This window comes from Plectropomus leopardus, chromosome 16, assembly GCF_026936395.1.
Source record: "Plectropomus leopardus strain MGB_pleo_1.0 chromosome 16, ASM2693639v1, whole genome shotgun sequence".
Taxonomy (NCBI): Eukaryota; Metazoa; Chordata; class Actinopteri; order Perciformes; family Serranidae; genus Plectropomus; species Plectropomus leopardus.
The window spans coordinates 27,923,666-27,985,242 of NC_142191.1; the positions used below are offsets into that span (position 1 = coordinate 27,923,666).

General features: G+C 38.2%; 3 protein-coding genes across 3 annotated transcripts; 1 reads left to right on the forward strand and 2 right to left on the reverse strand.

The window, feature by feature from the left end:
* Positions 1-10,458: 10,458 nt before the first annotated feature.
* hsf2 (heat shock transcription factor 2) lies at positions 10,459-24,373 on the forward strand. The gene is made up of 12 exons (XM_042503839.2): positions 10,459-10,638; positions 11,095-11,203; positions 13,049-13,176; positions 14,054-14,178; positions 14,350-14,425; positions 15,945-16,006; positions 16,360-16,438; positions 16,585-16,703; positions 16,826-17,116; positions 17,439-17,535; positions 18,267-18,333; positions 19,582-24,373. Exons 1-12 carry the CDS (start codon positions 10,546-10,548, stop codon positions 19,929-19,931), a joined length of 1,596 nt encoding a protein of 531 aa, XP_042359773.1. The 5' UTR covers positions 10,459-10,545; the 3' UTR covers positions 19,932-24,373.
* An 11,036-nt stretch (positions 24,374-35,409) lies between these two features.
* Positions 35,410-44,802, reverse strand: serinc1 (serine incorporator 1). Its single transcript, XM_042503840.2, has 10 exons — positions 44,641-44,802; positions 43,636-43,797; positions 41,962-42,155; positions 41,667-41,746; positions 40,562-40,699; positions 39,959-40,128; positions 38,340-38,430; positions 38,037-38,178; positions 37,685-37,906; positions 35,410-36,481 (listed from the first exon to the last, which is right to left on the reverse strand). Exons 1-10 carry the CDS (start codon positions 44,677-44,679, stop codon positions 36,343-36,345), a joined length of 1,377 nt encoding a protein of 458 aa, XP_042359774.1. The 5' UTR covers positions 44,680-44,802; the 3' UTR covers positions 35,410-36,342.
* A 2,662-nt stretch (positions 44,803-47,464) lies between these two features.
* Positions 47,465-60,325, reverse strand: slc35f1 (solute carrier family 35 member F1). Its single transcript, XM_042503841.2, has 8 exons — positions 58,674-60,325; positions 56,705-56,880; positions 54,403-54,530; positions 52,151-52,310; positions 51,871-52,027; positions 51,107-51,159; positions 49,241-49,395; positions 47,465-48,330 (listed from the first exon to the last, which is right to left on the reverse strand). Exons 1-8 carry the CDS (start codon positions 58,766-58,768, stop codon positions 48,097-48,099), a joined length of 1,158 nt encoding a protein of 385 aa, XP_042359775.1. The 5' UTR covers positions 58,769-60,325; the 3' UTR covers positions 47,465-48,096.
* Positions 60,326-61,577: the final 1,252 nt, after the last annotated feature.

A 61,577-nucleotide genomic window follows, 5' to 3' on the forward strand; every position in this document is an offset into this window, starting at 1 on the left:
GTTTGTGTGTGAGTGTGTGAGGGGTGATTATTCTGCTGATACATACACACATATTGGCCCCTGTCCATTGTGGTTATACCTACATCGGAGTAGACATCATTATTGAAAATACAAGTTATATAGATAATTAAAAATTAAACAGTCTGCACTGAGCTAAAGTTCCAGCTCAAAGGCTCTAAAGGGTTTTAAAAATGACAACTTTAATAGTATGAACCCAGGCAACTAACAGTGGTCACTGCCAATCTTTGTCAACTGAAACATTCAGCAACATAAACACCAAGGGCACAAAATACACCATTTCCCACCCATGAACTAGTATTTCTAACAGCTACCAGCTTATTATTTGTCTTGCTTATTGTTGATAAAAAAGTTTATTATATGCCACTGTATTATCGTCTACAGAACGTAATAGGCTTTAGTATTGATCACCATAGCTCTCCTACACACTTGGAACATGAGTGAAGTTCCAGTTCTGCAACATCATGGCTTGATGGCACTAAATTTAACACACTACACATTTATACAGTGAAGAAAATTGTACATATTAATCTAATGAGTTTGCTAATGTAAGCTAATGTTACTGTATATGATATTTGCATACAGATAACATTAGCAAACTCATAAGGTTAGTACAAGTTATTTACTGCTTAACATTATGTTATCTAACCTAACTTTTTTTTTAGTTATTTGGAAATATTAAAGTTGTATTGTCGTTTTTACTGGTTGACGACATGTGGTTTATTTAATCTGATGAATTTATGCTACTGTATCTTGATGTTCTTCTCAGGCCTGTCACAGTTTGTATAAAATAATGGACGTAGCCAACATGATGTCACCCACTGGTTTGAGTCAAATTTTAAAGCCCTGAGTTCAGCATTTTGACTGTCACCATCTTGGTTTGGTGGAGCCAGAAGTAACCATATTTGTCAAACAAGACCAAAATCATATTTTGTTCCAGGCTGTCAACATTCTGCTGTAATGTTGGACAGTTTAACATGGGGTCCAACCTCAAGTGGCCACTAAAGAAACTGCAGTTTTTGACGCAAAGTGTTGACTCAATTTTCAGCCTCAGAGGTTGCAGCTCAGGACTGACTAAGGAGGTGCGTCTGGGCCTGAAGCTCTGCAGCTTGACCCTTTTCAGAAAAGACACATTAGTAAAGTTAGTTTTTGTGTCACTTTGTCTCGTGTGTTAAAGGAGACATGGCTCCATTTCCCTGTTAATGACCTTTTTATTTCATGCTGTGGAAATTAGCCTTGTGCATGTGCACACAGTTGCACAATGACTTAGAATCATAAAACAGCCTATTTCCCAAAATGTTGAAGTATTCCCTTAACTATGCCGTAGTTGCCATGCACAGATATTGTAATGATAATTAATGAAAAACATTGGCAGTGATTGTTGCAAATGTCGTCATTGAATATAATCTGGGGTTTTGCACAATGGTCCAGTATCAAAGTTCACTGTAGCGAGCGGGTTGGACAGATTGCACGAACCATTCTTTGATGGTTATTTTTTTTTTCTGGTTCGTATTTGTATTTAATTGTTAACTCCTCTCCCACCATCTGCTTACAGGACTGACCTCATTTCATGCAGTGTTGATACCATAGCTGTGACTTCAGCCCTCGCTAATGATATCCTGTCTTTGTAGTTCCCCACCTGACTGAGCTTACTTTCAATTGGCAGATGAGAGAATGGTACATTTGGGTGCTCCCATATGGTTTCGCTCTGCTACTTTCACCCACGCGTGCATCCCGCCACCCCCTAGCCCCCAATCCAACACATACACACATATGTATATACACACAATTAAAGACACATGAATGCACTACCACATCAGAGAAGTTATAAGCCATTATATAACCTTCACACCTCCGTGTCCCTTTAGCACCATCGATATCCTGTCCAGTGGATGACCTACACGTCTGAAAATGCACCCCTTTCACTGATTGGCCACCTGGGGTTGTTAAATATAAGCAACTGCGCACTGTGTCCACGGCGCCCAGGCTCTTGTAGTACTGCAGAATGCATCAGTAAAAACAAAATGAATATGCATACGATAGAAAGCGCAAGACAGCTGGCATGCAGGTTTTAAAGCAATCGCATTAACATTTTATGGCAATGACTTTTTGTATTTTGTGCTAGCACTATAACAAGTTTACAAGGATGGTTGGAGCTGGTTAAGAGTCTCACAGTTTCACTTGACCCAACATGGACCTGCCACAGTTCAAAAAGAGGAGAGAGTATAGGGACGTATAGCAATGTATCTGTCACGTGGAAGTGGGATAAGATGAAGGACTTATGTGGGTCAAAGATTTACATTTCCAGTGACCACATCTTCAAAGCCCGCTGTATCATTTTAAAGGTATTTGTCTGTGCTGTGGGAGTATTAGCCCTTTGAAACCTGGAGCGACATCACTTTCCTTGTGCCAGATGCTGTTCACAAGTATTTAAACCTTTGAACCCTGAGCAAATTGGTGTGATTTGTTTCAAAAACATGAGAAAAACACAATGACCAACTGGGTAAGAAATGTCGCACAAATTGCAAGAAATTAGTAAAGAAAAATCATGAAAAGAAAATGACCTAGTTTTACAAGTGTGTGTGCGTGGGAGGGGGGGGGGCTATTAGAATATTATTAAAAACTGTGGAGAAAATGTTTTGAAAAATATATTTCTAATCATTATAATTACTTGTGTAAAACTTTTCGTATGATATTCTTGTATGTTTTTTTATTTTACTTTTCTTTTTATGCTTTTTTAAAGGTAATTTTCTTGCTTTTTCTTTCATTGCTATTTTTTGAGCCATGTTTTGTTAAGTTGCTCACTGCCTTCTTAACATATTGAACCAATTAAACCAATTTGTGCACGTTTCAAAGGGTTAAAGGAATACTTTACCAAGAAAATTATGAAATGTGGTCCTTGTTTAACAACTTTATCAAAACATCCTTTTACAAACTCTCACACAACATGTAGAGTGTAATCCAAGTCTCATTTATCCAGTCATATGCTCAGTACTTCCCAAATACATGCATTTTAAGCTCCAACCTTACTATTAAAAACATTTCCAGATACAAGTAGCACACCTGCAAGCACGTGTGTTTAAACTCTGCTTGTGCCTCCACTGAGCAGAGTTTAAATACATGTGCTTGTCGTGCCACTTGTCTGCGTGTGAGACGGTTTTAAATACTTTTAAAACAGTTAAAAAGTTTTCAACTGTGAAGATTGTTAAATAGTATGTTGTTGTTAAAAGTTATTTAATACTTTATTTTTAGTAAAAATGCATGTATTTGGGAAGCACTTAGCATACGACTAGTTAAATAAGACTTGGATCATACTGAACTGTTTGTAAACAGATGTTTCGATATAGTTTTTCTGTTGTCAATAACTTTAATTGATCCAAAAAAATCTGGTTTTAGATTTTTTGTTCTCTGTGGAGGCATGGGAGAAAAACAATATTTTCTTCACAAATCCAAGGTAACACTGGGTGATACTTGATATACAAATGACCATTTTGTGGGTGGGGTATTCCTTTAATGGCCAAATAATTCCCCTAATCAATTTCTTTCAGTTTATAATAGGCTTTGGCTGCATACTTCAATTTTCTTAACTGCTTCTGGCATTGTTTTCTGAATAGTTTCTTTGGAAGCCATGGGAGTAAGATGTCATAAAACTTTCTTCAAACTGTCAGTTTAATGCAAGATGATCTTACACTGAGTGCTCTCTGATGTGTTTGCTGGTATTTGCCAAAGTACTGCCGGCAAACCATTCCATCACCACACTGTGTTGTCTTATCCTGCACGTCTTTTCTTTTGCATGCCTTTGTACTGTTTAATCATACACAGTTGCAGGATCAGATCGCTGTGGCTGTGTTAAACTGAAATAGTGCTGCATAGTGTTAGTTTTACCTATCAGAGTCTGATATGCATCCCAGTGTCATTGGGTGGATCCATGAAGAGGTGCATCACTGTGCACAAAAAAAGATATTCAACCCATTTCAACCCATAATTTTTCTAATGCTGCGCTCAGCAGCATAAGAAAACTAAATTTATAATTATCACAGTCTATTTTTCAGGAAAATTATTTTTTAACTTTTTTCAGGTCATTTCCTTGTTTGTGGTTTTGTTATTTTTTATTTATTTATTTATTTATTTATTGCTATTTTCCAGGTAATTTTTTTGCAACTTTATATTAATTTCTTGCTTAAGTTTGGATCATTTTTTCCTAAAGCTCCTCCTTGTCTTTTGCGCATGTCTTTGAAAGAAATCGAGCCAATTTGCTGAGGTCTCAAAGGGTTAAACTGTATTTCCTAATCCAGGCCAGAAGAAATAAAATTGGCAAAAGTTTACTCAGAAAGATTATATTTCTGCATGCTTAAGGATATGTATCATCTCTCATACGACCTGCCATTCACTCCTCGCATGCACGATCGTTCACAGTTACTTGCAGTCATTATTTAGGGCTGTCAATTCAGATATTATTTGTTCTACCAACTGATCGTATTTTCATCATTTTGCTTTGTCTTCTTCTTAATGGTGACAGATGAAATGCTGAACTCGAGTCCACAAACTGATGGGTGATGTCATATTAACTACATACATTATTTATACAGTTTATTGTTTTGACCTGACAAAACATATGACATATGACATAATAAATGAAGGCTCATTTAGCGTCTAAATTTGAAAGAGTTCATGCTGTGGAAGTCAGCATTTGTCATTAGAAACTATCTTGTAGTGGCAATAAACATCTACAGCAAATTTCATCATAACTAGACGCCTGCAGCTGTTTCAGCTGTCTTGCTGTGGACCACTCTGTAGGACAGACTATCACCCCTTTAGGCCCCAGAGCTAGACGAGCAGAGATTTGTGTTGTTGTGGCAACGCAAAACACCACCTGTTTTTTAATCTGAGCTGTAAAACAACTGAAATGATAGCTTTGATATGTTTAGTTTAGTGTGTCTGCATTGCCTTCTAGATTGTGGATGCACATGGACAAAGAAAAATAGTGTAGAAGCACACACATGCAAATATGACACATGGTCAGTGATGTCTTCCAGCTAGTCTTGCATTGTTCTCTATGGCCTCTGGTAACTTATTGTTTCAACCTGTTGAGTTTCTCGCCAAGACTCTCTGATCTCAAATACTGAAACACGTGTTGTAGTTGTTGTGTTATTCTGTTGCGCTGGTAGTTTTAGATCGTGCCCAAAACTCTAAAGAAATTAATTTTATGTTGTTTTGAAAAAAAAAGAGCTTCCTGCAAGAAAGGAGAAACAAAGTCGAAGAGTAATGGGCTTTGTAATGTTTGGGGAAAGAACTTCCTGAGAGGAAGGAGAGAAACAGACAAAGTGTAAAACTGGGAAGGTGTGTTTTATTGTTGCACTAGGATACAAAGGTCTTAAAAATAACCACTTTTTTGGTGAGATCATTTATTTTCAATTTTGGGTTTTGTGCAGGGGGGTGTTGAAATACAGCATCAGTTTATAGAAAAAGGCATACCTATTGAGTTACACTTAATCAAACATTGTTTGAAAGTGTAGTAAAATTCATGCTTTGGCAGTCTAGGATGCTTAATACCCGCTTGGCCAACTCCAAAACATATTTATCCATTAGACTGAAAAATAAATCTGCCGAGGTCAGCAGTAACGCCACTCTTTTTTTCTTCTTCTTCTCGGTCTTTTTTGTCCCGCTAGACTTCAATATTAATCAAGTAATGAGAGAGAACAACAACTATAAAACCAATGTCCAAGTTCTCCATCCAATGGAAAATGTCTGTTCTTTCCAACTGTTCTGTGTTCCAACTCCACAGCACAGTCGAGTGTGCAGCCTCTTACCTGCTCTGAAACCACACACACACACACACACACACACACACACACACACACACACACACACACACACACACACCATGTTTGGGTATTATTCAGGAATGCTTTGGTTCTACCAAACATGTTTAAGACACTCAGGAACTCTACATGTCATAGAATTTACAGAAGACTAGGCTAATTTTTTTTAGTCAGCGTCAAAGGTCAGTTATGAAGGCCCCTAATAACCACTTAATATTGCTCAGTATTCTTGCTTGTTTAAAAAAAGAAATAATTCATGCTAAGATCTACATCTGCTATGATGCTTGTTGACAATGATACACTCAGCACTCCATCATGTGAGTTGTAAAGGTGCAGCTTCAAATTTGCATTTCTGAGCTGGTACGTGAGGTTTAGTCTGCCCCCAGAGAACATTGGTTTCATTACAACAATGGTGATATGAATTTTTTTTTTTTTTTGATAAAATATTTTACATCTATTAATTTTTTAAAATTTAGTCCATCGACATGTTGGAAATATTAAACTTGGCTCTGAGTATCTCTCTCGTCCAGGTTCTTCACAGTTTCAGTGATGTAGTTTGTCCTCAGGGTGAGTGGACTGGTAAAGTTGTTTAAAGGGACAGTTCAGCCCAAAATCAAAAATGCATTTTTCCCCTCTTACCTGTAGTGCTATTAATCACTCTAGACTGTTTTGGTGTGAGTTCTTGCGTGTCGGAGATATCTCGGCCATAGAGATGCCTTCCCTACAACATAATTGAACTAGATGCCACTAGGCTTGTGCTGCTCAAAGGACCAAAAAAAAGAAATTTTAAAAATTGGAGAACTCAGCACAATGTCTCTGTCCAGAAATCATGACCCCATTAATCAAAGTAATTGTTGCTGTTAGCAGTTTCCGTAGGAACTATTTTCTTTCTTCTGATCTACACTCACCAACCCTATCACCACACAGAGGGAAGATTTCCCATTAAGTACTTAACCTAAAGATATGTACTTAACATTAAGTTACATAAGGTTAACTTAGGAAAGTAAAGTTACATAGATCATGTTTAGTAAAGTTATGTTGGTTAGGTTTAGTTAAGTTAGGCTTTGTAAAGTAAAGAAGAAAGGCTCAGAAAAGTAAAGTTATGCAGGTTAGGTTTAGTAAAGTAAGGTTACATAGGTTACGTTCAGAAAAGTAAAGTTATATAGGTTAGGTTTTGACAAGTTAAGTTCCTAAGGTAAGGCTTAGTAAAGTGAAGTTATGTAGGTTTGGCTTAGTAAAGTTACGAAGGTTAGGTTCAGAAAAGTAAAGTTGCGTAGGTTAAGCGTTATGCAGGTTAGGTTTAGTAAAGTACATATATAGTTAGGTTCACAAAAGTTAAGTTACGAAGGTTAGGCATAGAAAAGGAAAGTTACGTAGTTGGGTTTAGGAAAAGAAACATAGTGAGGACCTTAAAATATCTAAAAGTGTAATTGTTTCACATTGGACACAAACACCAGTCAGCAATCGTTGACTTGTCAGCCAAATTGTCTTTTGACTTTAAAGAATTGTGAACTGTCGTTTCTGATCAGCATATTTTTCAGACTTTTTGTTTAAATTTCCCCGAAACTTGTGTTTTAAATCCGTGTCCCAATTTATACCCAATTTACCGCTATAGTATCAGGACCATTTATCTTGTGCAGTATGAAATGAATGTGTCACCTGGGTGGTTGTAATGCGCTCTGATTCCCGCTCCTCCATAATCTCCCCTGTGTCCGAGTTAAAGAATGTCCTAATTACAGCCATTTTAAAGGAGCGGGTGACGTCTTTTGATGTAATATTACCCTCCAATCCAATTAGCCCAACACTTGTCAACCTCACTCAGCAGTCATGGCTACTAGCCTGAAAGTTAGGCCCGGCCACTTACTGCTTCTTTCAAATTCTCCATGGCCTGTCTCTACTGAGTAACCAACCCAGTCTAAACCTCGCTGTCTGCTGAAGTTTTATTGAGGAGTGAATGAGGTTTTCGGAAAAGGCTGGTATCAATCAGCATTCATTTACTGTATACTAACAGTGAAAGGAAGAGGGCTTACCCGTACTTACGTCTGTCCTCAGGGAAATTCTGTGGGCTGTAAAGGTCCAAAATAAGAGACATAAAGATAATTATAATGATACAATGATAATAAGTATACCCTTAACTTTTAATGACAAACAGATAGAGGAAGTGTTGGGTTTTTATCAACAGCAAATGGCATACATGGAAACAGACCAGATAACAGGGGGGGGTTCCTAAAAAAAGTATGATCAAACATACATATAATGGAGAGGAATTCAGAATTGCAGCCTGTCTCTATTAGTCTGTCACAAATTATGTCCTGGTCTTATCTAGAATTAAATAAAGGTTTCAGCCAATATCATTTACTGTGTCACCTCACATATTTGAGTTTTGCTTGGTAGTTAAATGTAATATTTCATCAATCACCGAAAACCTTTAATATACTCCACTTTGATTTGCCCACCAGGGGATCCATCATTGGAGAAAATAACCCTGATACTACATACTTTATTACCACCATAAATAATAATAAATAATAAAAAAGATTATGAAGTTAGAGTGAGCTGACAGGTTAAGAGTACACAGGTTGTCTACAGCAGGACTAAGTTAAATTGTATTTACAGAAGAGAATCTGTATTAACAGTACAGTAGTAGACAGATTGCATACAGCAGTACTGGAAGCACACTGCTTCGTTTGACAGCACAGTGGTTTTGTAATGAGTAAAGGATTCCATCTAGTGGCCAAGTGATGACATACACCTTCATATATGTTTTAACCCTTTGAAACCTGCAGCCAGTCTCATCTCTGGGGCTGCTTTCAGATGCCTGTGACAAATATTTAACCCTTTGAACCCTGAGCAAACAGACTAGATTTCTTGAACGAAAAAAAAAAAAAGAAGAAATTTAATGAACAACTTGGTAAGAAATATCTCACAAACTGAAATATGTTTTTTTTTTTAAAGTTAGGGGAAAATGTCTAGATAAATGTATTTACAATTATCATAATTACAAATGTAAAATTCTTCTCATTATTCTTATTCTTATTCGTATTCTTATTCTTATTCTTATTGAAAAAATGAAACCAGCGTATTCAGAGTTTAAAAGGTTTTTTTCAAGTGGGACTATGAGATGCTCATGTATAGTCTATATATTACATACAGTAGCTGGCGATCAGCACATTCCCAGTTTGCAGAAACAGACGGGGCGCATATCCTAAAGGGGTTCATATCAAAACGTAGGCAACAAAATAACAAGAAAAGCATGGAAGCAAAGTTGGACTTTTTTCTTTTGATGAAGTGCCACAGGTTACATTATGACTTTCTGAAATAATTACTGAAGTCATGAATCGATTTAACTATTTAAAAAAACAAACAACCAAACATATTATTATTATTATTATTATTGTTATTATTTGTGGTAGTATCATCAGTAATAATAATTTGAATTTACACTTGATACAGTTGGCAAAGATGATGTTATTGTTTTTTGTTGTTTGTGTTTTATATGTACAATTGTAAGGTCTGTTGTATATGTTAAATCAAAAAATGAAAAGAATTAAGTTTTATAAAAGAAACAAACAAACATGACCGTTGTATTTTACCTTACCAGCTGTCTCATTTTAGATAAACATGTTGTGTCAGTGAGGTCCGGGTTCTGAATGTGTTTAAAGTCCAAAGTTTCTGAATCATTCTATTTAACAACATTTTTTTCTTCATAGAAATATAGCAGAGAACTATAACACATTATAAAAGTAAAACTTAAGGTAGTCTGCAGAGTTTTGAGTAGTTGTTGTGGCAATCTGCCAAAAAGTGTTTTAAATTACCTGACTTCATCACATATAACACTAGCAGTAGCATGCCTGGAAGATATGATCATATAAAGAAATCTGTCAGTGGCCTACATCAGCTTGTCTTAATTGTAGACACATTGTTGAAAGTTGGTATTCTAGCCCAGGGCTATGAGAATGCAGTGTGAAAAGCCTATATGCGACCTACTGCACTTCACTGTATAGGCCTATAGGTGGATGAAAAGTCTCTCCTATCAGGGAGAAAATTGGAATGATTTAAGATTGCAAGCATGACTCACCTACCATGTCAGTTTATATTGTGTAATGATGTGTGCTGAAGGCATGTCTAAACCTGTTTTATGCTAAATTAGCACAAACCAGCTGACAAAATAGAGGACCTGGAGCAGTATGTGTCAGCTACTTTTCATTGCTATTTTGTTGGGTGGGCAAGAAAGTAGATTAGTACAGTGGGACACACCCTCTTCCAATAAAATGAAAGTAGCAGAGGACTTTTATTTTGACAAAATTAGATAGTTACACCATAAATTGACTTTGAAAGTGTTTAAAACCTATGCATTTGTGCCAGAGCAATGGTTTGGCCCCTGATTATTTCTTCTCTCCACTGATAAACATTCCACAAGGGGCCCATTCAGCATGTTTGCCGAGTGAGAAAATGCCTGTTTCTGTGTGTTTCCTGCACACTCATTCATGCCTCGTCTCTAGGTTCTGCAGATATGTGACCTCTTTATGTTGAATAAACCACGCCATCTCTGCTTTTGTCTGCATGGGACTCCACGTGAGGACTCTTCCCCGACCAATCAGGTCCCGTTCACCGGAACCGGAAGTTATAAGCCTTTAGTGTTTTTTCAAAGCGACATACTTGACCAGCTGTTCAGTCGAGGTGTTGTTCTCGTTAAATTTGCGAGATGAAGCACAACTCGAACGTCCCGGCTTTCCTCACCAAGCTGTGGACGCTTGTCGAGGATGCAGACACCAACGAGTTCATCTGCTGGAGCCAGGTAAAGCCAAAACTGTTAGCCGTTAGCTAGCATGCCAGTTAGAAAAGCTAACGCAGGGCAGAAAACAAGTTAGCAAGGGGGATTAGCCTTGAGTTAACATAGCGTGTGTGTAGCATGTCGTCACACCACGCTTCTAACAATGAGTAGTAAGGGTTTAAAAGTCGCTAATTTCACGCCACCTAACGCTCGGAAAGCTTAACATTAACTTTTAGCTAGCAAGTCATTCCCCTTCGTTGTATAACGTTACCTGCTGGGGAGCCAGCATAACGTACTTAGCCAAATCCAGGCTCTGCGTCATGCGAGCATCAGTTCCTCCTAGTTTTTTTTTTTTTTTTTTTGGCAGCGAGTCACTACGAAGCTGTGTGTGTGTGCATGTAGTGAAATGAGTCTCAAAAATAAATGAGCGGTCCCCTGAGACGCTGTCCTGACTGCCATGGTTCTGCTGGTTGTTTCCAGGAGGGCAACAGTTTCCTCGTGTTGGACGAGCAGCACTTTGCCAAGGAGATCCTGCCCAAGTTCTTCAAGCACAACAACATGGCCAGTTTTATCAGACAGCTCAACATGTGTAAGACTGCATCCGTCACCTTGTCTTAGTTTTCACAAATCAGAGTGTCAGCAGTCGGTGCATTGCAGTGATTTCAGGGTGACTCAGTGTCTGTTAGATATAGCTTTTTGATTCTAGCTTCTCTGGGTTTGTCTGCACCCACACTAACAACCCAGATGGCTGCCACCTATACTAATAAATTTAGTGTTAATGCAACTATGACAAACGAGTGTGGCAGGTGATTGCCCTAGTGCTGATTCACCTTTATTCAGCCAAAACGCAGAGGCAGAACCATTTAGGGCTGCAATGAGTTGCTATTTTTGCTATCAAACAGATAATTCTGTCTATTGATCAATTAGTTTTGTCTTTAAAATGTCACAAAATTTAGAAAAAAGTCGCTGTTATAATTTCCCACGGTTTACATTTTTTTTATTACAACATCAAATGATTATCAAAATAGTTTTTTTGTCAAATGATTCATTGATTTATCATTGCAGCTGCAGTGCCAGGACTTATAGAGTGTAAAACAGAGCTGGATAAATGCATGGGCAGATAGTGTGGTAACCATGGTAACCAACAGGCCTGATGTAAACACTGAATCAGCTCTTAGCCACAGTTACTTTACATGACTCTAGTGCTCAGTCTCTGGGTAATTATGGTTTTAAACTGACTGAATTATGAAATTCAGTAGCAGAGCATAGGAATATGCATGAGCCAACACACGTATCACAATGTGGCAAAAAAAGTCAAATCAATTATAGTGAATTGTAATAATAGTAATTAAAACCGATTAACTGTGTTTCAATGTATGTTTAATATTTAGAATGTGCATTTATCCTACCCATTGATAACACAAATTTGCACTCTTTATTTTGACAAAATTTAGGACATTACCATGAACTAATGCAAGTGTTTGATGCTCAAAATTTTCCAGCAGATGACACCCAGTAATCCTTGTGCTAGAGGAATAGTTTGGCCCCTGTTTATTTTCCGTCTGCTTAAAAAACATAGCAAAAGGGAATAACTCACATGTTAATGAAGCAGTGGGCGATGTGGATAAAATCCTCTGACAGGATGCATGATTTTACTTTGCAATATTTATATATATTAAGTCAGTAAAGCTTCTGCAAAATCATATGAGAACTAAACACACAGGGATGTCTATTTATATATTACGGTGAACTAAATACATGACAAATTAAAATTCCTCATTGCACCAATTAAAAACTCAATATTGATATAAAACAGTCCTTTGCAGTGATTTGCATCATTGTGCAAAATAGTTAAACACCATCAAATATGTTAAAGTACTACTTACCACAGTGTAAACAATATGTTATAGTGACTAATCCATACTATATGATATCATGGTACACACTGTCATATTGCTTGAACAGATTATACACTGTACCATGTCATTCAATACAACACATAACACCTGCAGTTACTGCTGACACTGTATCAGAGATGTTTTAGTTGTTTTTTGACACAGTTTAATGGTGTTTTATTGAACTATACTGTCAATTGTTTTTTTTTTGTTGTTGTTTTTTTACATATACCTCCTCCAAATATCAAGTTAAAGAAATCAAAAGAGCATCAGTGTACATCACATATCATCTCCTTATCAGATCTGTCTCACTATCAGCCACATGTAGATTATAAACACAGTCTTTACCACTATGGCAACATGAAGACATCTCTATATTTTAATGCCTTCTGATCACGTGACAACCCAGATATAGAGTGTGGATAAAGGCATTTGCACATACGTACATAAATGTAGGAGGGTGCGAAATGTGTTCACCTCTCTCTCTCTGTGTGTGTGTGTGTGTGTGTGTGTGTGTGTGTGTGTGTGTGTGTTTGCAGATGGATTCCGTAAAGTGATGCACATTGACACAGGTATTGTAAAGCAGGAGAGAGATGGTCCAGTGGAGTTTCAGCACCCCTATTTCAAACATGGACAGGACAACCTGCTGGAGAACATCAAAAGGAAGGTGAGGTGGAGACATCTCTCTGTTCAGCTATCAACAAAATTAATCCTTTCAAATTGAGCCAAAGACACAGTGACAAAATTTTGAGACAACTCTGTCCTACATATTCCACTGTCTTACCTTATATACTGAGCAGTGAGGCGGTGTAATGGCGTGAAATTCCTGCCTTGAAGAGGCAGAGCAAAGGGGGTTATTGTTAACCCAGGGTTAGCCTATGCCAAGGGCTATATGACACTGCACTTCTTCTAACTCCGAGTTTACGTGCAGTTGGAATACGTAACTCATCTTAATTCCAAAATTCATATAAGATGAGATGAGATAATCCTTTATTGGCCCCACAATGGGGAAATTAACATTATTACAGCCGCAAAGGTATAAAATAAGGTATGTAAAAGATAATTAAAGCACAAAGAACAATATAAATCATATAAACAAGACACAAAACGCAACAGTTAAAAAAACTGCAACTTTTAGCCCTGGGTTAAGTCCGTTTTTAGTGAATACTCCTGCAACTCAAGGTCAGCACTACTCTGGAGCAGGGCTAGCAAACCCCAGGCTAAAGTTAGGGTTAGCTATACCCTGAATCCATCATGGTTCTTCCATCGTTTTTGTAGCCCCAGGCTAACAGGTCCCTTTGCCCAGGGCTGAGAGAAGTATGAAACACACAACAAAGAAAACATGATTTTTGGTCTCCATGTAGGAAGTGCTTATTAAAGCAAATGAAATATTTTGTCTGCTTAAAGACTTTTGACGCCTATATCTGGTTCATGTCATGTGCAAAACTCATACATATTCCTTATGTCACAGTTTTGCTGTCCTTCATGCTTCCAGTGTGAAGATGCTATAAGAGGAAGATTTGATTGTACTTTCTGTCTTCCAGGTTTCAAACACTCGGCCAGAGGACAACAAGATTCGACAGGAAGACCTGACCAAGATCTTGGCGAGCGTTCAGAGTGTTCACAGCAAACAGGAGAACATCGACGCCAGGCTGGCAACACTCAAGAGGTGAGTGTTAAGTTCTGCACAGGTCATCCCACCAATATACCATGAGTAGTACAAGACATTTTAGAGACAGATTCTTGCATTAGCACTGAAAATTGTCATTTAACAAAAACCAAAATGAAGCTACAGGAACGACTGTACTTAGCTGTGAGTGAGACTTGTTTTGTTGTTTAGGGAGAATGAAGCTCTGTGGAGAGAGATCTCCGATCTGAGACAGAAACACGTCCACCAACAGCAGCTCATCAAAAAGGTGAGCACTACTCTGGAGTCTTCAGTTTACTTTCACAAACATGCCTTGCGTAAAGCACTTTTATTTCAATTAATAGCAGTAGTTAAAACCTTTCACAATCAATTTAACAGGGAAAAACTGTTATCTAAGCAGTCTGTCAGTCTGTGTGAGTATTTATACTCAGCGCATGCTTGTCGGCTGTAGTCATTAATTGCACTTTTAGACACTTAAATGGATGGTGAATCATTCCCAGAAGAACCATCTTTGATTGTGTGATGAGTGCTGCAGGAATGATGTTTTTTGTAGCCCAACCCATAGTGAACACGGTTTTGGATTATTGCAAAAAGTAAGCTCTGTGGGAAACAAACATTTATGTTCCTTTTGTTCCATTTTGTTCCACAAATTTTGAAGCGTGAAGTTAGGCTACAAACAAGCTGCTCCACGGTCTCATGACTTCAGTGTCACCACCACTAACTGTACATGTGAGGATGTGATTGGCAGGATGATGTTTAACCCTCGGGGATTGTGAGGCGCATTTTACGCGCTTGTCATTCTTTTTTTAAATAATTTTCGCTGTGTTTATTCATATGGCAACATTGTGTATTATTGTTTAATCTGGGAATTTCTAGCTCAGCTCCTACAATAAGTCCAAAATACACAGTAAACAAAATTATTACATACTGTACATACTGCTAAATGCAAAAAATGCACCATTGAAACCCGTTCAAACTGCAATTTTTGATCCCACCGCCATCAAAGCATAAAAACATTTATTGTATTATTTTTGGGGGGTCTGTCTGGGCTTTTGCCATGGAATTTATAATTATTACAATTTTCCACCGGATAATGTCCTTTTTACCATATTTGGCATATGGAGAAAATGCAATCCACTAGGTGCACCTTCACAATCAATGTTGCTGCAAATCATTGGCATGTCTGAGGCTGTTATAATTGTAAAAAAAAAAAAGTACTTTGCATGTTGTATGTATAAAATATTTAATTTTGTTGTGGTTTTTAACATAGTGGAAACATAGGGTCATTGTGAAAATTAATGAATATTTGATATTTATGATTAGGACTGATGTTGGTTAAAAAAAATAATTTCGATGAAAGTAGAAAATAATATTTAAGTATAATTCCTTTTAAAGCTTGATTGTGAAAAGTACATTTTTTGTGCAGAGCAATACGAGTGTGTGTAATATTAAAGCAGGCCCTAACGGTTAATGTGATAACCTCTGTAGTCTCCTTAAGACACGTAAAATCTTCAAAATTCGCGAGTGCTGTATTTACTGATGTCTTTTACGTTGTTTTATGTCCTTGTGTTAACCACAGATCTTATTTCAGGTCTCTAACTAAAAACCTCTTGTCTCTAGATGAGGGAACCAAAGTGCAAAATGCTTTTGTGGCACTGGATTGATTACTTTTAGGAAGGGAAGTCTAATGTAACCACGGTCAGCAGGTGTTCTGTTTTATAACTGGCATCGAAACTGTAAATCCAGTTGCATTTTCTGTTGAATCACAGAGAATGTTCTCTTTTCAGCTGGTACACTTCATCGTCACATTGGTACAGAACAACCGCATCCTGAATTTAAAACGCAAAAGGTGAGTTCACACTGTCAAGAGTGGCACTGATGGTCACTCATTATGATTATTGGGTGAGACTTTTCAAAAAGCCACCACCAAAGTGCTGCCACATAAAATATAAAGAGCTGTCAAAGTGTTTTGCAATTCACTACAAAACTGATAGCTTGTATTTATTTTCTGACATTGCGATGGAGTTAAGTCACCTAAATGATCACAGCTCCTACATGATTAATTTATGTTAAAAACTGTCATTGTTATATTTTTGTCTTTAACAGCTACACTGTTAACCAAGTAAGATTTCCAGCACTTCCATGATGTGAACTCTAGCCTGTTTGAACTTTAGATGTTGATCTGTCTTCCTCCTCTGACAGGCCAGTTCTTATGAACAGCAATGGAAAGAAGTCCAAGTACATCCACCAGATGTATAATGACAAAGTGTGTGTGGAACAGGTCAGTAAACAGCAGTACCCAGTGATAAGATCATGGGACGAACCACCTAAAGTGAATCTGTTTTTGTATTTAAATGGATGATATTGAGTATGTGTTTTGTGAGAACACATTTTGAAGTCCACATCTTGGTCGTGTGTCCTGTTTAGTCGTCTGTCAACAGTTTGGGTGGCGTAAAGGGCTCTGAGATATCAGACGACGTTATCATCTGTGATGCTGAGGTGGCGGCTGAGATCACAGAGGGGTCACCCAGAACCTACGAGCAAGGGTGAGACTATTTCCTTTGACTCCTCAGTGATGCACTGTTTAAAATGCTAGAGCAGCGTGAGGGAATATTCAGCAGCGTCTCTCCGTCTTAATGAAATGCTGTTTGAAAATGTCGTCCCTCAGTGATGTGGAGATTGTGGAGGTAGAGTTGGACAGCTGTGCGGTGCTACCAGCTGAGGCGGAGGTGAGCCCCACCCGCACAGACGACATCAAACAGACAGACGCTGGTGTGTCAGCAGCAGCAGCAGCAGACGACAGCCAGAGGAGCAGCACTTTAGACAGCAGCGGAGCAACCAGCAGCGCCCTGCAGCTTAATAAACCCTCAGGCCTGAGTCTGGAGGATCCCGTCAAGATGATGGACTCCATACTGAACGAGAACGGAGCAATATCACAGAACATCAACCTGCTGGGCAAGTAAGTGTTAACCTAAATTACTATTCTGTCTTTTCTGAGTCTTTAGCCCTTTTCTTACATTTAAGATCATTCTGTACAGTAACGGTAAAAAAACACGGTCACAGACTCTGCATTAAAACATTAAAAGTTAGTGAAAAAGCAGAACCCCTTTTCAAGTAGATACTGCCTCCTTTCCTTTTCCTAAAACTAATATAAATGTGCTGTAATCACTCAATATGTTTATACTGTGGCCGTAGTATAATATATAATAACACGAAAGTCCCTGTAGCTCACAACCATAGTAGTAATATTGCCTTTGCCCCTTGTGTGTGTTTGCTGTCAGGATGGAGCTGATGGACTATCTGGACAGTATCGACTGCAGTCTGGAGGACTTCCAGGCCATGCTTTTTGGAAAACAGTTTGGCATTGACACTCTAGAGGTAAAACAACATCACTCACACACAAAACCAAACTATATTAACCTGATCAATAACACAACACGTCTAATCGTTTGTATTTCAACGTTGTGAATGAGCTCAAAACTGGGTGCGATTTTTGTACAGTGGTGAAAAGAAAAGGATAAGTTTGTTTCTTTTGCTTTATTTAGAACAAAGAGTAGTGCAATTGTCAGACAACAGACACAATTCCCCTGCTGGGGACTGATATCACACGTTGGTTTCTTTGGTGAACTATTTTCATTTTACAATAATAAACATTTTAACGCTTGTGTAGAAAGTACCCCAGAAATGAGTCCAAAAACCTGAAAACCGTTAGCATTTCAGCACACTAATGAATTTAACACGAATTTAATATGGCACGCAATTCATTCCAGTCATTTCAGATATCCCTCTCAGATGCCTTTGTGTCGTTATTGTGTATTGCTTTGCTCACAGTGTCCCCCATTTTTGTAGAAAACGATAACAATGGCGTCTTATTCAAGTTAAGTTTATAAAAGGTTAAAAGCGCATGCAACAGGTCAAGCTTTAAGTGAAATTTTAGAGCGCCCTCTGTTGTGTTCAAATGGAAACAACTTCAGTCTCCTCATAAACTGTCTGTTGCACTTAACAACAACAGGAGTTAACAGTCTCTTAATGGATAAAATGTTTAAATGAGCACACAAAGTTTTGAAGCTACTTTTTTTACTCATTGTTTCCTCTCCATGTGTTTTCAGGAGGCTGTGTCTTCCAAAGAGAACGCAACACAGCTGAACAGGAGCAAGACAGAAGAAGTCAACACAGGTCAGTGAAGGAAACGCACGCACGCACACACACACACACACACACACACACACACACACACACACACACACACACACACACACACTTTTACATTCTGCAGCTGCACCACCACCCTGCTCACTCAGAAATATACACTTAATCTCAAATATTAAAAGAATTATGTTTCATTAGTGTGAACAATCACATCATTAGTGATGGAGATCATTTTTTATTGATCTGACACATCTGTAAAGCTTCATCCCAATTTTTACAATATAAACTGACATTACACGTTATGTGCGATCAATATTTTAGTTGAACAGCCCAAACAAACTGACACATGTCTTCAGAGGACATGCAGAGGTTTGATTCGCGTCTGTGTTATATCTGAATGTGAGCGTGAAAATCACTGCTCAAAGAAATTACTGACGGCACATAAAAGTGGTAACTTTGGATTGTCCAGAGTAACAAACTAATATCCAGCCAGGGTTTTCTTGCATATGGCAAAACTGCGCTTTGATCTGCATTTTGATTCAAGACTGAATCAATCAGGAGACGAAACAGCGTGTGTGACTCACGCCGGCTCTGTCAGAGGGAGGAGACACAAGGCAAAGTGTCTATTAAACACAATTGCAAGATGACTGTGTTTCCACTGAATGATGGTATGCGACGTGATAACATTCCAAGAAGCGTGGCGATGGATGTTCAAAACATTAGCAGGTTTATGTCTATCGCAGCCGGAGCACAGGCCCTCGCTATTTGCAATCGAAAGCGACGTGGGAGTTGCCACATCTGTTTTTTTGGGAGGTGGGAGGTGATAGTCCAACTTTCAGATAATGAATTCAACTTTCTCGATGCAGTAATCACCTCTTGTAGCGCCTGTGTTTCCATTGCAGTGTTGTGAAACATGGCTTTTTTGAATCACTGGAAACCACCTCTTGTGAGTGTAAAAACTTTTTGAAATTTTTTTTTTCTTTTTGATTTGACGTGTTTCTATTAGGTGTATTTTATATTCGCAATTTCAGTTTGTGCACTTTGACGGTGAATGGAAACCTGCATAGAGATAAACTCAGGGTTTGTTGAAGAAAACCTGCCAGCAAGAAGGTTAATTTAACAGTCAGTTACCACAGTAACCACCTCAAGTTACCCCTCTCTCTCTGAAACGGAAAACTCAGAGTTTCCCTAATTTCAGGGTTACTTTACTAAGAGTTTTCACCAAACTGCTTTGTGGAGTACACCCCAGGCTCACCTCAGGTGTCTTGTCTTCAGATAAGCAACTGATCCAGTACATCTCCTGCCCCCTGCTGGCCTTCCTCGATGGGTGCATTCCTCATTCAGAGCTGGATCTGGCCACCGGCAGCAGCAGTGGCACCAGCAGCAGTGCCAGCTCCTATAACACCCACCTCCAGCCCTGTTCCAGCTCAGGTGCTTCTGTGGAGGCCGAGCCGCCCTCAGAGCTCCTGGATGCCAGCCTGGAGTCCAAGCAGCCAACCCGCAGCTCCCTGATCCGCCTGGAGCCTCTGACAGAGGCAGAGGCCAGCGCAGACACACTCTTCTACCTGTGCGAACTGAGTCCTCCTGCAGCGGAGGCTGACTCCACCCTGCTGGACAGAGCGTGAGCTGGTGTGGCAGCGATGTTGGTCCCCCTCCATCCTTCAGACAATACTGACTTTGTGTGTTAATGTGCACTCACCTCTCTGGCCTGGTGTGTGTTTGCTGAGAAGCAGTAAGAGGAGTGAAGAAAACAACAGGCTGGTGGAAGAACAGCTGCAGTTTGTACCATGTGCATTTTTTTTTTTTACATTTTAAGACTTTTGCATTGAAGATAACATTTGAATTGCAGAAATAAGCCACATTTTCATCAAAAATAGTAATAATAGCAGGTTATTAACATTTTTAGCACAACTGATTCAATTTCTGTGGAAAAACTTGGAGTCAGAGAGCATGGAAAAAAGGCTCATGCAAAATGTAAAAATTACATTACCTAGTGGTGCTAGGTAAGCTAGCGATAGATCCACACTTCCTTCTGCGTGGTGATACAGTTTGCGGGTGTAGTTCAGTAGAAAGACAATAGTTCCTACATGAAACAGCTCACAACTACATCTGTGGATTATCTTGAGTAACCAGGTCATAGTTTCAGGAAATAGTGAGTTTGAAATGCTTTTTTTTTCTCTCTGGGGCTAGGGGGGTTTTGGACACCACAAGGCAAGTGCCGTCTAGTTCCATACTCATCTCTACAGCCGATATCTCCAACACTTAGTAACTCACACCAAAACAATGTTGATAAATAGGACTACAAATAAGAGGAAAAATATGTATTTTGGATTTTTGGGTAAACTGTCTCTTTATGGATAATAAACCTGTCATAAGACATAGGTAAAGATGATGCTCACACCTTTAGGTTATAATCATCACATTGAACTTTTGTTCTTTGGTATCACCAATAATCCCAAAAATTGTTATTGCGGTAATATCCAAATTTATTGGCAACTTTATACTTCCTTTTTTACATGGAGAGTGTGGTACAAAAACACTAAAAAATTCGAATTGCCAGTGGATATAAAATGAGAAACAAAGTGACCAAACTCATGAAAAATAGCTTTGTTTTTACTTCTGTCAATAATTTTTTGGGCATTACTATGGCTCATAGTATCTTATCAACATGGTCCCAGTAGACCAAATCATAATGTATGTCCACAATAAACCCCCCCACCCCTGCATCATCTACATAAAATCAAATGCTGCTATTCTAAGAATATTTTCATTGCCATCAGACAGCCCTTTCCAATAGGGAACTGAAGCCGTTATCTCAAAGCCACCAGACTCCATTGCCAAAAAACACTAATTTTACCTCGCAGAACACAGGAGTTTCTTAGCTTCTGTGCTGGTAAAGTCGGTCTATCAAAGCAAAGCAACACAGAACATAAAATAAGCACAGCAGCAACATAAGATAGGTCAGACCACCATGTTTAACTATACGTATATCTTTAACCATTACAGTTATGGCTGAAAATGACAACAAGAAAAAAACAAGTTCCGATTTCATATATCTCCAAGATTGAAATCAGTTATCAGCTGTCTACTTGTTGTTGTCGGTACGACGTCACGGTGATTCAGTCAGTATCCGCTGAACAGTCACGCTCTCTGCTGTCCATTCATGTACACACACACATTCACTGTGCAGTGTATTAAAAGCCTGTTAACATAAAGGCAAAAAGTTCTCTCATCAAAACTGTCCTACATGTATAGCACATCTGACATTTTCAAAATAAATGCATGGCATGTCATCAAGCCTTTAAATAGAGTGAAAACTGAGCATAGACAGGTTAGGGCCCAAAAGGCTTAAGAGCTCTGCTGTTGTGTCTGAAATTGATGATAGTAGCACCTTATTTCCATGATGTCAATGATTTCTTCAACGCAATGCTGTAAAATGTAAAAAATGACATGGTAAGCACAAACTGTGGCTTGTATCAGCGCCGGACACACCTGGATTCTCAGCACAGCTTCATCTACTCTGCAGTATCTTCACCATCAGTCAGTGAGGAGACGTCTTCACCAACCCATTTTAACACACCGAACCTATGTATGTACTCGTGAAAATGTATTTATTCTGATTTTTGTTTTTGTTTATCTTTTGCTACATTTCTGTCCACAGAGCTGAGACTCTTCATAAAGCTACATTCCTCAGATAGTATTGTGTTTAGCCGGGGCTCTCCTCTCTTTGAGTTCAGACCAGAAAAAGACTTTTGTTCCATTAGTTTAATGAAAGCAGCATTCTAGAGAACTGGGACATCACTCTGTGCTCTGAGACAAACTTTATAAAGTAGATGATTGACAAATGCACCACGTTTAACAAAAAAAAAAAAAAAACGTTTCTCAAAGGAGTAATGTCTATAATTTAGTGGGATCTATTGGCAGAAATGGAATCCAATATTCATAACTGTGTTTTCACTTATGTGCGATCAACTGAAACTATCCACTCGTCATTTTTTGTTCCCTTAGATTGAGTCCATCATATCTACCTTTGTGTTACATCCAGAGTGCTGGGACGCTGGGACACATTTCACATCTTCAACCGCCTGGTTGAGTTTGGGGGTTACCCTTGTGCCTTTAGCGCTACCAGTCAGGGGGACAGAGGCTTGATTGTGTATAACCAGCATCGCATCACAGCCCCCTCACCAGAAACCTTGAGTACAGAGCTGAACTTCTTACAGGTGTTTCTTTTAAAAGAGTGTATTAGGCCTCATATAATCTGTGGGACAGATCATAAAGGTCAGGGTAGCCCTGCTTAAAATAATTAACCTATCCTCCATATTTACCACAGACTGATATTTACAAAGGAAAGGGAAGATGTCTTCAGGCTTTTATCCCTGTCACATGATACATGGTGCGCATTGCTATGTTCCAAAAGTTTAATTTTGTTTATTTTAGGGCACAGCCATCGCACTCTAAAAAAATAAATGTTTGAGAACCCTTAGGTGTTGCAACAGCATCATGCTTGCTTTTGAGTGCATGTACAAGGGCATCTACATTGGAAACATGGATTTGAAGGGTGCAAAAAACACAGCATGCTTACAGGCCCGTAGACTATGGATAGATGAAGAGAACTGGATACAGTGTTGGCGGCAGGGCCTTCATTCCTTTAGAGTTGCTCAGCTGGGTTTGAAGACAAAAAGGTGCAATGGTAGCATATAAAATTTCCTGTATAATCGGCATTGTTGCCCCATCACTGGGCCCATCTAGCAGGCACACTAGAGATTTCCACCAGCCAAGCTGGATACATCTGGTTTAGCGCTCTGCTAACTTGAATGGGGATAAAAAATTATGTGACCCCTCAAGACCTTTGAAATGTTATCAGATCAAACTGACCAAAATGAGTCACTTTGCAGGAGTTGTGATGCTTGAAAAATTGTCTCTTTCTCCATGTAAGTGTGTGGGGAAAATCTTTTGGGGCCCAATGGCATCACATGAGGGACGCAGAGGTTGTAATTCCACTGTTTGGCTACCACGAAAATTGGCTTCAAAGCCCGGGACACTTCCATAAACTAATTGCAGCACCATGTTTCTGTAGAAGCCCAGAACGGAAAACCCAACAGTGGGCTTTCTGCATTTTTATGTTACTTGAAGGCCATCGTAGGTTCTCTACAAGTTTGGAAAGTGAAGGTTATTCAGTTGAATGCAATCTGCAACCTCACTGCTAGATGGCACTAAATCCAACGTACTGCTCCTTTAAGACATACATAAGACGTAAATGTGAATGCTGAACCTGTCTACATTTCCTTGGTATGGAAAATATCTCCACTTTTGTGTGTGAGTGTGTGTGTGTGTGTGTGTGTGTGTGTGTGTGTGTGTGTGTGTGTGTGTGTGTGTGTGTGTGTTTGTTTAGATTCCCCCAGTAACTTAAGACTTGCTGTGTGAGTATCCAGCAGGTGATGCTTCCGTCCGACATGCTAAACATACTAAACATACGCGGGTCCATTCGATGTTTCGGTCAACTTAGTTTTCTTTAGTAGCAAAGTTTCTTGCGCTCACAGTTTGCATCGCCTTCGTCAACATACTTGAACATTAACAAAGACGTGTTGTCCCAGTTGTCAAGAATGAAAAAGCAGCTAAAACACACAAATTTATTGTTTTTAAAGGAACCTTAGTTTGTGTCAACACCTAGTTGTCGCTTAAAAATCCCCCAAGCTTCTTGTTTAACATGTGGACACACCAGAGATTTGAGAGAAAATAGAGTCTGTGTTTCATATGTGAGCTGAACTCAGAGCCCTGATCACACAGCTGTAAATGATTTCACTCTTGTGGTGTTGAGTAGCCTCAAAACGCTGATGTTGTGATAAAGGGAACATCCTCTCCTGTCTCTCTTTACTGATATAGAAGTGCCTGCATCCTTTCTCCGTTTCTTCTGGTAGAGCCACACTTACTATGACTGATACCGTTTATAGTTTACTGTGCATGGCCACAGAGATCACTTGTCCTCTCTGTGACCTGCCCGCATTTCACAAGCTGTCTGTCATTGTTGCAAGCTTTGCAGTTACAATAAAGCAAATGCTACAGTGTACATTTGTGGTTCATTTGGAGAATCATTGCCTAGGAGACTAAAGCTTTTACGAGGATCTCTATTTATTGACTCTGGTGTTTTACAACTTTGACCTCTCAGATTAGGATTGATTTTCAAAATAAAAGTCCAACGACTGACAATTGTTTCCACTTTGTATGCAATGATGCGTCTCTACAAGCTATAATATGTCGTTTTTAGCCATTTTTGGGACATGTCAAAATTTGACGTTTTTGCCATACTATAGTATGCGATTTTTGGAATTTTTTTCAACATGCTAAAATATGACGTTTTTAGCCCTTTTTGGGAATTGTTTCCACTTTGTACACAATGATGAGTCTCTACAAGCTATAATATGTCGGTTTTTTAGCCATTTTTGGGACATGTAAAAATTTGACATTTTTGCCATACTATAGTACGTGATTTTTGGCCATTTTTTCAACATGCTAAACGATGAAGGTTTTTTTTGTCCTTTTTTGTCAACTGTTTCCACTTTGAACACGATGAGTCTCTACAAGCTATAATATGTCGTTTTTAGCCATTTTTGGGACATGTCAAAATTTGACGTTTGTGCGATTTTTGGCCATTTTTCAACATGCTAAAATATGACGTTTTGGGCCTTTTTTGGCAATTGTTTCCACTTTGTATACAATGATGAGTCTTTACAAGTTATAATATGTTGTTTTTAGCCATTTTGGGGACATGTCAAAATTTGTCGTTTTTGCCATACTATAGTATGCGATTTTTGGCCATTTTTTCAACTTGCTAAAATATAACGTTGTTGGCCTTTTTTGGCAATTGTTTCCACTTTGTATACTATAGCACTTCTCGACAAGCTATAATATGTCGTTTTTAGCCATTTCTGGGACATGTCAAAATTTGACGTTTTTGCCTTACTATAGTATGCGATTTTTGGCCGTTTTTTCAACATGCTAAAATATGACGTTTTTGGCCTTTTTTGGCAATTCTTTCCACTTTGTATACAATTATGAGTCTCTACAAGTTATAATATGTCGTTTTTAGCCATTTCTAGGACATGTAAAAATTTGACATTTTTGCCATACTATAGTACGTGATTTTTGGCCATTTTTTCAACATGCTAAAATATGACATTTTTGGCCTTTTTTGGCAATTGTTTCCACTTTGTATACTATAGCGCTTCTCTACAAGCTATAATATGTCGTTTTTAGCCATTTCTGGGATATGTCAACATTTGACATTTTTGCCATACTATAGTATGCAATTTTTGGCCATTTGTTAAACTTACTAAAATATGACGTTTTTGGCCATTTTTGGCAATTGTTTCCACTTTGTATACAATTATGTGTCTCTACAAGTTATAATATGTCGTTTTTAGCCATTTCTAGGACATGTAAAAATTTGACATTTTTGCCATACTATAGTATGCGATTTTTGGCCATTTTTTCAACATGCTAAAATATGACATTTTTGGTCTTTTTTGGCAATTGTTTCCACTTTGTATACAATGATGAGTCTTTACAAGTTATAATATGTCGTTTTTAGCCATTTTGGGGACATATCAAAATTTGACGTTTTTGCCATACTATAGTATGCGATTTTTGGCCATTTTTTCAACATGCTAAAATATGACATTTTTGGCCTTTTTTGGCAATTGTTTCCACTTTGAACACGATGAGTCTCAACAAGCTATAATATGTCGTTTTTAGCCATTTTTGGGACATGTCAAAATTTGACATTTTTGCCATACTATAGTATGCGATTTTTGGCCATTTTTTCAACATGCTAAAATATGACATTTTTGGCCTTTTTTGGCAATTGTTTCCACTTTGTATACAATGATGAGTCTTTACAAGTTATAATATGTTGTTTTTAGCCATTTTGGGGACATGTCAAAATTTGTCATTTTTGCCATACTATAGTATGCGATTTTTGGCCATTTCTTCAACTTGCTAAAATATAACGTTTTTGGCCTTTTTTGGCAATTGTTTCCACTTTGTATACTATAGCACTTCTCTACAAGCTATAATATGTCGTTTTTTGCCATTTCTGGGACATGTAAAAATTTGACATTTTTGCCATACTATAGTACGTGATTTTTGGCCATTTTTTCAACATGCTAAAATATGACATTTTTGGCCTTTTTTGGCAATTGTTTCCACTTTGTATACTATAGCGCTTCTCTACAAGCTATAATATGTCATTTTTAGCCATTTCTGGGACATGTCAACCTTTGACATTTTTGCCACACTATAGTATGCGATTTTTGGCCATTTGTTAAACTTACTATAATATGACGTTTTTGGCCTTTTTTGGCAATTGTTTCCACTTTGTATACAATTATGTGTCTCTACAAGTTATAATATGTCGTTTTTAGCCATTTCTAGGACATGTAAAAATTTGACATTTTTGCCATACTATAGTATGCGATTTTTGGCCATTTTTTCAACATGCTAAAATATGACATTTTTGGCCTTTTTTGGCAATTGTTTCCACTTTGTAACCAATGATGCGTCTCCAGAAGCTATAATATGTCATTTTTAGCCATTTTTGGGACATGTCAAAATGTAACATTTTTGCCATACTATAGTATGCGATTTTTGGCCATTTTTTCAACATGCTAAAATATGACGTATTTGGCCTTTGTTGGCATTTGTTTCCACTTTGTATACTATAGCGCTTCTCTACAAGCTATAATATGTCGTTTTTAGCCATTTCTGGGACATGTCAACATTTGACATTTTTGCCATACTATAGTATGCGATTTTTGGCCATTTTTTCAACATGCTAAACCATGATGTTTTTGGCTTTTCTGGGAATTGTTTCCACTTTGTATACAATGATGAGTCTTTACAAGTTATATTATGTCGTTTTTAGCCATTTTGGGGACATGTCAAAATTTGACGTTTTTGCCATACTATAGTATGCGATTTTTGGCCATTTTTTCAACATGCTAAAATATGACATTTTTGGCCTTTTTTGGCAATTGTTTCCACTTTGAACACGATGAGTCTCAACAAGCTATAATATGTCGTTTTTAGCCATTTTTGGGACATGTCAAAATTTGACGTTTGTGCAATTTTTGGCCATTTTTCAACATGCTAAAATATGACGTTTTGGGCCTTTTTTGGCAATTGTTTCCACTTTGTATACAATGATGAGTCTTTACAAGTTATAATATGTTGTTTTTAGCCATTTTGGGGACATGTCAAAATTTGTCATTTTTGCCATACTGTAGTATGCGATTTTTGGCTATTTCTTCAACTTGCTAAAATATAACGTTTTTGGCCTTTTTTGGCAATTGTTTCCACTTTGTATACTATAGCACTTCTCTACAAGCTATAATATGTCGTTTTTTGCCATTTCTGGGATATGTCAACATTTGACATTTTTGCCATACTATAGTATGCGATTTTTGGCCATTTGTTAAACTTACTAAAATATGACGTTTTTGGCCATTTTTGGCAATTGTTTCCACTTTGTATACAATTATGTGTCTCTACAAGTTATAATATGTCGTTTTTAGCCATTTCTAGGACATGTAAAAATTTGACATTTTTGCCATACTATAGTATGCGATTTTTGGCCATTTTTTCAACATGCTAAAATATGACATTTTTGGCCTTTTTTGGCAATTGTTTCCACTTTGTAACCAATGATGCGTCTCCAGAAGCTATAATATGTCATTTTTAGCCATTTTTGGGACATGTCAAAATGTAACGTTTTTGCAGTACTATAGTATGCGATTTTTGGCCATTTTTTTAACATGCTAAAATATGACATATTTGGCCTTTTTTGGCAATTGTTTCCACTTTGTATACTATAGCGCTTCTCTACAAGCTATAATATGTCGTTTTTAGCCATTTCTGGGACATGTCAACATTTGACATTTTTGCCATACTATAGTATGCGATTTTTGGCCATTTTTTCAACATGCTAAACCATGATGTTTTGGGGCTTTTCTGGGAATTGTTTCCACTTTGTATACAATGATGAGTCTCTACAAGTTATAATATGTCGTTTTTAGCCATTTTGGGGACATGTCAAAATTTGACGTTTTTGCCATACTATAGTATGCGATTTTTGGCCATTTTTTCAACATGCTAAAATATGACATTTTTGGCCTTTATTGGCAATTCTTTCCACTTTGTATACAATTATGCATCTCTATAAGCTATAATATGTCGTTTTTAGCCATTTTTGGGACATGTCAAAATTTGACATTTTTGCCATACTATAGTATGCGATTTTTGGCCATTTTTTCAACATGCTAAAATATGACGTTTTGGGCCTTTTTTGGCAATTGTTTCCACTTTGTATACAATGATGAGTCTTTACAAGTTATAATATGTTGTTTTTAGCCATTTTGGGGACATGTCAAAATTTGTCATTTTTGCCATACTGTAGTATGCAATTTTTGGCTATTTCTTCAACTTGCTAAAATATAACGTTTTTGGCCTTTTTTGGCAATTGTTTCCACTTTGTATACTATAGCACTTCTCTACAAGCTATAATATGTCGTTTTTTGCCATTTCTGGGACATGTCAAAATTTGACGTTTTTGCCTTACTATAGTATGCGATTTTTGGCCGTTTTTTCAACATGCTAAAATATGACGTTTTTGGCCTTTTTTGGCAATTCTTTCCACTTTGTATACAATTATGTGTCTCTACAAGTTATAATATGTCGTTTTTAGCCATTTCTAGGACATGTCAAAATTTGACATTTTTGCCATACTATAGTACGTGAATTTTGGCCATTTTTTTAACATGCTAAAATATGACGTATTTGGTCTTTTTTGGCATTTGTTTCCACTTTGTATACTATAGCGCTTCTCTACAAGCTATAATATGTCGTTTTTAGCCATTTTTGGGACATGTCAACATTTGACATTTTTGCCACACTGTAGTATGCGATTTTTGGCCATTTGTTAAACTTACTAAAATATGACGTTTTTGGCCTTTTTTGGCAATTGTTTCCACTTTGTACACAATGATGAGTCTCTACAAGCTATAATATGTCGTTTTTAGCCATTTTTGGGACATGTAAAAATTTGACGTTTTTGCCATACTATAGTATGTGATTTTTGGCCATTTTTTCAACATGCTAAACGATGATGTTTTTGGCTTTTTTTGGCAATTGTTTCCACTTTGTATACTATAGTGCTTCTCTACAAGCTATAATATGTCATTTTTAGCCATTTTTGGGACATGCCAACATTTGACATTTTTGCCATACTATAGTATGCGATTTTTGGAATTTTTTTTAACATGCTAAAATATGACATTTTTGGCCTTTTTTGGCAATTGTTTCCACTTTGTATACTATAGCGCTTCTCTACAAGCTATAATATGTCTTTTTTGGCCATTTTTCGGACATGCAAAAATCTGACATTTTTGCCATACTATAGTATGCGATTTTTGGCCATTTTTTCAACATGCTAAACGATGATGTTTTTGGCTTTTTTTGGCAATTGTGTCTACTTTGTATACAATGATGAGTCTCTACAAGCTATAATATGTCTTTTTTGGCCATTTTTGGGACATGTCAAAATTTGACATTTTTGCCATACTATAGTATGCGATTTTTGGCCATTTTTTCAACATGCTAAAATATGACATTTTTGGCCTTTATTGGTAATTGTTTCCACTTTGTATACTATAGCGCTTCTCTACAAGCTATAATATGTCATTTTTAGCCATTTTTGGGACATGCCAACATTTGACATTTTTGCCATACTATAGTATGCGATTTTTGGAATTTTTTTTAACATGCTAAAATATGACATTTTTGGCCTTTTTTGGCAATTGCTTCCACTTTGTATACTATAGCGCTTCTCTACAAGCTATAATATGTCGTTTTTGGCCATTTTTGGGACATGTCAAAATCTGACATTTTTGCCATACTATAGTATGCGATTTTTGGCCATTTTTTCAACATGCTAAAATATGACATTTTTGGCATTTTTTGGCAATTGTTTCCACTTTGTACACAATGATGCGTCTCTACAAGCTATAATATGTCATTTTTAGCCATTTCTGGGACATGTCAAAATTTGACATTTTTGCCATACTATAGTATGCGATTTTTGGCCATTTTTTCAACATGCTAAAATATGACATTTTTGGCCTTTATTGGTAATTGTTTCCACTTTGTATACTATAGCGCTTCTCTACAAGCTATAATATGTCATTTTTAGCCATTTTTGGGACATGTCAAAATTTGACGTTTTTGCCATACTATAGTATGCGATTTTTGGCCATTTTTTCAACATGCTAAACGATGATGTTTTTGGCTTTTTTTGGCAATTGTGTCTACTTTGTATACAATGATGAGTCTCTACAAGCTATAATATGTCGTTTTTAGCCATTTTTGGGACATGTCAAAATTTGACATTTTTGCCATACTATAGTATGTGATTTTTGGCCATTTTTTCAACATGCTAAACGATGATGTTTTTGGCTTTTTTGGCAATTGTGTCTACTTTGTATACAATGATGAGTCTCTACAAGCTATAATATGTCTTTTTTGGCCATTTTTGGGACATGTCAAAATTTGACATTTTTGCCATACTATAGTATGCGATTTTTGGCCATTTTTTCAACATGCTAAAATATGACATTTTTGGCCTTTATTGGTAATTGTTTCCACTTTGTATACTATAGCACTTCTCTACAAGCTATAATATGTCGTTTTTAGCCATTTTTGGGACATGTCAAAATTTGACATTTTTGCCATACTATAGTATGCGATTTTTGGCCATTTTTTCAACATGCTAAAATATGACATTTTTGGCATTTTTTGGCAATTGTTTCCACTTTGTACACAATGATGCGTCTCTACAAGCTATAATATGTCATTTTTAGCCATTTTTCGGACATGCAAAAATTTGACATTTTTGCCATACTATAGTATGCGATTTTTGGCCATTTTTTCAACATGCTAAACGATGATGTTTTTGGCTTTTTTTGGCAATTGTGTCTACTTTGTATACAATGATGAGTCTCTACAAGCTATAATATGTCTTTTTTGGCCATTTTTCGGACATGCAAAAATTTGACATTTTTGCCATACTATAGTATGTGATTTTTGGCCATTTTTTCAACATGCTAAACGATGATGTTTTTGGCTTTTTTTGGCAATTGTGTCTACTTTGTATACAATGATGAGTCTCTACAAGCTATAATATGTCGTTTTTAGCCATTTTGGGGACATGTCAAACTTTGACATGTTTGCCATACTATAGTATGCGATTTTTGCAAATTTTTTCAACATGCTAAAATATGACATTTTTGGCCTTTATTGGTAATTGTTTCCACTTAGTATACTATAGCACTTCTCTACAAGCTATAATATGTCATTTTTAGCCATTTTTGGGACATGTCAAAATTTGACATTTTTGCCATACTATAGTATGCGATTTTTGGCCATTTTTTCAACATGCTAAAATATGACGTTTTTGGCCTTTTTTGGCAATTGTTTCCACTTTGTATACTATAGCGCTTCTCTACAAGCTATAATATGTCGTTTTTAGCCATTTTTCGGACATGCAAAAATTTGACATTTTTGCCATACTATAGTATGCGATTTTTGGCCATTTTTTCAATATGCTAAACCATGATGTTTTTGGCTTTTTTTTGGCAATTGTGTCTACTTTGTATACAATGATGAGTCTCTACAAGCTATAATATGTCGTTTTAGCCATTTTTGGGACATGCAAAAATTTGACATTTTTGCCATACTATAGTATGCGATTTTTGGCCATTTTTTCAACATGCTAAAATATGACATTTTTGGCCTTTATTGGTTATTGTTTCCACTTTGTATACTATAGTGCTTCTCTACAAGCTATAATATGTCATTTTTAGCCATTTTTGGGACATGTCAACATTTGACATTTTTGCCATACTATAGTATGCGATTTTTGGAATTTTTTTCAACATGCTAAAATATGACATTTTTGGCCTTTTTTGGCAATTGCTTCCACTTTGTATACTATAGCGCTTCTCTACAAGCTATAATATGTCGTTTTTAGCCATTTTTGGGACATGTCAACATTTGACATTTTTGCCACACTGTAGTATGCGATTTTTGGCCATTTTTCAACATGCTAAAATATGATGTTTTGGCTTTTTTGGCAATTGTGTCTACTTTGTATACAATGATGAGTCTCTACAAGCTATAATATGTCTTTTTTGGCCATTTTTGGGACATGTCAAAATTTGACATTTTTGCCATACTATAGTATGCGATTTTTGCAAATTTCTTCAACATGCTAAAATATGACATTTTTGGCCTTTTTTGGCAATTGTTTCCACTTTGTATACTATAGCGCTTCTCTACAAGCTATAATATGTCTTTTTTGGCCATTTTTCGGACATGCAAAAATCTGACATTTTTGCCATACTATAGTATGCGATTTTTGGCCATTTTTTCAACATGCTAAACGATGATGTTTTTGGCTTTTTTTGGCAATTGTGTCTACTTTGTATACAATGATGAGTCTCTACAAGCTATAATATGTCTTTTTTGGCCATTTTTGGGACATGTCAAAATTTGACATTTTTGCCATACTATAGTATGCGATTTTTGGCCATTTTTTCAACATGCTAAAATATGACATTTTTGGCCTTTATTGGTAATTGTTTCCACTTTGTATACTATAGCACTTCTCTACAAGCTATAATATGTCGTTTTTAGCCATTTTTGGGACATGTCAAAATTTGACATTTTTGCCATACTATAGTATGCGATTTTTGGCCATTTTTTCAACATGCTAAACGATGATGTTTTTGGCTTTTTTTGGCAATTGTGTCTACTTTGTATACAATGATGAGTCTCTACAAGCTATAATATGTCATTTTTAGCCATTTTTGGGACATGTCAAAATTTGACATTTTTGCCATACTATAGTATGCGATTTTTGGCCATTTTTTCAACATGCTAAACGATGATGTTTTTGGCTTTTTTTGGCAATTGTGTCTACTTTGTATACAATGATGAGTCTCTACAAGCTATAATATGTCATTTTTAGCCATTTTTCAGACATGCAAAAATTTGACATTTTTGCCATACTATAGTATGCGATTTTTGGCCATTTTTTCAACATGCTAAACGATGATGTTTTTGGCCTTTTTTGGCAATTGCTTCCACTTTGTATACTATAGCACTTCTCTACAAGCTATAATATGTCGTTTTTAGCCATTTTTGGGACATGTCAAAATTTGACATTTTTGCCATACTATAGTATGCGATTTTTGCAAATTTTTTCAACATGCTAAAATATGACATTTTTGGCCTTTATTGGTAATTGTTTCCACTTTGTATACTATAGCACTTCTCTACAAGCTATAATATGTCATTTTTAGCCATTTTTGGGACATGCCAACATTTGACATTTTTGCCATACTATAGTATGCGATTTTTGGAATTTTTTTTAACATGCTAAAATATGACATTTTTGGCCTTTTTTGGCAATTGTTTCCACTTTGTATACTATAGCGCTTCTCTACAAGCTATAATATGTCTTTTTTGGCCATTTTTCGGACATGCAAAAATCTGACATTTTTGCCATACTATAGTATGCGATTTTTGGCCATTTTTTCAACATGCTAAACGATGATGTTTTTGGCTTTTTTTGGCAATTGTGTCTACTTTGTATACAATGATGAGTCTCTACAAGCTATAATATGTCTTTTTTGGCCATTTTTGGGACATGTCAAAATTTGACATTTTTGCCATACTATAGTATGTGATTTTTGGCCATTTTTTCAACATGCTAAAATATGACATTTTTGGCCTTTTTTGGTAATTGTTTCCACTTTGTATACTATAGCACTTCTCTACAAGCTATAATATGTCGTTTTTAGCAATTCTTTCCACTTTGAACACAATGATGCGTCTCTGCAAGTTATAATATGTCATTTTTAGCCATTTTTCGGACATGCAAAAATTTGACATTTTTGCCATACTATAGTATGCAATTTTTGACCATTTTTTCAACATGCTAAATTATGACATTTTTGGCCCTTTTTTAGCCTTTTTTCCACTTTGTATCCTACTATCACACCATTTTTTAATCGGTTTTGACTACAAACTATATTATGAGTATTTTTGACGTTTTTTGATGATTTCAGAGGACATGCTATAGTATGATGTTTTTCCATGATTTAGACGACATACTACACTATGACATTTTTTCATGAGTTCGGACAACATACTATATTATGACGTTTTCCATGATTTTGGACGACATACTTCATCATGACTTTTATTCATGATTTTGGATAGTATACAATACTATGATGTTTTTTTCATGATTTCACAACATACCGTACTATGTTGGTTTATCATCATCATGTTGGACGACATAGTATAGTATAGCATGTCAAAAAACCCTATAAAAGTCACAATATAGTACATTGAAAAGTTATAAATAGCATGTCTAAAAAATAGCCTTGGTCTCGTATTTAGTATCTTGTGTAAAATCTGAAAAAAGTGATAATGCAGCATGAATTTCATAGTTTAGCTTGTCGAGAAAAACTGCAAAAATCAATAAGTATATCATGTTGACAAAAGAAATAGTATAGCATGTCATATGTCAAATGTTGTATAATATGTCCAAAAAAGTCACAGTATAGCATGCCAATAAAATGGGGAAAAAAATCATAATACAGTAAGTTGGAAAAATACTGGAAAACATCATATGAGAATGTTGAAAAAATTAATATTATAGCATTTCAGATAAAACTCAATGGTAAAGCATGTCAAAAGATAAAAAAAAAGATAAGTCAAAGTATAGCTTGTAAAAAAAAATGTCATTTTATAATGTGTCGAAAATTGAATGGGAGAAATCCTAAAGGTTTTTCCAAACCCACTCAGCTGCAAGTAGGAGACATGCTCAGGGTGTTGCAGCAACCCCCACCCCAAGGACCAGAATAGTATTCAGCATAATCAATGACGCAATTCAAAGATTTTTCATTAGAATTACTTCTTGCTTTAGAAATGTTTCCTATTTCCATGTTGTTATTACACAAATGCCAGAAAAAAAATACCCACTGCTTCTTTTTCCTCGCTTTTATTAAACGAGTTACAATATACTTTTACATGTCAAGAGAAAAACCTCATTAAGGATAAAAGCACAGGTGAGACAATTATACAAATGTACACACACAATGTGTGAGAAAACTACATGCTAATGTTAAACACTACCAAATAACTTATCACCTAGAAGGCTTCAAACAATCAATTTTACATTTAAAGTCAAAATCCAAATCAGAAGCAACAAAAATGGGAATGCCTTTGTTGTGTATGTGCAAGCTGGTAGAACTTAAACACATGATAGCAGGTGACTAGAATACCACACACACAACGCTACACAGCACTGCTCATGCCTGGCGATGGTGGTGAACTACTAACAGCTCTCGTCTCTCACAGCTGGAGTCCTGCTCATTCACAACAGAATCCATCTGACGACAGCACAATCTAGGCATAACAGCGTTTCCGTATGTAATACTGCAGTCAGAGTTCAAGTGTTACCGATCAAAGCAGTCAACATCCTCATAAAAGCTTCGGATACAGCTACTGTTAATGTCACATCAAGTTTTAAAGGAAAAGCATGCAGCTCTGTCTTTACAGAAAGAAAACCATCCACTGGGAGTACACAGGATATATTTACAATGGGGGAAACCACGGCAACAGGCTGTTGAGGATTCACAATGACGCTAACACCAGAGGAGGCTGGGCTGCAGTCAAAGCTGGGAGGTTTAAACAGCACTTTCTATCCATCATCCCTGCAGCTTCAACAGACTGCACAGACAGCCGCCAAACTGCACGGTCCTCAAACAGCCGCTCTGAGCGCAGCCCCGGCCCCTCCGGCGGTAACTGACGCGGGGTTAGCTACCTACTGTTTTACTGACTTTGCTGAAACAAAACACAGGTGAAGCAGAGCGTGGATGGATGCTTGTATGAGCGGCGGGACAGTGCGTGTATGTTTCAGTCAAAGTCTCTGTTGACCAGGACCAGCGGAGCCACCAGCGTCCACACGTAGAGGGCGATGCAGATCCAGCTGGAGGAGATCTTCACCCACACCGACGGCCACTTGCTGGTCATGGCCTCATAGTTGGCGTCAGGGCTGAAGGGAGAACAGAGATAATTATACTCTGCTGCCATCAGTCTGAGTTCCAAAAAATGTTAAATATTCCAGAAGTGTTTTCAAAAAACAGAGAGAAAACAACTAAAGTTGTAGTAAAGCACAGCGTTAAACTGAATGAGATTTTGTTCAATACTGTCAGTTCGTGTGAAGCCATTACTCTGAACTCAACTTTTATACTTTTGTATCACAATGAAATCTATTGTGTTCTGACGAAAAAGTGCCTCGTTTAAGGGAATACTTCACCCATGAAATGATCTTTTGTATATCAATTACTCAACCCGTGTTATACGTTGAATTCATGAAGAAAACGTGCGTGTCTCACAGGATTTAATTCTAGCATGGATTAGGAATGACAGTCGATCATCGCAAAAATGAAAACCGAGAAAAATCTCCATGAATTAAATTTTGAAAAACAAAAAAATTATGTCAAAACATTTGTTTACAAACTTTCACACAATCCATTCAGTATAATATAAGTCTAACTTATCCAGTCGGATGCCAGGACACATGCATTTTCCCTAAATCGTTACTATTTCAAACTGAGCTGAAAATTAAAGCCAGACTCCATTGACAAAAACAGTAATTTTACCTTTATGAAGATGGGAGCTGCTGGTCTAGCTGATTCCGTGTTCAGTGAGGTAAATTTACTGTTTTTGTCAATGGAGTTTGGCTTGAGGAGAGCGTATACACTTTTTTTCAGCTCAGTTTTAAATAGTGAAAATGCATGTGTTAGGGAAGTACTGAGCATAGGGCTGCATAAATGAGACTTGGATAACGCTGCACAAGTTGTGTGAGAGATCGTACACAAATGTTTTGACATTTTGTTTTGTTATTGTGAAACGCAGATCCCTATAACTTAAGATTCATCAAAACATTTCTTCATTTTTGGATTCTTTGTTTACTGTGGAAGCATGCGGAAAAAAACAATGTTTCCTTCAGGAAATCATTGAAACAGAGTGAGAAGCTGAGGGTTTAAGTATTGTTTCAAACCCCAGGATGGCAGCAAATCTATTCGTCTGCTAACTTTTATACATATTTATGAGTGTTCAGTAAAAGTGCTTTTTTAAAGGTGAATATATCTTCTTCCTCTGCACCATAGAACTGTTGTCCAAAAATATTAAACAAACTCAATTATCCACACGGTTGCACTGGGTCACAGTGTGGCAGGACTGTGAGGCTTACCTGTACCAGTTGGTGAGCGTCATCATGATGTAGAGCGACGCCAGGAACAGCATGAAGTGGAAGAAAGAGTAGGAGTAGGTGACGCCGTCCCTCTCATTGTCCACAGCCCTGTTGACTCCGCCCTCCTCGAAGCCGTCAGTCTGAGGCCCGTCTTCGATCAGAGCCGACTCGTCACTGGTCAGAGTCAGCTTGTTCACCTGGGCGTTGGATGAGTTACGAATACTGCAGACGAACAGAGGAGAGAACACAGTGCGTTCAAACGTCTGCGCAGAGAAAAAGACAACCTGCAGGAAATAAAACTAATGTGTGAGTTTCTTCACAAGCTGAATGATAATCAAAAGGTCTTCCTCACCTGGAGTAGAGGACACACATAAGGAAAAGGATCAATCCCACAATGCCCTGGGCATCCCACCACTGAACCACATGGTCCTGGCCTGCAGGGCTGGTGCTGTTCAGCCCGATAATACCCAGAAGGCTCGGGTTACATTTCCTGTCTGTTAGACACAAGAAAACATTTTCATGTTTAAGGATTGACAGATTACTGTAGGCTGCATGAGCTGTGTCCACAACAACATTTATTTACAGTCTCTAGTAGATTAAAGGCAGAGCAGGCAGTTCAAATATTGCTCTATAAATAATAAAGATGCTGTCCTACCGGGCTCATTGGTCATGGCAGACCAGGTCAGGTACATGGTGTACAGGGTAACCAGGGAGGACTGCAGCAGGCCAGACCTGGGCTGGGACTCCTTCACAAACAGAACCGCGGACATTAGCAGGAAAATCGATCAGTGACCAACTCTAACGACCAAAAGCACTCAGCTCGGATGTGTCCCAGCATTACGGAGGAAATGGTCCCTAACTGCTGACGGCAGTCTGTATATCAGCACATTTGATATAATAACAGTTTTTCTCTAAAGCTTCTTTATCACCCATGGTTTTCCCTCACACCTCTAAGTGATCTATTCGACATGCTGTTATGAACAGATGTGTCTGATTTCGGTCATGCTTGCCACTGCAATGCTGCACAACATCTTTTACAGCAGTCCAAAAGATTTAAGTGTCTTGGATTTGAGTTAAAGGTTCATTTCTACAATTTTCAGCCTGCACCCTATTTCCCATGTGTTTTTTTTGTCTGACTGATGGGGACAAAAATGTTTTAAAGTGGTCAAATACTGAGTAAGGGGGCTGCACATGAAAACAGTGAAACAGGCTGCAATGTAACTACTCAGAGCAACTGGCACAATCAATTTACGTCCACTTAAATGCCCCTGACTAGCTTAGATTGTTATTTTAACTGTCTGGCAACATTATGGAAAGGGTTCCTATAGAGATGGGCCTTTTGTTTGAGTTAAAATCCTTTTTATTTAACCAGAAGCAGCCCCAACATCTCTGTCATAAAACCCACCAGACTCCAGTTAAACAAACAAATTTCATCATCATTAAACACACCTTATTCAAAGTCGACTGAAACAAAATAACACCTTGGTTTGTCTTTCCACTGTTCCCTTAATCTCCAACTCTCATTTGTTTAAAATACACCCTTAATTTACCCGGTTTGATGTGAAAATATGCCGCTTCTATACACGCTAGAATTAGTTTATTTAAATGGAGTCTGTTGGGTTTGGCGATAGCAATTTTGAGTCTGGTAGAAAGAGAAGATTTTGCTCTTCAACAAAAATGCGCCTCTCTCTGTAGAGATCCTTCCCATAATGTTGCCAGACGCTGAAAACAATAATCTAGACTGTCAGTGGCAAAAACAAGCACTTTTACTTGATGTTATTTGATGATGCACATGACTGCAGCTCTGCTGCTCAATGCTGGACAAATTTCAAAAATTGTCATTCCCATTGATCACATAGTCATAATTAACATTTCCTATGTTAAAAGGGTCTATGTTAAAAAATATCAAAGTTGACCATTTAAGCACAGTCCATATGCATAAAATGGAAATCCTCTTATAAAGCATTAGCACTGTAATTTAATTGCTATTTACGACATCTATTTCACATCTGTCATTCCTGAAAGAGGGATCTTTTCTCAGTCGCTCTTCCTGAGGTTTCTACCATTGTTTTCCCCTGTTACAGGGTTGTTTTGGGGAGTTTTTCCTTAGACGATGTGAGTGTTTAAGGGCAGAGGGATGTCGTATGCTGTAAAGCCCTCTGAGGAAAACTGTGTTTTGTGCTAATGGGCGTTATAAATAAAACTGAAATTGAAAACTGAGAAACGTGGTGAGAGAACTGATAGCTTGTGACGTAAAAGAGAACTGATGCGAACCTGGATCTGAGGCAGGATGGACAGGACAGAGGCCGCCACACAGAGGAGCATGTTAATGCTGATGAAGACCTTGTTTTCAGTGCAGCCGTCAGAGTGGGTGTAGTAGATGTAGAACATGACCAGAGACACCAGAGACAACAAGTAGTTCACCGTGGTGACCGACAACAGAGCTGTGAACGCAAAACACAAATTCATCACATATATGCCTGGCAAAATGACACAACAGGTTTATAGACAGACTTTTCATTGAGAATTCAAAGGTAGCAAACGCCTGTAAGAGATATTATGATCCAATCTTTTACGTTTTTGCATGAATATATTCTTATTAGTTTAAATGGAAAGTCTTGGAGGTGTTCTCTTCCTGACAACAATAAATAAACTTCTTAGATAAATGCTGACCAAACAGACTCATTTTTGCATGATGTCATACTTTAAGACCTTTCTTGTCTCCATGAAAGATGTCACCACAAACTATTAATGAGTAGTTTATATCCATCAGTCATATAGAGCAGCCAAAACAACTGCAAATAACGCTTTTTTAAGGTTGTAATTGATAAAGTTCTTTATGCACATGTTAGCTTCATAATAAGACTGTCACCATACCTGCATACCAGCAGCGGGAGTTTCCCTCCTCCATCTTCTCCACCCAGGACTCATTCCAGGAGTGGGCAAAGTCAATGAGTAACACCAGCTGGATGAGGATGAAGCAGAAGGCTCCGGCCATGCCGACATAGAACCACACTGTGAGACACACGGAGCGAGAGTACGTTACTACGCCGGCACAGTATCTGCAGGTTCTTATACAGCCAGAATCTAAAACATTTCATTGCCTTCTTACCACTTTACACTGATTAAAAAAACAACATGACGACAAATTGATCTATACCTGTTCTGTGGCAACTAAGTTGGCCAGCGAAAGCTTACTCTGGGCTGCCAGGACAGGATTACGAAACGAGTGGCTATTTGCACCCGGTTGAAAATAGTCGCACTGTAGCTACTGGGCTATTTACACACAACAGTGTTATTAAGGATCCCGCTGCACGCTGTGATCGGCTAATACTTGTCGCATCAACACGTCCACACTTCAAGGTCGGAGGCAGTTAGAGTTAGGGCAAAGAGGGTCAGTACTAGCCACTCTCGCATATTCTCTGAGATTAAAGTGGGAAATTTGCAAAGGAAAAAAAATCACAAATGTAACGCCAGAGAATGAGGTGACGCAGTAAAAAGAGAGACACAGTCTCAAAAATAATAAGACACTTGGGTAAGTGGATTAAGGACAGAATATTCCACACAACAGACAACAGTCTGAGTCCTGTGTGAGTCTATAGCCCCTTTGAAACTGACTGTTTAAAGCGGAAATATCGCGCCGTTAGCGACACCTGGTGTGTCAGGGCCTTAACGCTGTTCTCATGATAAAAGCCATTAAAACCCCTCAATTAAGCATCTGATTTTATTGATTGAGCTGATTTCATTTCAAATGAAATGACATAAAACTCCCTTTGTTCAATTTTCGGTGATGCATGGTTTTGAACAGCATGCCAACAATATGAACATACCATATGTTGTTTTCTTTAAAATGTTCATGAGGGGCATTATAAATCAGCTATGATGCCATACTGTACGACGGTTAAACCCTGTGAGACCTGGTGTCCATTGTCTTTATGTCTTTTATTTAAGAGGAGAAAAATGAATGGACAAGAATACTTACCAACAGTGAAAGGACCCTCTGCGATGAAGAACGATCCGATAGTGATGGCCACAGCTGCAGCAAACTTAAAGAACCAAAACCTGCGAGTAAAATTCTGATATCAGTCGCTGGCAAAAACTGCAGGATTTAATTCTAGCATGGATTAGGAATGACAGTCGATCATCGCAAAAATGAATTGCTAACACTTTTGATAATGGATTGATCAAATGGGCTATATCACAGGTGATAAATCCAGTAAAGTTTATGTCCTAGCAGACAGACGAGGTGGTGTTGGGACGGACGGGTGCTGACTCACCCGTTGTGCAGCGCAGCTCGGGGGTCCTGGCTGCTCTTGACTTTGATCATGAGCAGAGAGAAGAGCAGGAAGAACATGGCCATGCCGAAGCAAACGCGGTACACAGCCTTGTAGCCCACCAGCACATCGCAGTTCACGTGGCCCTCCACGCCGGGAATAGACGAACCCGTCCCTCCTTCGCAGAAACCTGGAATCTACGGCAGAAAACAGAGCAGAAGCTGTGAAGCAGAATCACAGACTTTCAGATCAGAAAGCTGGCATGCAGCACAGGGTGTCCTCCGCCCACTAACAGAGCTGCTGCGCTCTCCTTTCCAAATTTAATGATCTCTTTTGGGAAGTCTTCTCAAGGCCTTCAAGATCAAACAGAAGGACCAAGGAAATGAGCTCAACTCTTTGTCTTGTTAAAACTCAAAGTGAGAGTCTGTCTTAAAGCTGAGTTTGGATTGCTTTAAGAAACATTATTAACTTTTTTAAAAAAAAATACCGATGTACAAATTTCAAATGTATAAGCATCACCTCACTCATCAGTGCCACCCCTACTATCAAATAAAACATCGACTAGAACAGCCATTCTCACATCACGGACTGTTTTATCATTCTAGTTTTTGGATTTGGGAGAGTTGTTCATTTTTACTAATATTTAAGGGCCATCTTCGAACCATAGACATAACATTTGAGTTTTGAAAGTGGACATAGTTCCCCTTCAAGTCAAAGAACCTCAGACAAAAGAGAAAATGTACACGCAGGAAAAGCTGAGCCCTATATCAGGAACTTGAGCACAACAGAGAGGATGTGGATGAATGGCTTTTGAAGTTATGCCAAAGGAGCTCTAAAATAAACCATGTTAACCTTCGTTATGGTGAACCGTTAAGACAGATGTGCACCATTTATGTGTGTGTGTGACACAGTATTGCAAATTTTGTACATACACTGAAATGTTCATATTTTCTATCATGTAAGGTTCTGGCTTCTTCAACAAAGTTACACGAACACAGATTCATTCAACTGAACACGTTTTTTAATTTTAGAAATCCTGGTCCTATATTTTCTCATGATTTTTGTTCAATTAATATCAGTTTAGGAGAGGTCTCCAATGTTTTTCAAGAGAATGAAGGGAGCCTTTCAGGGGAAATATAGGTTTCTCTGGTCTAAAGGACAGTAAATTGTCTTTCAACAATCTATTGTGAGTAGAGAGTGAAAAAGCTTCCATTTAATAAGTATAAGTCGCCTCGTCAACAAGGTGATGAAGGTGAAGACACGTTGCACGCCTCAGGACAAATCTGGCTGTAGAGAAACTCTAAACAAGGGCACAGTGTTGTATGAAGTGTTTTGAGTACTCATTTTTTTGTTGTTTTTATTATGGGAATGCCTTTATTTCAACAGACTGCATATGTTATTATTTTCTTGTTTGTTTGTTTTATAGTTTTAATGTATCTATTCTGTCAATGGCGATATCTCAAATAAATTATTATTATTATTATTATGTGTCATAAAAAAGAATATGTACTGACTGCACCATTTGCTGCTACCACCTCACTACAAACGCTCCTTCACAATAAAAGTCTTCTAACCACCACATTTTGCAGTAAAAAAAAAAAGGGGGGGTAGGTTTCAAGCGCTGATGATTTTTGATCTAATAGCATAATGTGTTTAATAGTGAGAAACTCTGCGTACCTTCTTGAGCTGCCCCTCCATGCCGGGCATCAGCATGATGCAGGCGATGCCCACTCCCAGCAGCAGGAAGAAGGCGTAGATGAGGCGAGTCACCGTGGAGTTATTTCCACTGGGGCAGCATCGACACAGCAGGCAGGGGGCGCTGCCGCACAGGCACGGGATCTGCACGTAAACCAGAACAGTTAATCATAAATGACAGACCGACAGATAGATGGATAGATAGATAAATAGATAGACGGATAGACTGATAGGCAGAGAGACAGGTGGGCTGGCAGGCAGCCAGACAGTCGGACAGACAGATAGCTCTAACATTAGGCATCATTAAGGAAAGTAAACCGCCTCCTTCCTGCAGTCAGAGCCCGTGTATGTGCCCCTCTCTTCGGCTAAATGTGTAGCTGTTTGCCTCCACATGTCGCAATGAGCCCACCGTGCTGCTGACTGCAGCTGATACCTGACCTGTTTACACGCTGCGGTGTCGCAACAGCTAACAGCTAACGTTACACCCCGGCTGCTTTGTTGACATCTTCCACAGCCGCGTGTTTACAATCTTCACACACAAAAAAACCACCAAAAGACGTCAAAAATGCTGTAACGTAACATTAATACTTATCACAGTTAGCAAAAACAGGACGTTTAGCCGAGCGGAAGCGTCGAGGCTAGGCTTGTTTATGGGTTGTTGTTTTTTTTTTTAGGTTAGCTTAGTTTCCAAACAAAGGCAGACGTAATGTAGCCCTACAATTAGCTTCCGAGACTACAGGAGACAGTAACTCGTCCACATTACTAATTAAAACCTTTATATCAGTGTCATAAATGAGCAGTTAGTGATCTCTAATTAGCTTTATTGTGTTTATTTATGTCCGCCTGCGTCACAGTTAATCACCCTGACGGCCTCCTGCCGTTTGTATTATTGCGCAGTCATTACAGGCTCCAAGTCGAATAATGACACAGCGATAATAAAACATCCACTGCTTTTAGTGTCAGCCACAAAACATGCGTGTCACTCACCCAGCTCGCCATGGAGCACAGTCCCAGCACGGCTCCCATGATGGCTGATGTTTGCTGTTTTCTGGTCGGTCGTTAGATGGCTGGAGCTGCTTTGCTTTCCCAGAAGATGGATGATGCGCTGCCCCGCTTCTTCTTCTTCTCACACAATGTTCGGCAGTGTGGGTGCGCATACGCGTTTTACTGCCCTCTACAGGACGACTGCAGCACTACCCCCTCAGTCTTTATGCACATACACAAAATTAAATATATATTTGGGGACTGTTTCTTTTTTTAATTGGGAGGGGGAGGCGAAAAATAGAGAGGCACGTCAAAAGAAGCACTGGGGAGGGACTTTTTTTAAAAAAAAAATCTTGGTTTAGAAGAAGGGCATAACGTTTTAAATGGCTGTATTTTGTATTTATTCAACATTTGCAAATTCAAGTGCTCATTTCCAACACATCAACTGAACTGAGTACGTTCTAAAATCTGACACTGTGGTCACAGACTTTGTGCTTCTGGGTGTTCTGACAAAGATGCTTTATTTTACTATAAGTAACATCATTGTAAGCACATTGTTGACAGCAACTCCAATGCACTACATCAAACAGGATACAAAAGCCAGTTAAAAGAAGAGAATAATGAAAGTCCTTTGTAAATAATCCAGACAGGAGATTATATACAGTCATAAAGTGAACAAAGACCCGGACAAAAACTAACTGTACAGCTATATCTTCAGTCCAGTCAGTAACCCTGTGATGTCGCTCCTGTATATCCACAGGAAAATATATTGCTTCCAACACAACGTATCAACAGAAGCAGGACTAAAATAGAAAGAACAAACAATACGTCAAACCGAATAATGCTTTTAGGTGTGGAGCGCACTGTTCCTCTCATTAAACAACAGTCTTGTGTCTCCCATCTCTTTCATCAGTGTGTTCTCGGACTGGCCGTCCACAGTGAAATGGCAAAACTATAAGAAAATAACTACCTCTCTTTCTTCTTCGGTTGGAAAACAGCAGTTTTTGGTCAGTATTAGGATTGAATACAAAGTATTTGACAGACAGCAACATATCAAACCTCCATTCTTTATCTTCCTGACTGCATTTCATCATATTTAAACCAACAAAACAACAGTTTGTTGTGTTTCTATTGTCAGGCAACTCTCCTGAGTGCAGAACAATAATTGGATCAACAGTCATAGATGCCTGATAACAAAGGACATTCATCAGGATTGGTTAGCTCTGTTCTTCTCTATTGTTGTTCATCCTCTGCGGCCCTGGAGGAGCTTAAAGTCTGAGAAAATGACATCATAGTGATGTCATCAGGGTCATTTCAGCATGTGATTTGAGACCAAACAGGAGGTGGGAATTTTTGAAAGACTTTGGTGTTTAACAAGTGGGGAGGGTCTAATGTAAGTGATGAAGTGGGAGGAGGCGTTCATAATGATTTCCTCAGTGTTATTTAATCCATTCAGATCACGCGTCCATTCCAATGGACAGAACTTTTCTAGGACGTCTAGCCCTATCAGTACTGTAAATCAGCTCCACCAAATGCAGAGATTTATTTGATGGTGATGTCTGCGAGCCAATCACAGTGTTCCGCATCATCTAAAGTGGACTGCAGCGGAGCCACGCCCCCTCTTTTGACAAGTGTTGCCAACCGTGGGGAAAGGAGGCAGCGCAAGGCACGTTTCAGTCTTTTGGTGATACAGTCAACCCTTTGAAACCTGACCAAATTAGCTTCCTTCCTTTAAAAAAACTTCACAGGACGGCAAGCAACTTAATAAGAAATGGCCCAAAAATTAGCAAGAATTTAATATTATGTAACAAGAAAAGTACTGGAAAATAGGGGGGAAAAGAAAAATGTAATAAAAAAACATTAAAAAAAAACATAAAAGCGCCAAAAAATATTATTGTCTTCCTTTTTTTCTGTAACATAAATTTAAATATATAATATTCTTGCACTTCTTGCCAAGTTGCCCAATATGTTTTTCTGTTTTGAAAGAAATCAAACCAATTTTCCCAGGTGAAAAGCGTCTAGATGCAGCACAACAAAACTGATGATGGTACAGGCGTTAAAGGGTTAAAATACATAATTTTGTCTTTAAAAAGCCTTTGAAATAAACATCAGCTCCTGGAATGCTAATACATGTCAAAAAAAAGATTTACAGCTTTGATTCAGGATCTTTTTAAAAAACACCCATCCATTGGAAAGGGCGGTGGTTCTGAATGTCAATGAAAAATGTTCTCATTTAAATTCTAATGAAACAAACAGCTTTTAATGCTTTTACTGCAACTTATTGATTATGTTCACAGAATATTCATCTACGGAGGTTTCCCACATACTATTTTCAGGAGATACATCAGAAATCATTTATATTTTGAGTAACAGTGAAAAAATGAAATATATATATATATATATATATATATATATATATATATATAAACTCACTTTGAACCAATAGTGAGACACTTCATTAGTTATATGAGTTATATGGTGTCTTTGTTGTTGGGCAAGATGTAAACCTACAGCTCCTACATTATGAAAAATCTGAAGATATGGGTGATTTAATAAGGAGAAGAATACAGGGATTAATCTAACATGATGAGATTACAGCATAGATTATCTTCTTCTGGTCCAAGAAAAATCAAGTGTCTGAAAATCCTCCTGTAAAGCCTTTTTTTTTCCTCAAGAAGTAATACAGGGCCGTAGCCAGCATTCCAGAAAAACTGAGGACATTAATCCAAATCCATCAAATGATAGCTCCCACCCCACCACCTGAACACCCCCCCAAAAATCACAAATTATTATTACTCAGATTTTTCAGATTTCAGATTTTTTCAGCTATTTATCGTCCATTCTATTTCTAAAACTAAATGCCTAAATGTTGTTTTAAAGCCTTTTCACCCTGTTGTTTTGGTGTGAAAGCAGTCAAATTTAGATATGTTACAAGTGTATATATTTGTTCCAGCCTATAAGGCATCCATCATGTGAGCGGGTGGATTTAGAAACGCGGTAGATTCCGATCAGATAATAAGATATGAAATCAGATGTTAGCATATACACAGGTATTAAGCACAAACCTTCTTGACAGATATAAAAAAAAGAAAGCAGGAGATTAAATACAGTAAAATTACAATACCATCTATTTACATGAATGATCGTTTTCAGTCACTATTGTCTACTCGCAGTCTTTGATCACAGTGAAATCGACAGTTTCACTTTGCTATTTGCTTAAATGACATTCTTTCAGGTTTTTCAGGTACAAATTTTGGATACATGAATTGAACTTGGTCACTGGGCGGGTGGAGACTCCATTCCCCAACACAGGCCATAAAATGAAAACCTGGACATACCTGGGTGATGGCCCAGCCGTCCTGCTGCCCTGCCGCTCTGTATACAACTATGGGCAGAACCTGGAGGCTGCAGCCGACTCACTGATGCGCCAGGCTGACAGATCAATCTCCCTCCCAGAGCTTAGGCTACGCGTACAGGAAGCTCGTCTGTCGCCTCGGGGCCCAGACTGGTGTAGGTGACGGAGGGCTCCAGGACTCCGGCGCTGAGCGGAGGCTGGTCGGTGATCGGCTGACCGCCCGCGTTTCTGAACTGCTTATAGACTCGCGGGTCCTGGGCCACATAGGTAGATGAGGTGGAGTAAAGGACCAAGCCCAAGATGATGATGAAGAACGACAACAGATAAAGGCCCGAGAACTGCAACACAGAGACAGACAGACAGACTTAAAGGGACAGTTCAACCAAAAATCAAAAATACATTTTTTTTTATTACCTTTAGCGCTGTTTATCAGTCTAGATTGTTTTGGTGTGAGTTGCTGTGTTGGAGATATCGGCTGTAGAGATGTCTGATTTCTCTCCAATATAATGGAACTGGATGGCACTCGGGTTGTGGTGCCAAAATAATTATTTTTAAAAACTCAACATGTCATTTGGATGTCTCTTTCCACAGATTTTGATCCAGTTACTCAAGAGAATCCACAAACCTTGTTGTTAGCAGTTTCACGCAAGAACTATTTTCTTTCTACCAAATTAAACCTGGCAACCAAATCACCGCACAGGGGGAAGCACGCATCTGCTGCTAGCTCAACTAGCACCACTGAGCTTGATTTCTTTCAAACATATAGGAAGAAAAGGGTAATAAGGAGAAAACAAAAAACAAAAACAAACAAGAAAAAAAACAAAAGTAGTGGAAATTAACTAAGAATTAGAGAAAAAAATAAAGAAAAAAAAGTTAAAACAGCAACCACTACCTAACAAACAAGGAAACAACCTAAAAAACTGCTTAAAGATAATTAAAATAATTCTGTAAAATATTTCAAACATTAAATTATAATAATTAGATTATTCCCTATATTAAAAAAGTCCAAATCTATTATTTACTTGCAATTTGCTCTGCTTTTACTATGTGAAGCACTTACTTTGTTTTACAGTTTGTTTGTTTGTATGAAAAGAGCTATATAAATAGTCTGACTGATTGATTGATTGATTAATTGATTGATCTTCCTTGTCCAAACCGCCTACATTACCCACAATGCAACCCTACATGTCTGGCTATCTCTTGACCTGCGTATCCCTGGATGCATACTTCCATGCAGTGTGATACTACCTTGTAGTGAAAGAGGAAGAGGCCACAGAAGAAGCTGTACAGGTCAGCAGTGAGCAGGGAGAGATTGACTGAGGTGGCGCTCGTTCTCTTCATCACCACAGGCATGAAGCTGTACAGGCCAAACATGAAGGCACTGAAACCGATGTACAAAAGACCTGCAGACACACACACGAGCAAATGCTTTTACATTAAAGTAACACTGCTTTTTAAAACATCTAAATTAACTGTGAAAGCAACTGTGAGGACCTTTTACTTTGTGTTGATTTTGCTGGTTCCTGTGAACAAAAGTGGCTGTGTTTCTCAGAATGCATTTCCCATGAGCACCAAAGCCTCATGTCGTAAAGATGTGGATCTAGCTAGCTTTTGCATTTGTTTAGGAAGTGAGTGAACTCAAGACAGAACGTATTATTAATACTCTTTTTCTGTTTTGGACACAGCTTTTTGCAGGAGGCAACTGGTGGTATTGTATGTTTCTGCAAAGCAAGGATAGATTACATTTGTACACTATTTTATAAAATACACTGAAATTTTACACTACAACAATGCTGTGGTTAACGTGGTTAGTTTTAGGCACAAAAACCACCTAGTTATGGTTAGCGAAAGATTAAGTTTTGGTTTATAATGTCCACTTTTCATCCCACTATCCCTTCAGGAAACACAGCAGTGTCTCAGGTAAAGAATAATTGCTTTTTATGGCACTATCCCCACTAGAAAGAGAAAGAAGAGTCACTAAAAACACTCATGTTTGGGGATAAAAAAGTCTCTAAAACTACATCCATGGGTTGCTGATAAATACTTACATTTAGGGGCTAAAAAGCCACTAGAAAACGAGACACAGATTAAAACAGCCATGTTTAGGGGCTAAAAAGCAACTGTAAAAACAGACATGAGGTTAAAAAAAACACTAATGTTTGGGTGTCGAAACACTGCTAGAAAAAAAACAGCCACATGTCCCTAAAAACACCCACGATTGATGCCTAAAAAGCTGCAGTAAAAAGAGACATGAGTTACTAAAAAACACTCATGTTTAGAGGTCAAAAAGCTGCTAGAAAAACAGCCTTGGGTTTTAAACAACACCCATATTTGGTGCTTTAAAGCTGCTAGAAAAGACATGGGTCGCTAAATCCCTCCCATGTTTGGGGGGCTAAAAAGCAGAGAAATGAGACACTCGTTCCTTAAAAAACACCCACATTTGGTGCTTAAAAAGCTGTATGAAAAGAGACATGGATCGCTAAAAACTTGTTTGGGGGCTAAAAAGATGCTGTAATAACAGCCGCATTTGATGCCTAAAAAGATGTTGTAAAAAGAGATAAGTCACTAATGAACACCCAGATTGGGGGCGCTAAAAAGCTGCTGTAAAAAAAAACATGAGTTGCTAAAAAAACATCCACATTTGGAGCTCAAAAAGCTGCCAGAAAAACAGTCACAGGTCCCTAAAAACACCCACATTTGGTGCCAAAAAAGCCACCTGAAAAAGAGATAAGGGTCACTAAAACAAAAAAGATATTTGTGGGCTAAAAAGCCATTGAAAAAAGTAACAGGTGACTTAAAATACCTACATTTGGTGCCTAAACACCTGCTGGAATTACAGACGAGCTGCTGAAAAACACACATTTAAAAGCTAAAAAGTTGCTGGAAACAGCTATGATTTGCTAAAAAAAAACACTGTAGAAACAAGTTAACACGACAGATAAGAAACATGCACATGTAACATACTCATGGTTTTCAGAAACGTACATTGTCTTTTGGTGACTGGGTTGTAATATTACTAGTGTGTGTGAATCCAAGTTGTTTCTGTGTGTGTGTGTGTGTGTGTGTGTGTGTGTGTGTGTGTGTGTGTGTGTGTGTGTGTGTGTGTGTTCTCACCTATTTGCCAGTCCCAGGGCACCTTCAGCAGCTCCTTATGTTCCATGATGGCCCTGAAACAGAGTACAAACACAGATTAAAAGACTCCTGTTCCACATTCTCTGCAAACACACAATAAGAACCACACGGCATCACCTGGGATAGTTGTCCCACTGAGCAGAACACAGCCATTTGCATTCAACATATTTCTATAGTTCTAGAAAAGTGTTGGTTCAAAGCTTCTCCCTTATTTGTACAGATTGTTTCTCTGTGAAATCCGTCTGAAGAATGCAAGACACGTTCAGAAAATGTTCCGGTAACTTTCTGATTGAAGTAATAGGCAAGGAATTAGTAAAAAGTATAAGAAAATGACCCGAAAAGTAGTAAAAAGAAAAGAAAATTACCTGATAAATAATGGACCAAAACACAGCAAACAAAAATGTTATATAAAAAAAGAAACAATAAACAAGCAATCAAGGCAAACAAGACTTGGAAAAAAAGTTCTTAAAGATTACAATAATTCTGTAACATAATTTTAAATATGTAATTGCGATAATGAAAAATATGTTTGTTTGTTTTTTATTTATTTATTTTTTAAAATTTTAAATCTACTAATTTCTTGCAATTTGTGGAACATTTTTACCAAAGGGCTCTTTGCCTTTTTCTCTATGTTTCTGAGAGAAATCGCACCAATTCGCTCCAGGCCACAGCTTTAAATTGCGGTGAAAGGTGTTTGACTGCCCAGCCTCACGTGAGGTATGTCACCTCCAATCAAACAAACTCACAGCTGGATGCCGCTGAAAAAGGATCCGAAGAGTCCCATCATGCCGAGGAACTCCACGCGGCTCAGGTTCTTCACGATGAACTCCTCGCAGACGTTGGAGATCCCGTATAATGTTGCTCCTCCCAGAACCAAAAGATCCCCAAACAGCTTCTGCTCTCCTGACAGATGTGAGAGAACGAAGAGGGACGACTGCTTTGAGCAAATGAGCGAGAGATTTACTGCAAGTTTAACATACGTACGTACCTGCACCCTGAGCCTGAACACGTGTCCAACGTACTCACCGAGGCCCTGCTGTCGACCGAGCAGGATGTCCGCTCCCACCATGCAGCCGACGCCCAGCAGACACAGCCCCGCCCCGACAAAATGCACCGCCTTGTACCTCACCAAAAGAAAGAACCAGGACAGCAGCAGGACCACGGGGATGACAAAACAGTCCAACAGCTGAGGGGACGGACAAAGACAAACACATACAGACAATATGAGTTCTTCAGTCAGACGTTTCCTTCTTTTCCTCCTCAGAAAATCACCACGACTCCTATTCGAACCACGGACCCTCAGCCGTAGCATCCCCAACAAAAGCCCATTTCACACTTGCACCGCACACCTGAAATGACATTACCCAGAGGAGCTGAATGTGAGAACGCAAATGTCCGAATCAGTAAGATCGGACATTAAATGGACTTAACCCTGCCAGCTCACTCACACAAAGTCGGTGTAATGTCCAATTGAGCCCATGTGTGAATAGAGCAGGTCATTGAGATGGTGCACTGACGTTTCTAGGACGTTTCAAGGTCACCATAAAACTGTAAAAAAACAATTATCCAAGGGAGGAAGGGTCAGTTACACGACAATGGCAAACTTAGGAACTTTTGGGAACTCGTCGGAAAAATTTGAGGTACGGCGAGAGATTCCGCTGTTAAATCACCAAATTATGAACTGCCGCCATTCGCTAAAACTAAACAGAGTATTTCCAGTAAGTGAGAACGCGTCTGACACATCGGTGTCCTGTTGTGTCCTACATGTGTTAAAGAGAAATGCTGAACAGTGTCTGGACCTGATTCTCCAAACATTGTCCAAAATTTAACAAGCCATAAAACAGGAGAGTGCCTTAAAACTAGTGATAGTACAAAAAAGGACGATGCTCTTTGGTGAAGGGCATGAACAAATCTAGAAAAAAAACAGATATGAAGTAAGGCACTCATCTTTAGAAAATGAGTTAAAATGCCTTTAGTGCACAGGCAGGTTCTAAAGGTAAAACATGATTAAAAAGTACTACTCCTTCGACGTGTTTCGGCGTCCAGCTTTCCTCAGGAAGTAATTGTCCAAAATTAATTTGAGAAAATGGCTCTTTACTTGAGTACTGCACAGAAGGAGATTTAAAGCCAAACTGGATCCTGATCATAGAGATTTATCTGTTTTTTTAAGTGTGTAGATTAAGGGTTTTAGGCAGCGTCTTTGTGGTCGGGCCCAAACATCCAGCCTGGAAGAAAAGTGTCCACAAACATGTGAATCTCATATCTGCCAGCAGCTAAAGAGCCATCTGGCTGCTTTGGGAGAAACGTCACTAAACTGTGGCTTGTGTTGACTCCTGTTAAGCAGGTATTAAAAAAAGTCTCAGAGGGTGGAACAAGTCTGCTAAAAGACACTTTAAGCCTCATATGTGCAGCAAGGAGAGCGCTGCGCACAGTGAGAGGTGATGAAGATCTGACATCATCATTTGGACTGTCTTGAACAGTGAAGAGTGAGTTCATTTGGCGTTTTATTTTAAGAAATGTGAAATTCTAGTGGGTGATGGTGTTTAGAAGTTGCTCAGTGGGCTTTTAAAAGTCACTCATCTGAGTGAGTGAGCCACTGTGTGCATAATGACTCCAGTATTTTGTGATAATGTAATGGGTACAGTAATAGACACACAAAAGTGTGTGTGTGTGTTTGTGTTGTTGCTTGTGTGCATTGTTGTGTTGTTGCGTGCGTGTCGGTGTGCAGCAGTATCATCTTCCTGTGTTTCTGAGCCAGACAGTCATGTTAAAAGCCACTCCAGGGGCTCTGTGCCCGTCTGTCCTGCAGGGATGCTGCCAGATCAACTCTAAGGTCCTGGCTATTTTCAGTGCCATTGATTTCTTGTTATTTTGATCCAGGAATGTAAGCCGATTCCTTCATTTCTAACAGATAAGTGCCTCACTGCCTACATACAGCCTGAATGTCAAACATTGAATTTGCAATAAGGATTAATCACATTGCTTACAGGAAATGTATTAGATGCTGGGGAAAAAAAATACATCTAATGTGTGGTAACATGAGCCAGATAAAGGTTCATTTTAGTCATTTAGTAGTCTGCCTCATCAGGGTCAAGAGACCCACAAAAGACAATTATACACAATAATACTAGTGATGCAGTACTCATGTCATTCAAACTCCACCCCCAAAAGTTTGTAAGGCAGACATCATCAGGTTTGTCAGACTTGATAAAGCTTCTCGAGTACCACAGAAGACTTTCCGCGACAGGCTTAGTCGTACTAACCGCACACAAACCCACCTGCACACTGGAGAGCGTAGTGTACTGGTAAGCTTTAAGCACCAGGTAGTTGGCCTCGATGTCGATCAAACCCAGAATCATGTATTTCCACCAGCGCTGCTTCAGAATGGCGAGCAGGTTCCCTTCCCCTGGGAAGACAGAGAAAGAAAAACAGGGCACATAATGAAGATACTAAAGCCAATCAGTGTAGTAAATATATTCGACATCGACACAACAGAATGGCCACACAATACGGCTGATTGCAGTTTGTCTTTACAGCATGTAAAGTCTTTCACCGCTTCCAAATCTGGGCCTCGAATCAACTGCATCTGCAGTCATCTCATCCACAGCTGCCACATCAACAATAAAACAAAGACCGTGAATCACCGCAGCGCTTTCGTGAAGAGGACCCAGTCCATTACAGAGGAAGACTGTAACGAATCCCCCACAAGCGTGTTTGTGCTGCCTGTTTCCTGATTGTCAGGCTGAAGATAAATAGTAATATTTTTAGCTTTTTTGTACTATGTGTGTTATTATTTTAGGATGGTGGTGGCTGTAACTGCAATATTTTGGCTTCACTTTTGTGCAGTAGGGGAAAGTGGACACGTGTTGTCCATCTTTATATACAGTCTATGGATCTGATCTGCATTGTAATGATAAGTTATATTCTGTATTATGCAGTTTACATACATGAGTATAATCTTACAAAACACACACATGTGCATCAGTGTTACTAATGTCATGAATATCGTTCCCACGGTGCAACCTTTTGCACTCGTCACATACATACTCCCTAGTTTTCTGTAATGCGCAGTACAATGAAATATTGTCTTTGAAGGCCTCACGATTCAGTGACCTGACAAGACATGTCCCACACATTGCAAGGAATCAGCAGATTTAGAATTTTTTTTAAACTATGGAAAAATATTCATAATACAATAATTATAATTTTCATAATTATTTATAATTATGTTACAGAATTATTATTATGAGTAGTAGTAGTGGTAAGCCCTTTTTCAGATAATTTCCTTATTTTTGTTTTGTATGTTTCCTTACCTTTATTTCTGCTAGTTTTGGGGTAACTGTCCTTTTTCTTTTTTTTTTTTTCCTTTTTTTACTGATTTTGTGCTTATTTTTCAGGTCATTTTCTCTGATGTTGCTGATTTCCTTCTTCCGTCATTTTTGACAGAAATCGAGCTGATTTGCTCGGGTTTAAAAGGGTTACATGCTTTAATTGCTGCTATGTGATTTTGCAACTTAAAAGTTGTGAAAAGAAAATGCTGCATAGCAGAAGACCAGGTGACATCCTCCAAGTGGCTTTATAATGAATATTGTACAAATGAGAGCTAGAGTGATATGTAATGTGTTCTTGTTTTCTGCTTTGCATTACTCAGTTTGAACCAGACTGGATATTCTATGTGTGTAATTGAAGCAGCTAAAAATACAAACTAAACTGTGCAGAACTTGGTTGAACTGGTCATTAAAATATCATATTCTGACCTGTAATTGTAACTCTCATTGTACCAGTGTACCAGTTATTTTGGGTACATGCATAAAGCACATGAAAAACAGGATGGTGTATACAACATTAGTGTTTCAGCTGGTGGCACATGAACATTCCTCTTACTGCACGCTTATACTTTCTGCTGTCATTGTGTACATGTGCATACACACACATTGACCATTTTACTCATGGAATTCACATTACAGTTTGTTAAGTGCAATTTAAAAATAAATGAAATAAAGAAAGCCTTTGGCAACCAAGAAGGATCTATTAAACAACTCTTTTTAAACCACATTTTAAAGAAAAGACTGATAAATCCACCCTGTTCCTTATTAATGGTGAATTTGCCTCATAAATCAGCTTTTAATAAAAATCAGTATTGATATTGGTGATAGTAGCACAGGTTTTTTAGATCAAAACCACATGTTGTGGTGTTGCCTATTCTTTCAGTATACACAATCTCGTAACCTATCGGGTATCGGTCTGATGACGATAAGCCTTTAGAGGCCACGGCCAATATTTCAAGACATCCAGTGAATAACTGTGCAATGTGTTTCACTTTGTCTTATGCTCTTCACACAGACTGTGTACCCGCAGCTAAAATGTGATTAGTCAAAGCTACTTGGACTACAAATGAAAGTCAAAACACTTCTGATAACAAAATCTTGTCCAATTGCCTACAAATTCTCCATCTGTATGCAGAAATCTGTTTGTAGAGAGTACAGCAAACTTATTCCATTTACATTACACACACACACACACACACACACACACACACACACACACACACACACACACACACACACACAAGCTCTGTACCTTGCCTGACTGCCAGTGTGGTGGTGTAGACCAGAAACAGAAGGATGTAGTTGAGAAAGCTCTGGAACACCGGCGTGTTAGCGTGGAAGTCATCAGCCAGGTACTTGCTGGTCAGACTGATGGCACAGATCAACAGGGACAGGACCTGACCCAGGGCCAGGGTCACCAACAGGTCCCTGCAGGGGACAGGAGTCATGGACGAAAGGTCAGCATTACATTGAGGACATCATGATCATAAGGCATTACGATAGTGGGAGTATTAGCCCCAGTGTTACTTCAGCGGTCACATATATTTCTGTCTGTCAAGTAACCATGAAATGATACTTAAACCTGTAACGTGGCCACTTGGGGGCAGTGGAAACATGTTGTGAACACAACATTAAAGGAACGCTTTACCCACAAAAAGATTATTTGTCTATCAATTACTCAACCCGTGTTATGTTGAATTTGGGATTGTTTTTTGACATTGTTTTTCTGGCGTGCCTCCACAGTGAACGAAGAATCCAAAAACTGAGAAAATTCTTGATGGATTACAGTAAATGGGGTCCACATTTAACAACAGCAAAACTATTTCAAAACATCTGTTTACAAACTCTCACACAACTCAGGCAGTATAATCCATGTCTCATTGATGCAGTCATATGCTCAATACTTCCTGAACACACACATTTTGGCAGAAACCTTAATATTTAAAACACTTTAAACACGACAATTTTAGGGACATTATCATGAAAAACTAAAATAATTCACTTTTATCTGAAAGTACATTATGTCTATTATGAGGCACAGTTCATTGTTTGGTACCAAAATAGTATTTTATATTTTATTAATATAATTTCATATTAATATTTTTTTAACTGATTTTTGACTGAAAAATTAATTCCTGTAATGCATTCTGAGAAAAAAATCAGGATTTTTCCCTCAATTTAGCATAATAAATATTCAAGTAAATCTATTAAAATTAATAAAACCTTGTTTGTTTAAAACTCTACAATTTAACAGATTATAATCCGAAATAATGGTTTCAAACAATATATCAAAAATTATTTGATATTTTATTTGTGTCCGAGAGGTCAGCCCAATATGGTGGCAGTATCTATCATTTGTAGTCTTTGTGGTGCAGGTTTTGTGTTTGCATTCTGGTCACTTTCCTGACGTGTGGCCTCCTTTGCTTGTTTGGAGCCTGCTTTCTTCAGTCTGCCTACTTTTAATAAAGACATATTACAATAACATTGCTCTGTGTCTGTGGCTGCAATATGAGCATCACAGTGTGCACACACACACACACACACACACACACACTGTGACATAGACCTGATATGCTGGTCTTAAATTTGCAGCCAGGTTCCACACTCACAACAGAGGCCAGGGATAGAAGTACAAGCAGATGGCAGGAAAGGGTTGGGACAAAGTGTCTGTGTGTGTGTGTGTGTGTGTGTGTGTGTGTGTGTGTGTGTGTGTGTGTGTGTGTGTCCGTGACGAACACAGAGGGAGTTTGCAAGTTAACAGTGAGGAGAGTGAAGCATGTAGATAGAAATGCATGAGACAGGAGCAGGACAGCAGCCATTGTGCAGCAGCACCTCAGTACAGGCTGACAGACCTCAGCATGGCAGCCAGCAGGCACCGAACCAGCACACCGTGTCCAGGCTGTGCTCCAGTACCACGGGGTGCAGGAATGCCCCCAAGTCAAACGCTTCAACACACACACACACACACTCTCTCTCTCTCTCTCTCTCACACACACACACACACACACACAATGTGATGTTCATGCAAAGGGCAGATGCTGCACGGGTGTTATGTTGACATCTGTTGCACAACATGCTTCCTGCAGCAGCAGCAGCGGCGGCAGCAGCAGACTGGATCTGATGTTACAGGTTGTGTATGAAACAAAAGGTGTCCGCAGTGATGAGCTGCCGCTGTGACTGAGCGTGGAGTGAATGCACAAGGCTGCTCGCCGTCATCTTACCTGGTTAAGACCCTCCTGATCCGCTGGTAAAGGCTCGGCGCCGGGGTGCCTGTACCTCTGGGAGCGCTCTCCACAGTGGAGACGACAGACATCATCCTTCCACAGACTGAGCGGAGATCAGCGCATTCCGCTCCGAGGAGGACCGGAGGAGGAGGAGGAGGAGGAGGAGGAGGGGACGGGGAGCAGGCTCACCTCAGCGGCGGAGGAGCCTCCCGGTGTCCGTGTTGCAGGCGGCAGAGCGGGTCAGAGGGAGCACGCAGTGGCGTGTATAATCTGTGGCACTAACCTGCTGCAGGGATGTCCTCCCCTGAAGAGAAACTACCAGAGTCACATCCAGCTCCTGCATTTAACATGGAGAAGATGATCTCACCACAAGGCGGCGTCCTTTCACCCAGACACCCTCATGGGATGAGGACGTAATACATCAGGATGTATGAGCATGTCTTAGGGACTGTACTTTATTTATCAGCAGGGTTCGTACACATTTTTACTAATACATGACTTTGAGGCAATTTTAAAGACCGTACACACACGAACAAGCATTAATACACATTACTGGTTCTTTTTCATTACTATATAATAGCCTTTTTACACATAACTTAACTATTTTTTTAAAATTTTGGCTTAGGGGAGGGGCATACACATTTAAATGGCTGTATTTGGTATTTATTTTACTGCTGATTTTTAAAGAAAACATACTATGGCAGGCTTTGGCTAACCTTGGCTTTTTTTTAAATTTTTTTTAACTCTGCCTATTTTCTTTAACAATTTTTGTGATTTTAAAGACAAAATAAAGACAGTTTCTGGCTGTGATAAATTGTGTGATTTTTTAAATGTATTTAATTATTTTTTAAAGAAAACATGTTTCAAACCCAGGATTGGGTTTCTGGGGGTATTTAAAATAGCCTAAATACAAAACATCACTATTTAAAGTTTAATGTCCCTCAAGTCAAATCAAAAAATACAATTCCTTCCGCAGAGCTTAAAGGGATACTTTGCCTATTTCCAACCAGCTTTGTATGAAAACAATCTGTATGCTTGTAGTTTTCTCTGAGCATGTAGCACCAATTTCAAAAGTATTTGTGTCTTTCTACTGCAGAGACGGCCCTGTTTTCTTAAAAGATGATCTTTTCAGCAGTGAAATAATTGGTTTAAATACCTTTTTTTGAAGCATCTCCCCCATTTTGCACCACCCCTCCCCTCTCACAGGCCAAAATGACAAACAGTCCCTTACTCAAAGCCAGTGTAGTCTTGTGAAGTTTGTCTTTGCATGCCTGCAACTACAGGATTAATAAGTCCAAAAATAACTACCTTCAAATTATCTTACCGCTTGTGATTTAAAATTGGAATCATTTCATGGTCGGTAAAACAGGGCCATAGTCGTAATTTTAAAATTACATGAGGCCAAATTCCTCCCATGCTGTCCCTGCTCCGTGTCCCCTGTGTCCATCAACAGCAACGTCAAAAATCCAGAGCTGTCCAGTGTGTCTACTGGACAGAGCACTGGTCCTACTCATCATTCATGTCCTACTTGAAGTTAACTCTTACAGGCATTTAGCTAGCCTACTATTTAAGCTGTCGAATTATTATTTGTAGATACTTTTTAACCCTTTAACAGCCACACTGAGAAATACCTTAGCAAAAATGATACATTATAGATCGTAGACTATGTTCACAAAATTCATCAGTATATTAAGAAAAAGACATTTTCCTAGCATAATGCAAAAAGTGCAAAAGTCAATGTAATATAATAGAAATCTAAAAATGAAATTAAGCTCATACAATAAACATATAAAAATAAGTAAGAGGAAATAAATAGATGCAAATGAAAATTAATCTAGAAAAAAAAATTGTATAGTATTTACGGTTTTAAAAAAAGGTCAATATTAAAAAAATAAAAAATTGAGAAAAAAAATTTAATAAAATAAAGAAATAAAACGACATACATAGTAGGAAAAAAATCTGTTTAAAATGTGCAATAGAAAATAGTCAGTTTAATATAATAAAATAGAATTACAGTAAAAATAAAAATATTACAGTGGTTCATATCAAAACATTTGTATAAAATTAAATCAGGTTTTGCCAAGTCTTAAGTGAAGTAATTTGATTGCAAAAAATGTTTAGCATGTGGTAACAATGCCTGTTAAGGGGTTAAGTATTTACAAATTAGCTTTAGCTAACTTGTTAATAAATTTCTTTTTACGCACTGTCACTTGCAACATTTTGTGTTAAAGCTACAACTGACTCAATGTAAAAAATGAATCATTTTTATTTTCTAATCAAGTTACAATTTGATGTTTTTATATTAGCTGAGCAGCACACTTTATCTCATGTATTATCAGTGTGAACAGACTTAAAACAAAGAATGAGTGGAGTATAAAGATTTGGGACATGGCTAAAGGACTTCCCCACAATGTTTGCATCAAACGTCATGGTAAGCTGGTGAGTAGTCATCAGGTATGTTTCTCTGGGCGTAACGACACAGACATCCCATCTCAGAAGGACAGAAGGATTTCTATAGTCAAAGGATCCAATGCTTTACGAGAACGAAACAAAAATATAAAAGCAAGTGAAGTGTTCTGAAAATTCACATAATCTTGTAGCCTATGGCAAAAATATTCAGGATTGCCACCACGTGGAATAGTAGCTGTTTTTTTTTGGGGGGGGGGCATTTTTGTGTCAAGTGTATACTAATACTTTGTTTCTGAAATCTGGAAACACTCAGTCAACTGCCAACTGTTTTAAACTGTAAAAGATCACTCTCAGAATTGTGATCCATCACTATGAGCGAGTTCATGGAGGTGCGCCTTATTTTGTGTTGGAGCTACTGCTGTTTGTTAATATAGAAAAGTAACATTGTGGGGATTTATGGGGGGAATGAATATGATTATAGTAAATTAAGAG

Bases quoted from the DNA above. Each gene is read 5' to 3' on its own strand.
- slc35f1 (XM_042503841.2), bottom strand. From the start codon at position 58,768: ATGATGTCTGTCGTCTCCACTGTGGAGAGCGCTCCCAGAGGTACAGGC. The intron at 52,311-54,402 runs GTGGGTTTGTGT...CCGTCCCCTCAG, and splicing joins CTACGCTCTCCAGTGTGCAG to CTGTTGGACTGTTTTGTCAT. The intron at 51,160-51,870 runs GTGAGTTTGTTT...ACTCTGTTTCAG, and splicing joins TTTTTCAGCGGCATCCAGCT to GGCCATCATGGAACATAAGG.
- hsf2 (XM_042503839.2), top strand. From the start codon at position 10,546: ATGAAGCACAACTCGAACGTCCCGGCTTTCCTCACCAAGCTGTGGACG. The intron at 14,426-15,944 runs GTGAGCACTACT...TTCTCTTTTCAG, and splicing joins AACAGCAGCTCATCAAAAAG to CTGGTACACTTCATCGTCAC. The intron at 16,439-16,584 runs GTCAGTAAACAG...TGTCCTGTTTAG, and splicing joins ACAAAGTGTGTGTGGAACAG to TCGTCTGTCAACAGTTTGGG.
- serinc1 (XM_042503840.2), bottom strand. From the start codon at position 44,679: ATGGGAGCCGTGCTGGGACTGTGCTCCATGGCGAGCTGG. The intron at 41,747-41,961 runs GTGAGTCAGCAC...TTTTACTCGCAG, and splicing joins CGAGCTGCGCTGCACAACGG to GTTTTGGTTCTTTAAGTTTG. The intron at 40,700-41,666 runs GTAAGTATTCTT...TGTGTCTCACAG, and splicing joins AGAGGGTCCTTTCACTGTTG to TGTGGTTCTATGTCGGCATG.